Raw genomic sequence first — 72089 nt, forward strand, 5'->3', positions numbered from 1 at the left:
AAAGGCTGAGTGAAACACTTGAGAGAAAAGCCTAGAGTTTATTTCAGATTTCTTTAGGTATGTCTATGTCTTGTATCTTGTACCTGTGAGGTATCCCTTTCTTAGTTGGGTTAGCACTAAGAGTGAATAGTTAGGTATTAGCATAGCCAATGTCAAGTTAGGTTAGAACTTGAGTGTGAAAGGATTGGGTCAATCCTGTAAAATTGGTGTATGTAATACTGTTAACTATAGTGAAATTCTTCCATAGTTGTGGAGGAGACTGGATGTAGGTTGCATAGCACAAGGCAACCGAACCAGAATACATGCTGGTGTTAGCTTTTCTCTTCTCTGCTAAGTTCTATTTTCTGATATTCATGAGACAAAAATAAATTGTCTCATAAATTTCCGCTGCTGAGTTCAAACAGAACCTGAATTGAAAGTTAGTTTTAAAAGGGTAATAACAGCAACTTAAAAGGAAGGCATAGATTCAACCCCCTTCTCTAAGCCTACCACAACCTTCAATTGGTATCAGGAGCTAAGGTCTCAAGAAACAAGCTTAACCGCTTGGAGCAAAGATCCAATGGCAAACAACTTAGGCACAACCACAGTTGCCTACACCCTCACTGAAGGCCAGTCAAACAACCGGCCACCTTTCTTCAACGGGAAGAACTACTCCTACTGGAAAGAAAGGATAAGGATCTTCATCCAATCCATTGACTACAACATATGGAAGATTATTGTGAGCGGTCCCAAGATCCTAACAAAAATAAGTGCTGATGGAGTGGTGACTCCAAAAGAAGAAGCTGAATGGAATGAAGATGATAAGAAGAATATAGAGCTGAATGCTAAAGCAATCAACCTTCTTCACTGTGCTATCAGCTTTGAAGAGTACCGAAAGGTGTCTAAATGCAAGACAGCCAAAGAAATCTGGGAAAAACTTCAGGTTACACACGAAGGCACCAAACAAGTAAAAGAAACGAGGATTGATATGATGCAAAAAGAGTACGAGATGTTTAGCATGAAGGATGGAGAAAGCATTGATGAAGCGTTTGAGAGATTCTCAATCATACTCAACAACCTTGATGCTATGGGTACAAACTATGCAGAACAAACTTTGGTGAGAGAACTCCTTAGAAGCCTCACAAAAGAATGGGAAAATACTGCCACTGTCCTAACCGAGAGTAACAACATAAGTCCCATAACCTATGATGAGCTGAAAGAAAAACTCCTTGCCTATGAAGCCACACACACAAACACAGACTCAAAGAAAAAGGGAATAGCCCTCAATTCACAAATAGAACCGAAAGAGAGTGAGTCTAGTAATGGTATTTCAGATGACGAGCTTTTGTTTTTTGCTAGGAGATTTAGAAGGATGATGAAGAACAAGGGCAAATACAAAGGTTCAAGTTCAAAGGAGCACAAGATCGACTTGAGCAAAGTGACGTGCCATCACTACAAGGAGGTTGGACACTTCAAACTAAACTGTCCAAAGCTCAAAAAGGAGGACAAAGGAAAGAAGGAAAGGAAGAGAGTACTCATGGCAGCTTGGGAGGATCTTGAGAATGACTCAAATGAAGAAGAAGAATCTGAAGGAGATGACAAAGACTGCTTCATGGCTGGAAACAACAATCTTGATGAGGTAAACTATTATGATTTGACCATTGAGGACTTGCATGCTATTATTGATGATCTCACTTTAAACACATCAAAACTGCTTGATAAATACAATGAATGCAGATCTGAAAGAGATGTGTTAAGAGCTGAAAATGATTTTTTAAAAGAAAAAGTGAAGGAAACTGAATGTGCTTTGGACATCATTGAAGAAAACAGATTTCTAAAATCTGAACTTGAAAAATTAAAAGGAAAGCGCATTGTGGATCCTTCTCATGAGTTAATTGCTGAAAATGAAAGATTAAATGATATGATTAAAAGACTGAATGGTGACTTAGCAAAATTTGCTCAAGGTTCTAGCAACTTGGACAAATTACTTGCAAGTCAAAGACCATTGTTTGAAAAATCTGGTTTAGGCTACATAGCCAAGGAAGATGCAGTTTCTAATACTTCCTCTATAAAATTTGTGGCTTCTTCATCAAATACCAAATCCATACCAAACAAATCAGGTATCGGATATGTTTCAACTTGTGAAGAAAAATTTGATGAAACATACACAAGTGAAACTGAGCCTTCACCAAAAACTGGTCCGAGTTCAAACCGGCCAGGTTTGGGTTACATTTCGAAAAATGAGGCTGCTTTCAAGAAACCATTATTTTACAACAAAACCTCATTTCCGAAAGGTAAAAATGTTCAAAAAAATTCTGGTGAAAATGCTTTTGCAAAGAGGAATAACTTTAATAAAAATCAGTTTGTCAAAAGAGATGCATCTCCTCCAAAAACCAGAAAATTTCAACCATTTAATCATTTCAAGCAATTTAACTCACCTAAATTTCAGCAACACACATCAGAAAATCATTGTGTTAATTGCAAGAAAGTTGGTCACTCATATGAACAATGCTTCATTGAAAAGAGAGTTGTAGAAAACAAAGTCTACACTGTTGTTTGTGATTTCAATGCACTTGGGCAACCAAGATGGATTAACTTCAAAGGATCCAAATTAATTTGGATACCTAAGGCTACTTGAAACTCATCATGCAGATTTTTCTAGCATCCAAGAACAAAAAGGACATGTGGTACATGGATAGTGGATATTCAAGGCACATGACTGGAAGGTCAACCTACTTCATCAAACTAAATAAGTTTGATGGAGGTTTTGTGACCTTTGGAGATGATGGTAAAGGTAAAATCATTGCTGTGGGAAAAGTAGGTAATGAGCAATCTACTTTCATTGATGATGTACTTTTAGTATGTGGTTTAAAGCACAATCTTTTGAGTATAAGTCAGCTGTGTGATTTAGGATATTTAGTTGTTTTCAAAAGGCTTGAATGTTGTGTTGTTAATGAAAAGACAAATGAAGTGATGTTTGTTGCCAAGCGTTTCAATAATATGTATGGACTTACTCTTGATGAACTAAAGGATCAAAATGTAGCTTGTCTTCATTCTAAAGAATCTGAAAAGTGGTTATGGCACAAGAGATTGGGCCATGCAAGTATGTTTCAAATAAACAAACTTGTAAAGAAAGAATTAGTAAGAGGTCTTCCTTTGATAAAGGTTGACAAAGATATCACTTGTGATGCTTGCCAAATGGGAAAACAAACAAAAAGTTCTTTTAAACCAAAGGAAGACATCTCTACTAAAAGACCACTTGAGTTGCTACACATTGATTTATTTGGTCCAACAAGAACTCAAAGCCTAGGTGGTAAACATTATGGTTTAGTGATTGTGGATGACTATACTAGGTTTGGTTGGGTTTTATTTCTTGCACACAAAAATGAAGCCTTTTCGGTTTTTGAACCTTTTTGCAAGAAAATTCAAAATAAAAAGGATTTGAAAATCTCTTCTATAAGAAGTGATCATGGAACTGAATTTGAAAATAATTTGTTTGAATCCTTTTGTGAGGAACTTGGAATATCTCACAACTTCTCTTGTCCAAGAACACCACAACAAAATGGTATTGTGGAAAGAAGAAATAGAAGCATACAAGAGATGACAAGAGCTATGCTTTGTGAGAGTAATGTTCCAAAATTTCTTTGGGCTGAAGTAGTTAACACAGCTTGCCACATTTTAAATAGAACAATTATAAGGAAATTTTTGAAGAAAACCCCTTATGAACTTTGGAAAGGCTACCCACCAAACTTAGACTACTTACACATCTTTGGATGCAAATGTTTTGTTTTAAATAACAAAGAAAATTTGGGAAAATTTGATCCAAAGGCTTATGAGTGTTTGTTTGTAGGATATTCCACAACTAGTAAAGCATATAAGGTTTATCATCAAGATGCTAGAATTATTGAGGAGTCCATACATGTTACATTCTGTGATACTAACTTGGTACAAAGCATTTTGGAAGATTGTGATGCAGGAAATCAAGCTCAAAAGGAAGCTGAAACTATGCAAAATCAAGAGAAAGGACATTCTGGTCAAACTGAACCAGAAACTGCAACTGCTGAAAATTCGAGAGACAATTCTATTTTGTCTCATGAATCTAAAGGAAATCCTGAAGCCAGCAGCACCCAGAATCTCTTGGTATCTCAATCTGCATCCAAGTCCACCAGACCTCGTGAATGGAGATTCTTGAAGAATTATCCTGAGGAATTTGTCATTGGGGACGTCTCTCATGGAGTGCAAACAAGGTCTTCCACTAGAAAGGCAAATGAAGGATCAAACATTGCCCTTCTTTCACAAATTGAGCCTCAAAATGTCAAGGAAGCACTCAATGACCCTTCTTGGGTTAAAGCTATGGAGGATGAGCTTCTTGAGTTTGAAAAGAACCAAGTATGGACTTTGGTTCCAAGGCCAAGTGAAAAGAAAGTGACCGGCACCAAGTGGATTTTTCGGAACAAGTTGGGAGAAGATGGTAGCATTGCAAGAAACAAGGCAAGGCTAGTGGCACAAGGATATGACCAAGAAGAAGGAATAGACTTTGATGAATCCTTTGCCCCTGTTGCCCGAATGGAAGCCATAAGACTTCTCTTAGCTTATGCTGCACATTGTGGTTTTAAATTATATCAAATGGATGTGAAATGTGCATTTTTGAATGGAGTGATAGATAGAGAAGTGTATGTGGAGCAGCCTCCTGGTTTTGAAAATAAAGATAATTTTGATCATGTTTTCAAATTATCTAAAGCTCTCTATGGTTTAAGACAAGCTCCTAGAGCTTGGCATGAGAGACTTAGTTCTTTTCTTTTGAAAAATGGTTTTCAAAGAGGCACCACTGACACAACTCTATTCATCAAGAACTCTAATGATTCTTTTATTCTAGTCCAAATATATGTTGATGACATTATTTTTGGATCAGCCAATGAATCCCTTTGTTCTGAATTTGGAAAACTCATGACAAGTGAATTTGACATGAGTATGATGGGTGAACTTAATTTCTTCCTTGGGCTACAAATTAAACAAACTGAAAAAGGTATTTTCATTCATCAAGAAAAGTATGCCAAGGAATTAGTTAAGAAATTTGGTATGGAAAATGCCAAACCCATGGGAACTCCCATGCATCCTAGTTCTAAATTAGATAAGGGAGAAACTGAGAAAGATGTTGATGAAACTAGGTACAGAGGAATGATTGGCTCTCTTATGTATTTAACTTCCTCTAGGCCTGATATAGTGCAAAGTGTTGGATTGTGTTCTAGGTTCCAATCCAAACCTAAAGAGTCTCATCTTTCTGCAGTTAAAAGGATCATTAGATATATTCATGGCACATCCAATTTTGGTCTCTGGTATCCTAAGATTGATGATTTTTCTGCAGTTGGTTATTGTGATGTAGATTTTGCTGGTGATAGAGTTGATAGAAGGAGTACTTCTGGTTTATGTTGTTTCCTTGGAAAGTCTTTAAATGTTTGGTCAAGTAAGAAGCAACCAACAGTGGCCTTATCCACTGCAGAGGCTGAGTATATAGCTGCTTCTTCTTGTTGTTCTCAGCTTTTATGGTTAAAAACACAGCTTGCCGATTATAAATTAAATGCTGAAAATATTCCCTTGATGTGTGATAATATGAGTGCCATTAATATTTCAAAAAATTCAGTTTTGCACTCTAGGACTAAGCATATTGAAGTGAAATTTCACTCAATAAGAGAACATGTCCAAAAGGGAGATATTAGTATTCAATTTGTTAAATCGGAAGAGCAATTAGCAGATATTTTTACAAAACCATTTGCTGAGGACAGATTTTGCATGCTTAGGACTTGTCTAGGTATTTTGAGTTATGATTCTTTATTTGAAAAATGCTAATGTGTTTGCTGGAGCTTTTTGTCTCATGAACAGGTATGAGACAACTCTGGGCAGAAAAAGAGCATTCCCCTTTAATCAACGTGATCTGGGCTTATTTCAAGTGCAAAATGATTTGGGCCAACCTCAAAAATTCAGATCTAGAATGGTCCAATGTGTTTCCATTAAATCCAACTATCCCTGAGCCCAAATATGAATGTTACATTTTTTGGTTAAAATTTTTTTGTTGGGCTGTGTGTTTAGATTTTTTTGAAAAAGTTTTATTCTAATTTTTTGTCCAAAAAGATTTTCAGTTTAATTTAATTTTTTTTGGATTTTGATTATTTAAAATTAGATTTCCTTGTTTTGAAAATCAAATCAAATCTTTTTTATGAGGTCATGTCTTTTCAAGTCTTTTCAAATGGTGATGCAGTTGCATGGTTTTGAAAATCTACTTTTGGGTACGGTTACCAACACTCCCTCTCTTCCCTCCTACCTCTCCTCCTCGGTGTGATCCTATGGCACGAACCAAGAATCCCTCTAGGGTTACTCCTTCTGCCAAGAAGACACCACAGACGAAAGAACCTCCATCCAAACCAGGGTCATCGAAACCGAGTTCATCCAAGGGGAAGCGACCAGCCACACCAGAACCTCCACCTGAGTCCACACAACCAAAGTCTAGGTCTGTTCCATCACGTTCTCAAAGAGGTAAAACTCGAGTTCCTCTTAAGTCAGTTAAAGAACCAGACATTGGCCCTTTTGATCACAAAGCTCACTTTTTGACTTCTCATTCGAACTATAACCCTTATAGATTCAAATCTGCCATGAACAATAATTTTTTTGAAGGGGTTATCCATTATCGTACCCTATGTCCCTCTTTTCTCGCTGATTTGCCATCTTTGAAAAGAAAAGGTTTTCCATTTGTTGATAACTTGATTTTTCTGGACTGGAATCACCTTTTTGACATCAAAAAGCCTGTGCTTGTTGGTCAAAGAATTTTATGCAAACATGACTTATCATGAAGGCACTGCTCACTCATATGTAAAGGGCCGAGACATAGTTTTAAATAATGAAACTATCAGTGATGCTTTGAAGTATACTGATGTTGGGCCCTGTGCTTACACTTCGGTTAAGTGGGATGAAGGTGTTGGAATTTCTTATCATGATGCATTGGCACACATCTGTGAACATGTATCTTTAATTGATGGCATTACACCCACTCACAAAGCCCTAGGATATGAGCGTGCTCAATTGCACCGAATGGTCAACCATATTATTCTGCCTCAAAGTGGCTCATATCAAAGGGTTTCCTACACTGATACTTTTGTTTTATATGCCCTTCTCACCAAAACTGAAATTTCATTTGCATACTTGATGGTTAGATATATGTTTGACTCTGTTAGGAGTGAAAAGGACAAAGCACTTCCTTATGACATGTTTCTAACTTGCATATTTGAATATTTTGGTGTTGACTTGACCAATGAGAACTATGAAAATAGACATTCATACCTAAAGGGGGGTGGTTCAGTGAAACAGAACAAAAGACCCACTAGATCTGAAAGAGTTGTCCTAGATGATGAAGATGATGATTTTGTCCCTGATGATTCTCCTGCTCCATCCACTGAGGGTACTTCTATCTCCACTGGGAAGAAATCTGCTCTGCTGAATGTGGTCAAGGATGTCACTCAAGAGTTTGTTTCCCAATCAAATCACTTAATTGAAATGAGCAAAGAGCAAAGGAAGCTGGCTAGCAAGCATGAGAACTTCCTGAAGAAATCAAGGGATATGGTAGCTGTGCTCATGACATTCATTGATAACTTTCAAAATGATGAAGACATTGCCATTGATGTTGAGGAGGAAGCTGCTTCGGAGGAGAACGGTTCTGATGCCTAGGATTTGTCTCATGAAAACTATTGCTACTGCTCTCTTTTTGTCTCATGAATTCTGTTTCTTTAGCTACTTTTGAACTGTTTCACTTTGGATGACTGTAATAACTCTAGATATTGCTGCACCTTTGGTAGTTTAGTCAGTACTTTGCACTATGAGCTAACTCTTTTCTGCAGGATGCAAGACTTTATTTTTTTTGTTTTTTGTTGATCTTGCTTATTATCCACCCTTGATGACAAAAGGGAGAGTAATAGCAATAGGATAATAGATCCTAGTACTTCTTTTGGGATTTTTGCTGCATTAATACTTGATTTCACATGTTGAATCATTTTGCTGATGATATTAGCTTGATGTTGGGCTGATTATGTGATGTTACTTATCTGATATCCCTTAGCCAAGATAAATGTATTTTAGCTCTTTATTGTGCTCTCTTTAAGATCAAAGAAAAATAGGAACAAAGAGGAAAGCACAAATTCAGAGGGAGCTAATCTTGAAAAGGAAAGGGGGAGCAACATAAAAGCAAATGACAAAAATCAAAGGGAGTTTCTATACCTTACTCAATTTATATCCTTTTTTATTATTGCTTAAATCATGTTTGTCATCAAGGGGGAGATTGTTGAGTTAAGAAATTAACTAAATTAATTAGTGATGACAAATATTATTTTTGGGCAAAATAAATAATTAGTGTTGATTAATTATATTTACTTATTACTAATTGTTTATTGTTGCAGGCCAAAATTCCATAGCCCAAATGGAATGAAAAGCAATCAGCAAGATTGGTGGACTGAAAGCAAAAATCAGAAGCCCAAAAGAAACAAAGCCAAAGAAATCAAAACGGGTTGCTTAATGGAAATCCAATCCAAGCCCGTATCCATCCCACAAAGCTTCTCTTGTAAGATTGAAGTCTTCACTCTTTCAATATGCAACGTTCCTCTCCTCTCTGATCAAGTCAAATCAAAACTTCAGAAAAGTAAGAAAGAGAAAGAGAGAGAGCTTCTTCACCAAGCTAGTCACCAAAGAAGCAAGAGAGAGAAGGATTAAGCCTGAAACACAGAAATCTAAATCAGAAAATCCAAACCAAATCAAGCTTAGGTTATAGGTAAATCACTTTCTCATACATGCAACTCGGCTTCATCTCTTCTTTCCAACTCTCTGCTCTATCCGAAATGGGATACAAGGGAAAGAGGATTTCTGTTCTTCTCTGCTCTGCTGTGTATCTACGGTCTTAAACAAGACTTGGGGACTAAGTTGGTTTTCAAGGGCTCAGATCAAGTTGACCATTGGAAGATTTCTATGGTTGCTGCTATATGGCTTTTGGTCAAGGTGAGGAAAGCAGAAAGAAAGTTTCTATTCCGAGGATTAAGGAGAAAAAGTGAATCAGTGGGTTGGTGAAGCTCAAGGCTCAAGGTGTTGACCTTGGAAGAAGAACCAAGCAACATGCAAGGAGATAAAAGAGGTTTGCTGTTCATTCAGAAAGCAAGGAGAGAAAACCAGAGTTTGAGAGTTGTATTCTGTAAAGAAGTTCCTCTACTTGGATAATACTTTCTTTCAAAGAAGCATTCGGCCAATACTAAAGAACTGTATCTGAGGTTTGCGAATCTGGTTTTGCACATAGCAAAGAGGCTGTTGATGAAGTCAATCTCCTTCATGTTTTACAGATTGTAATGTACTTTTCTATGTTTATCTTTCTGTAATTCCTTGTGAGAAAAGGCATATTGAGAGAGCTCAAGTAAAAGCCATGAGTGAAAAAAGGCTGAGTGAAACACTTGAGAGAAAAGCCTAGAGTTTATTTCAGATTTCTTTAGGTATGTCTATGTCTTGTATCTTGTACCTATGAGGTATCCCTTTCTTAGTTGGGTTAGCACTAAGAGTGAATAGTTAGGTATTAGCATAGCCAATGTCAAGTTAGGTTAGAACTTGAGTATGAAAGGATTGGGTCAATCCTGTGAAATTGGTGTATGTAATACTGTTAACTATAGTGAAATTCTTCCATAGTTGTGGAGGAGACTAGATGTAGGTTGCATAGCACAAGGCAACCGAACCAGAATACATGCTGGTGTTAGCTTTTCTCTTCTCTGCTAAGTTCTATTTTCTGATATTCATGAGACAAAAATAAATTGTCTCATAAATTTCCGCTGCTGAGTTCAAACAGAACCTGAATTGAAAGTTAGTTTTAAAAGGGTAATAACAGCAACTTAAAAGGAAGGCATAGATTCAACCTCCCTTCTCTAAGCCTACCATAACCTTCAATTTATTTTGAAATTATTCTTAACATTTAAAATATATTTCAGTTCTACCTCTATCCAATAATTAAGTATTTTTGGAATTTATGTTTGGATCTATTTTACCAATTAATAATTTAAATTTAAATTTAATATTGTGAATTTTTTTTTATAAAATGGTCCCCTCGCACGCATGGAATGAAACATTTGCAAATCTTTTTAAAATATATTTAGTTTGAAGTAAGGTTCTGAAAATCGGAACGGATCGGCTGGTCGAACCGGTTTAACTGAGAACCGGCAATGCAAGCGATCCGGTCCTTCACCCATATCCGCTACTAGAAAACCGATGGGGAACTACCGAACCGGCCAAAAATCGGTCGGTTGGACCGGACCAGTAACTGGTCGGTTCGGATAAAATGACGTCGTTTGAAATTCGTAAAAAAAAAAAAAAGGAACCACGCGTGAACCAACCCCTTTCCCCAATCGTTCATTCATTTCATCATTTGTCACTATACTCCCTATACTGGAGATTGGAGAACTCTGAAAGCGAAGGAACCCTAGCCCTCCATCGGAAGCCGCCGTTCCCAGGTCGTCGAACCCTAACCCAGTAACTCGGCAGGTACTCTTCATCGTCGCTGGCTTCTCGGCACGGAACCAGGTTAGTGGCTCGTCTTCATCTTCGGTCTTCTTCTTCGCGTAGCTCTGTTCCTCTGTCGCGTAGCTCTGTTCCTCCGTCGCAAGCTCTGCTCCTCCGTCGCAAGCTATGTTCCTGCCTCCATCGCCAGTTCTGTTCATGCCTCCGTCGCCATCTCTGTTCTTCTAGGTATTTTACTATTTTTTTAACAATATTTGTTGAATAATCTTTGAACTTGTTATGGCCTTATTGAATTGTTAATTAATCTATGAATTCGTAGGTTGAATAATAGGTTGAATAATGGTTGAATATTGTTAATTAATAATTTTGAATTTGTGATTTACTGATTTTTCATTTTCTTCTTCAATTATTGTTGTCTGTGGTTTAGGATTGATAATTTATAGTTCTATTGTCTTTAATTTCTATTTTAAATTTTAGTTTTTACAGTGATTGACTGATTTTGTTTGATTCTGTTATGGTTCTGCTTCTGTCTTTCGTTGTTATTTTTTTTTTTGTTGTATACCTGTTGCTGTCCTTGAGAGTTGAGAACTTGAGATTATTGAGTTGTTGTATTTGGATATTTGGATACTGTAAAGTGCATTTATTTCAGATGAATTAGAAGAGAAGTTGGTGAATAAGGTTTTAAACTGTGAAATCATGTGTTGTTGCTTGAATTTTAGAAGAAAGAGCAATATAATGTATTCCTATTTATGATTCCATAAGACCAAGGTTAAATTAACAATTTAGGTGGAGTTAAGTTTTGTTTATGAGTAATTTAGGTTAAGAAAACTTATTCTGTTTTGCTGAAAACTTACTCTGTGTTGCTGTTTTGTTAATGCTAAAAACTTATTCTGTTTTGCTGTTTTGTTAATGCTGAAAACTTACTCTTCTTGGATCTTGGCTTCTGTTTTTAATTGCTGATGGCTCCTGCTTTAGGTTAAGAACATGGTTAATCATTGTATTGTGGCTCCTGTTTTTAATTGCTGATGGCTCATAACTTGTTATTTTTCATTGTGTTGTGGGGCTGTTTTTAATTTCATATATTTTTCATTGTGTTTTGTAATTGCTGGCTTTGTTTAGTGTTTTGTAATTGCTGGCTTTGTTTTCTAATTGCTGGTTTTGCTGATGGCTCCTAATTTTTTTGTTCAAATTTGCTAATGGCTTTGAATTGTAGTTGCTGGTTGTGCTGATTTTGCTGGCTTTGTTTGTAATTTCTGAGTGAAGGTTTAGTGTTTTGAATGTCTGATACTCTGATTTGTGATTTCTGAATCTGAAATTAATTAAATCATTGATTTTGTGTTGTTGAAATTGTTCATTAAAATGGATTTGTTGTGCTGCTGTTGCCGTTTTTTAATTTTTAAGTATGATGTTTCTGAATTTTTGTTGAAATAGTTATTGATTTTAGGGTTTAGAGTGATTATTTGTTGCTGGTATTTAACTTTTGTTGCTATTAAGTTGCTACATTTAAACTTGTGCATTAGCCTATTCATCTTCACTTGCAATAACAAAAAGTTTTTCATTTGATTATCCATTAACTACCTCATTTTCTGGTACCATTCCTTTTGTTATGGCTTTAGCTGAAGAAATTGGAGGGACGGGATGAGGAGACATTGATGCCTCATAAGACACCACCACCATCAACATATCCTTGTTACTTGAAGGTTTCTTTAGCACAATAGTTGAAATTACAATCATAATTACATAATATGTTTAAATAATTATCCAAAAAAAAAAAATAGAAACTCACAAGAACATCTTGAGATTTTTATGATTGATAAATTTTTATGTTGACATTTAATATTTGAAATTTCTTTATACTATTTAACTTGAGTTTGTATATTAATAAGATTATATGAATTTGGTTGATGACATTTAATGTAGTTTTTTAAATTTGAAAACTATTTTAATGTTTATATTATATTATAATTATATTTTAGGATATTTATTTATAATTTATTTATTATTTTATTTTAAAACGATTTTTTTGGTTGAACCAATAAACCAATAAATCAGTAGCTAAAATGGTTTGATGACCAATCCGATTTTCTGAACCTTAGTTTGAAGATAAAAATTAAGTGACAATTTTCATGTACTAGTTTGATCAATATAAAACTTCTAATTTCAATGAATTAAACTGGAAACATAAATAATGGAAGAGATTTTGTCTCTTGAATAGTTGAATATATATATATATATGCTTGGCCCGTTTCTTGCCGAAAATCATGCAGATATTTTTAGTTGCCAAATTGGGATTGAATTAGCTATAACAGTAGGCCTAGGCCTACAGGGGAAAAAGAAAAAAGAAAAACCAAAAAGTAAGGGATAATTTAATGCAAAGTTGTAAAAATCGAATCGACTCAAGGATTCTATCAGAAAATCGGCGAAGGGATCTCAAACCGATCTGGTTCGATTTTAGGATAGGAGTATAGGACCGTTTAAAATTAAAAACCGACATAAATTGATGAAAATCGGAAAAAAAATCGGTTTGCAAAGAAAATTCTAAAGTTTCAATAAGTATGGTTTGAACTCAAAATTTTTAAATTAGAGAATATTCAACTTGTCACTCGGTTATTATACTTCTTAGTAATAAATATGCTATTTAATTAACATATAAAAAAATATAATTAAATTATTTTATATTATTTTAATTTTATATTTATTTATTTTTAAATTAATTATATTTTTTATTTATGAATAATTATTATTTTAAATATAAATTTTATTAAACACCTACCAAAAATAACAAATATTTTTATTAATTATAGCATAATTTTTTTATGATTATATAATATTTATTAATGTTATTTTTTAATAATTGCACATTGTATATAATAATATAATACGTATAGAATTATCAATTTGTTATTAAAAATTAAAAATAATAGTTACTTTAGAATAAAAATAAAATAAAATAATATTTATCATAAAAAATATTAAAATTTTATATAATTATTTAAACGAAATTGAATTTATCGATTCAATCAATGACTCATAGATTGAACTAATAAACCAATACATAGTAACTTAACTAAAATTGAGTAAGTGTCGTATTCGAAGTGTGTCCGATATACGAATACGGTAATTCAGGAAAATATGCTTCATAGTTCATAGTATGTAAGGAAAGGAAAGCATACATAGGATGAGAAAGCCATTTTTCTTGAAATGATTAGTTCGGTATGAAAGTGGAGAAAATATGTAGAAGATTATTATTATTCCATTATTTGTGGTCCAAGAACATGTTTTACACGCTTATTATGTTTACTTTAATTTCTTTTCAAGCTATGATTTCTATTCAATTCATAGTAATTAGTTTTCCTTTATTTCATACCTCTCATGTTAGCTTTCAATAAGAACTTGAAAGAAAGTTTAGGGTAAGTTTCTAGAAAGTAAAGCTTGCACGTTAAGTAATCAAGTCTCATACGCACAAACAAGAGGACAGTTTATCATCTCCTTTTGTTATTTGATACCCTTTTCCATCATAACAATTTTGTCTGTTTATTTTTTAAGTAAATGAAGAACTAGAGGTACTGTGGATAGTTAACATTCTTCATATCTCTGGAAACTTAATATAATAATATAATAAGTGCATGCTATGTTGTTTATGCTGTGGTGCCTATAGTAATTATGGTGTGTTAAAAAAAACTAAACTAATTTAAATTAGTCGAATAATTAATTCACTCGTTTATTTAAATAAGTATTCAGAGTTTAGAGAGATACGGTAAATAAAAAAAGATAATATTAAAATTAAAATAATAATTTTATTATATAATAATATTTTTAATAAAAAAAGATATTTTTACTAATGTATTATCATTTTTAAATTTATTATCAAAATACTATTATTTTAAATTTAATTACTCAAATATAACCCTTTTACTTAGGTGACAGCTATTTTTTATTTTTAATTATAATTAATTATCGTAATATAAGAAGAGTGACATCTAAATTTAATTAAAAAAATATTTTAATATTAAATTTCAAAAAAACATACATTAATAAAAAAAAACTAAAAAATATTATTAATATATAAAAAATATTTTTAATTACAATAATGTACGTCCATATAAAAATCCTAACCAAGTCATCCAAACACTTTTTTGTTAACACGCCTCCCCCTCCCCCAAGTTACGTGAAATACACGCGCGCTCTCCTCTCCCTCTTATTAACGTAAATTTCTTATTCAACGTAAACATTTTTCAACGTTAACAATTTGCATTGTAATTTTTGGATCTGCAATCTCTACTGCTCGTCGTTCTTCTTTTTTCTTCTCTTCTGTTCGTTGTTCTTCTCTGTTGCTCGTCCTTCTTCTTCCTATTCTTCTTCGTTTTCTTCTTCGATTTGTGGATTTATCTTCTTCGTTTTCATATTTTAATATTCTATCAAAATAATGAATGATTCAACTTCAAATTAGTTGAATGAGAGTGATTTGGATTATTCTTCTGAAACGAATCAAGCGGATGAGGTTTGGATTATTTTTTGAATCGAATTGAATTGAATGTACGCTAGTGTTCTGAATTGAATGGAATTGAATTGAATTGATAATCTCTAAATTATAGACATAGGTGTTTTAATTTGAATTTGATTTTATATAATGAATAATGTTCCGTTTATTTAGTGGTATACAGTTGATTCAACTTAATAACGTCTTCGGTGCATTATGTAAAAAGCTGTTTTGAATTTGATTTTATATAATGGATATTGTTCCATTCATTTAGTACTATAGAATTGATTCACCTTAATAACGTGTTCTGTTCATTAAAAGTAAATATCAAACAAGAAATGACATAATATGCAAAATTAAGAGAAATTCACGTTTTTACATGTATAAACATGACATTGTGAAATTGCGATAAAATATAAAAACAAAAAACAAAAAAAACAGTTAAAATTTATTTTATTTAATATTTATTAATTATTAAATAAAATAAATTTTTGTTATTTTTATTAATTTATTTTAGTTATTAAATATTTTTAATAAAATTATTAGATAATTTAATTAAATATATTCGATCAAATATATTAAATTATCTAATAATTTATAATATCATTTAGTATCCACCTCCCAATTATACATCTCGCACTCTTGAATTGGACAGTCCCACGCCTTATCACACGTTCCTTTCAATTCACACATTCCTTTCAATTTAAAAGTGTGATGTCTTTTATAGCAGCCTCATAATCTCAGTTTTAATTAGTATAACTTAATTACAATGTTGCCTGGCCTCTATTAAACTAGGAGGCATATATATTCAGCAATCCTTAATTCACTATGTGATCACTATGTCTATATTAATATGATTATTATAAGTGAAGTTACATTAGTATAACATTTTATAATATATTTTCTTTAATACATGAATATGTTTTACTCATATTATTTACCTTAAATAATGATATTATTTTACACAATAAAAATTTGTTTATTTGGACGTTAATTTTATCATGATTTCGAATAATTGATCATCGCTCATCCACTTTATTTTTTCCATGCTACTTAAATTTAAAAGGTATTCCAAGTTAACAATATATAACCCATGAAAAGATTTTTTTTATCACCCTTAATTCAAACAAATAGAATGGTAAATGCTAATGTGTTTTAAAGAAATTAAAATAAATAATAGTGGACTGAAATGTACAGTAAAAACAAAAGTAGAGAAAGTGACTGATTAGATTCTTTACAATGATCTGGAACATCTGATAAAAACAGAATCATAAAATTTTCAAGAATAAAGAAGCAGGTGTTGAAGAAATATAAAGTAGGATGATTTTGAGCTACCAAAAATGGATTCTCAATGATCTATGTAGGAGTTGATGGCATTACCGGGGATGCCAACGGAATTGATAACTCTTGTGTAGACGTAGACAGACATTTTTATTTTTTGGTTTTGTATGCTCTACTTTATTGTGTTGAGCTTTCTTTTGTTTCAAAAAAAATAGTGTAATATTTTTTAAAAATTAATTTATTGTTAAATATAAAAATAACAGAAGAAAAAAGTAAAATATTATAAATAAATCTTAAATTTTAAATTTAAATTATTAATATAACATATAATAAATAAATAAAATTTGACAAATTAATAAAGAGAAAATAAAATAGTGTGATAACAAATATTCACCCTCAATATCTTTCTCTTGGTTTTTACTATATAAAAACAGAATAAAATGAATAATTAACAAATAATACAGAAGCCAATAAACTATAGTTTAAATGGTATAATTTATTCATAGGGAATTTGAGCCTTTCTACTATTTTGATTAAAACAAAAAAAAAAACTAACAAAACAGAATATCCAGAAAAACTCCTCATAATTATTTACAAATTCAATGAATGATAGAAAAAAAATTTCTAAAAATAAAATTACAAAGAATATCAAAACAAGGGAACCCTTATTCTCCAAACTCTAATGCCACAGTCCAAACTACCACTATAAACCAAATAAGAATTACCACCACCGCCACCACCACTATTCTCATCATCACCACCATAGTTGTCGGCGGATTCAACCGCCACAGCCAAACACTTCACCGGTCTTCTATGTCCTTCCAACACAGCCAAACAAGAATAACAACTCTTCTCACTATTAACACTAATCCCTCTCCGCCGCCACACCCTAACACTATTATCCGCCGAACCACTCACCACCAAATCCGCCATTGCAACCAAACACAGTATTGCTTTCGTGTGTCCTCTCAACGCTCCAACAACCACCATCTTCACATTTTCATCGCCTCCTCCTTCCTCCTCCTTCTCCTTCTCCCACACCAGAATCGACCTATCACACGCGCCGGAGTACAAAACCAACCCATCGGCGCTGAGCGCCAACGCGTTCACCGCCGATTTATGCTTCTCCAACGTCCCCACAAGCGCATGCCTCTTTGAATTCTCAAGTTTCTTCCATATTTTTATCTTCTTATCAGCTGATCCAGTGTAAACTACACCGGCGCATGAAACCGCCAGCGCGTTGATGGCGTCTTCGTGCGCGTTAACGGACTCCAAGCACTTGAAATCGGAGGTTCGCCAAATCTTGAAGGTCCGATCCCACGAAGCGGAGTATAAGAGTGTTCCATCGACGGATATGGCGACGGCGGAGACTGTGTCCACGTGGTGCACCCACGTGGACTTCTTGTGGCGCCGAACTTGAACGTAGTTCTTGGAAGAGAAGAGCTTCCAGATTCGGTCGTTGAACGTTGGAAGCGTCGCTATGCATTTGTAGGGTTCTTGTTCTTGTTCTTGGATTTTCCAGACGCGGATTTTGTGGTCTTGGTGAGCGGTGAAAAGCTTACCACCGAAAACGGTTATGGACTTAACGGCACTGTTGGTGGTTGTTGCAAGAACGTTGTGATCAGGGGCAAAAGTGTCTTTTCGGTGTCTCCTTATCTCACTGCTGGAGGATCCGCTGTAGAGAAACTTACCGTGGAGTGCGAGGCAGAAGATTGCGGAGGAGTGACCGTTGATGGTGGTTACAATCTCTTGTTGTTGGAGTTGTTGTGAGGTTGTTAGGGAAGGAACTGAAGGTAGACTTGGTTGTGAAGAAAGAGAGGAAGAGGTTGATGATTCTGAATGAAGAAGGGTATTGTTGGAATTTGAGTGATGAGATTGTTGTTGGTGATCTTCATGGTGTTGTGATGATGATGAGTAGTGGCAACAAGAGGGACATTGAAGAATTCCCATTTTACCCTTTCAGTGACAGAAAGGTTATTGTGCTTTTATTGTGCTTGGTGGAGTTTATTTAGAGAGGGTGGTTGGGTTTTATAGAGGCATGCTCATGTTAGCAGCTTCGAGACTAGGAAGCAGCGCATGTTAGCAAGCTGGAATTTGGCTGTGTCTTTGACTAATGGTGTTCAAGTTGAGAGTTGAGACTTATTATGATTGTGAGTTGACATCTTTCCCCATTAGTTCGACGGTGATTGGTATGGTATTTGAAAGAAGGCCTCTAATTTGTTTAAAAAAAAAAATTAAAGTTTAATTTTAAAAATATAAAAATAAATATTCTTAAAAATTTTAAAATTTATTATAAAAAAATAAGTTATACAAAAATTAGATATGATAAAATTGACAATTCCAGTACACACGTTTTTTTAGATTTTATTGACTGATTGTATGCTTTAAAAACATTTTAAAACATTTAAAAAATTAAAGAAAAAGTACTATTAACCATAATAAATTCAAAATAATTAAAATATATTCTAAAAAATTAAAATAATCATGAATATGAAATAGAATAAGTTATTTTATTTCTGTAGAATATGATCAACTATTCAACTGTAGTCTCTTGCAACCAATTTCTAGCAAGAAACATGTGTCACGTTTACACTATATTTCTTAATAGTTTAAAGATTCGTCAACATTGCTGGTAAGGAATATCTCACAAGAATGTGATTTTTATAGTTTCATCAATATGGACGGGACGAATTCATTGGTTTACAGACATGTATATATATTTTTGAGCTATGAAGCCGTGCCTTAATCTTCTTACTAAGATTATTAATTAGTGTCATACCCACTGCAGCTACTATAGTTTATAAAAGAATCTACCTTAAATAATAATGTCAAAATATAATTTATGTTAATGGGGTCAACAAGTTAACACAATGTCAAAGTGGAAGGCTTCCTAATTCCTATACATGTGAAATTGGGGGTATGGCCGAAATGGCGAAATGACCAAATTGCTAAGGCCCCAACAACAAGATTGATTGTTTGTTTATATATGAATTATTATAGTATGACTATGTTACATTGACTATGAATTAATAATTGTGATATTTTAAAAAATATTGTTAAAATTAAACTAACGTTTTTTTATTTTTAAACAATGATTTTTAAAAAATGTTAAAAGTGTTACTAAAATGAATATATATTGAGGGGGAGTAGTTCTTGTTACTTTCCAGCACACGAGATTATGGTGATCTGAGTACCACGTAGCTTTAGGGTGCAACTTGCTGCTATTGCTGAGATCAAGCCAGAGGATTCCACAAATTAAGAGAGACTAAGACTTAAGAGTAAAGATAACATGCAACTTGGGAAATTTCTTCGCCTTTTATTTTGTAAGGAAAAGAAAAACAAATTTCAGATAGTAGTTTGCCTTTTGGATTATGCATATGGATATTACTATTAATATTATTATGACTAGATGTGATATAATAGTGTATAAAGGCCTCAAGATCATAAACAAATCTTCTTTTCTGTTTTCTATTATTAACGATGAATGTTACATTTGAATGGGGACCCATATTTATATGATATTATTATTATTTAGGGTCCAGTGCAATTTGCACTTGTCATGCCATATGTAGTCCGAGGCTAATATAATAGGCAGCTACTCCTATGAATATTAAAAATATTTTTTTATGATAATCTTTGTTTAAAAAATATAACTTATTTATTTTATAATACTTTAAATAAAAGTAACACTTTTACTTCAAATAAAATTATTAAACTCTACAATCTATTATTTAATGGTCAAAATAATATATCTTCACGTAATAACAATCATTAAATCTTTATTAGAGTAGCCACCAATATAATAATGTGATCCAAGAAAGGCCACCATGATGAACAGTCTCTGAGCTACTTTTGGAAGGTTAATTTGATCTTTGGATAGTTTTGGAGGTTTCTAGATAAGGCCATTACTTCCAGCTAGGCTATGGGTTTATTTTCAGTTAAAACTATATTATATAACATATCTGTCCGAATTTCATTGAGTGCACTTTATAAAGGTCGCCAAGTTGCCATTTAAACCAAGTCCATGCTGGTGTCACTCTCACAATGAGGATATACTCGCAGGCTATATTGGGTTCGTGACTTCGTGGCTTGGAACACTCTAGTCTTAACCAGAGTGAGATTTTGTGAAATACTTTTAGTAATTCATGAAATAAATTACAATTTCATTATTTTTTTAGAATAATTATTCAAATCAATTCTAAAAATTTTTAAAATCAGATATTTTAATTTTTTAAATTTTAATATACACAAAATAATTTTTAATATTTATTTTTATTAGAGAATGCAGTTTCCTTAACTTCTGTTAATACTACTAACGTAAAATATTACCATGGCCGTTAAATGTTCACGTATATAATCTAGACACATTAGTCCTTAAAAAAAAAATAAAATAATCTTTGAAAAATTTAACAAAAATTTCAAAACATTCGTTGAAAAATTTTAAAAATGGTAAAATAATCTTTTTGAATTATTTATATATAATTATTTTTAAATTAATAAATTTTAATTTTTGGAATTTTTAGTCTATTTATTTTAAATTTGATTATTTATATACAAAAATCTTTTATATATTTTCAAAATAAATTATAAATCAATTTTAAAAAGCACTCTTCCTCAAAAAAAAATATTTAAAATAAATGAGCCTATATTTATTTTTGATCATATAAAATATTAATTTAATTTAATTCAATTTATAAATACCATAATTTATGATCATTCTTTAACAATGAAAAAGAGAATAAAGTAGTGTTGTTTGAAGAGATAAAAAAACTTCTATTTAACATATAATTTTTTACATAAATAATTAAAAATATTTGTACAAATGCTTATGAAAGCAACATTTTGGAACTTGCATACATTGCTAAGCAATATAGATAATTTATAAAATTCTAATGTAAAGCTCTTAATATATACTTTTGCAACACTTGAAGAAGAAATGTCTTGCAGTTAAAGTTATTTGTGTTATTACAGTTAGTAATTATGCCAAAAAATTATACTTTTTCACTTAGGAATATTTTTCTAAGTTTATTTAGAGTTAATATCTTAAGAGTTTAATTAATGACCTCTTAGATTTAGTTATTATTATAGTTTCTAGGTTATCTTGTTGTAGATATCATATGTTAATGATTAAATATTATTATTTCTTATGACATTTTAGTGTTAATATAATTACCTTTTAATATATATTTTATTATTTTTTGTATTTTTATTTATTATATATTTTTTTAATAATTTTTTATTCTTTTGATTAATAAAAATATTATAAGATACCGACCATTGTAAAAGATTAAAAACATTTAAATAGACTGTTTTGGAATTTTTAAAATTTTTTGAGAACTATTAAAGATTTTGAAAATTCTTTGAATATTATTTTGTAGTTTATCTTGGAGACTAATTTATTCAGTTCGCACATGTGGACACTTAACGGCCACATATGCAAATTAATGTTTCACGTCAGCAATTACTATTAATGACTAATAGAAGAAGACTGTATTATCTAACAAAAATAAATATTAAAAATTATTTTATATATTTTAAAACTTTGAGGAGCTAAAATATCCAAATTTAAAAATATCAAAAATTAATTTGGATAATTAATCTTATTTTAAATTCTTAAACAAAATAATGTGCAAGATAATATAAGAATCTAGTAGCATATAATAGTTTAAGCCTAGAGTATTGACCAATGGAAATTAAATAGCGACTTTAATGGGAGTCGCTGTCTCAATTGCATCATATACTATAGAAACTGTGATCAATAGAAATATGACCATACCAGCTTTGGCTGTATAGAAACCAAGCATAACCACAAACCATTATTGTCCTATCTGTAACACCCTAACTACCAAAGCTCACGCTTCCAGCTGCGCAACTCTGATAGTTCAGACATTACAACGACACTTATACTATTTAATATTAAAATATGAGCCTGTTTAAAACTTTAAACCACAATACTGCTCCCAACTATACTTTCGTTCGATAACGTACATCCATAAATACCATACAACTTACAAAAACTCATAAAGAGTACATCCATATATATATATAATCCAATACAATTCCTATCCCTCTTACAGATTATATCAAGATAAAGGCGAGGGTACAATAGACTATAACTAAAACAATACAGAGCATCACAACAACAATTAAATAAGCTCTTCGTAACTTCTGCGCCCATATCCTGAAAGGAGAAAAATGTAGGGGGGGTGAGAACATCATCCTCGAAAGGGTTCTCAGTAGAGGGTTTTTGGGAATTACTGTAATAGGATACGTGAAGATAAATCGTACTAGTGATTAATAACCGTCTTATGCCTCCTTTTCAAAAACAACGGTTTACAGTAAAAGTAAAGTCTAAAAATCTTTTCTGAAGGAAGAACCGTTCAATTCTCAAAAACTCAAAAGCCTTTCAAAACAGTTTATCTATGCTGAACCAAAACAGCCTTTCATATTTTATTCCAAACCAGAAACACAAAACCGAAATCAACCATCGGTCCATCTCAATTCAACCACGGCCCTAGGCCCAAACAATCCAACCATCAACCAATCACCACAGTCCAACAGAGTCCCAGTAGCAAACACAAATAGGAAGATGCAAGCACAAACAAACAGTTATTGCAAGTAGAACAATTACCAATTATTCACATAGGCAAACCAAGTATAATATGCACACCCAAACAATGTCACATAGATACATATGATGCATGCCTGTCCCTAGTGGCTGATGATATCATCTGTCAGTTATAGAGCCAACCCGACAAGTCCTGGTAGCTAACCATTGGACTGTCCCTCTGTCGCGCATCCCCAACTCGAGTTATACTCAATATAAACTTGATCATAATCATGATCCATATCCATCACCTTCACTGGTGAATATTTACGGGGGCGAGCTCATCCGGGCTTTCACAGTGCCCGACCACACTTACGACATAGGGTCAAAAGAGCTTCGAGTCTCAACCTGGAGTACGTGGTGGCTAGCCACTGCTTCCTCCCAGGGAAACTCTCATCTCCGATAGTGGAAGTGCAACATTCACATTTATCAATATCTCAGCATATATGCATTCATTCTCAGCCATGGATCAACATCCATCTCAGCCATCCGGCTCGCGGTTCAATCCAGAACCAGCCAATATTGATAATCATACACAGCCATTCCGGCTCACGGTTCAATCCAGAACCAGCCAATATTCATAATCATACACAGCCATTCTGGCCCATAATAAAAACAGCACTTCCACCATTCAAAATAATCAAATTCATAAAACCGGCTTTTAGGCCATAAATCACTTTTCTCAAGTCATTTCACTTTGAAATCAAATTTCAACTCTTTTCAGCCTTGGCTTTAAAGATCTCATTTCTCAAATCATCTCAGGCTCATAAGCCACTTTTACTCAAGGTAAATTCCCCTTTTTAGAAACAATGCCACTCTTGGCACCCTCTTTCCAAAACTTCCATAATCATGGCAAGTTAAAAATCTCTTTGAGATATTCAGAATCACCCATCCAACAATGGAATTTTATAACAAAAGTTTCTCGGCAGAGTCCCAAGTCTTTAGGAGAGAATAACATAACTCATTCCGCCAAATTCATTTAAAATCATTAAAACATTGGCTTTCCGATTTGAGTAAGAAAATAGGATCTAAGCCAAACCGAGTCATGTAATTATTTACTTCTTTCAAAGCCGTTTCCTTTACTTAGGCAAAACCAACTTCAACCCCATGATAAATTCTAGAACGTTTCAACTGTTCAAAATTGTTTTAGTCTTGCAAGAATTCAGAATTCAAAGAGTACTTAAAACCTTTCTCAAAACATTTCAAAACGAAACTTGTCAATAGACATTCGGGTTCTTTCAAAGTCATTGAAACTCCTCTAATTGAAACCCTCAAGTCAAATTCAAAGGCATTGCCCTTGTCACATTTAAAACAGCTTTAAAACATAAGTTTCATTCTAAATAACTTTCTCCTGAAAGAGATACCATGCCTTTCTTAAGAAGCAAGACTAAATCAGAATTTTCCCTTTAATAATTCGTTTCAAAAGGATGAACCATCATTTTCTTGATAATTCAAATAAAATAGTAGAAGTCTTTAACTCATCATTTTTCCAGACAACATTCAATAAAGACTCGGATTTTATAGAAATTTTGGCAGCATCTCCCCTAAAACTTGGACTTTGCCACCCGGTTCGGGTCCCAACTAAACCGTCCCATAATCCTTTTCAATAGTCCAGAATCCAAAATCAATTCAAAATCAAGCTAAATTCAACAGTCGCCTCATTGGCATATCTCAAGAAAATCGTTTCAAAATCACACAAATATCAACTGAATTAACTCATTTCCAAAGCTTTAAAGAAACAGTTCAGCAACATTCATTTATCAAACCAGATCATTTAAAGCAAGCCAGGCTGAATTCAAGAGTGGATTCTATTTTTCACATTCTCAATAAAAATTAACTCAAATCAATTCTCAACGGGTTAAACTCGATCTCAAAGCTTTAAAAGAATCAACTTGAAAAGCATTTCGTTTTACAAAACCACACAACAATTCAACCAACAGACGTTCATAACCAACCAAGGCAAATCAAGCTATACATAAGGCTGATACAATCACCAAATACACATTCACTCACATCAGTATCCATATGTAATAATTCCAATATATAAAATATAGTTTTTGGAAAGCGACCCTACCTCAAAACGCAATTCCATGACCCATCGCGCCTCATCCTCCCCGCAACCTCCTTCTCTCTCCTCGAAGCTCGACGGCGGCATCAATCCGAGGCGACGATGATAGCACACGGCGGCGCAGCTCTGCGCGGTGGGTCGCGCTCCTCCTCGCGTGACAGAGGCACAACTGCTGGCTCCAGGAACGGGACGAAGACACGGTGACCCCGACGGCGATTGGGCGCAGCCCATGGCTCCATGGGTGGCGGTGGTGCGGTATTTTACAACCACACTTACTAACCGGCAAGTGCACCGGGTCGTACCAAGTAATACCTTACGTGAGTAAGGGTTGATCCCACGAGGATTGATGGATTAAGCAACAATAGCGTTTGATAGGATTAGTTAGACAAACAGAAAAGAGTGTTGAATATTCAAAGAGCATTAAATAGAAGACAGGGAAATGATTAATTTGGGAATAAAATATTGAGAAAGTAGTTAAGGTTTCAGAGTTATCTATTTTTCCGGATTAACTTTTCTTACTAACTAATTTAATTATGCAGGATTTAATTTATGACAAACTGTATGTGACTAGACCCTAATTTCTTAGACCTTCCTAGTCTCCCCTAAAATTCATTAACTGCCAATTCCTTGGTCAATTAATTCCAATTAGAGGGTGATAATCAATTTCTAGTTTATATGCCACAAAAACTCTAATTATCCAAGAGAAAAAAGGATTATATGTCATGTATCCTATTAAATTCAGATAATTAAAATTTAGGAGAAATAGTTTTCAAGCTGTTGTTCAGGTAAAGAGCTTTTCCAAGTTTTACAAGAACTCAAATAGAAAGAGGGTCATACTTCCGTTCCACCCAAATTCATAAAAATAAAGAGCGAAAACAATTCTTAAATTATAAATCCACACATAAATTAAACTAGTAAAAGCAAGAAAATTAATCCATAGAAATAGACAGAGCTCCTAACCTTAATAGTGGAGGTTTAGTTGCTCATGGAAAAGAGAAAATAAGGATTCAGGTAAAAATGTACAGAGTTCCAATCTGATGGCATCAGATCCCTTTTTATAACTAATCCTAATAAATTTAAAATCTAATATTTAAAATTAAACTTAAAATAATATCTTTTCCTAATTTAAGATTTAAATTTGAATTAATTAACAGATCTTCGGTGGATGGGTGGGGACCACTTGATTTGTCCATTCTGCAGCTTCTAATATGTGATTTCTGGGCTGAAAACTGGGTCAAAAAAGTCCAGAAATCGTCTCCAGCATTTTTCTACTTTTTCTGCACGTAGCGCATGTGACGCGTCCGCGTCGTCCACGCGTTCGCATCATTTGTGCAGATTTCAGTCCACGCGTTCGTGTTAAGCAGGCGATCGCGTCATTGCGATTTCCTCCATTCCGCGCGGTCGCGTGAGCCATGCGTCCGCGTCGGTATTCGCTGGTCATCTCCTTGGCTTCTTCTCTTTCTCTGCAGAAATTCCATCAAATTCTGCCAAATGCTACCTAAAATAAATAAAATTGCACAAAACTCAAAATAGCATCCATAGTGGCTAAAATATAATTAATTCTTAATTAAATTCAACAATTTAGATGCAAATTCACTAGGAAAAGATAGACAAGATGCTCACGCATCACAACACCAAACTTAAACTGTTGCTTGTCCTCAAGCAACCAAAACTAATATAAGCTTAGGATGTGAATTTGCATGAGAATGAGAGTTCGATTAAGCCCATGTCTCTTCTTATGGTGGGGTTTACAACTGTAATCCTGAATAGTTTTGGCATCTCACTTTATCCTTTGAAGTTCAGAATGATTGGCATCCCTAGGAACTCAGAATTCAGATAGTGTTATTGACTCTCCTAGTTCAGTATGTTGATTCTTGAACACAGCTACTTTATGAGTCTTGGCTGTGACCCTAAGCATTTTGTTTTTCAGTATTACCACCGGATACATAAATGTCACAGACACATAACTGGGTGAACCTTTTCAGATTGTGACTTAGCTTTGCTAGAGTCCCCAGTTAGAGGTGCCTAGAGCTCTTAAGCACACTCTTTTTGCTTTGGACCACGACTTTAACCGCTCAGTCTCAAGCTTTTCACTTGACACCTTCACGCCACAAGCACATGGTTAGGGACAGCTTGATTTAGCCGCTTAGGCCAGGATTTTATTCCTTAGGGCCCTCCTATCCATTAATGCTCAAAGTCTTGGATCCTTTTTACCCTTTGCCTTTTAGTTTAAAGGGTTATTGGCTTTTTCTCTGCTTGCTTTTTCTTTTTCTTTTTATTTTATTTTATTTTTTTTTTCGCAAGCTTTGTGTTTTTCACTGCTTTTTCTTGCTTCAAGAATCAATTTTATGATTTTTCAGATTATCAATAATATTTCTCTTTTTCATCATTCTTTCAAGAGCCAACAATTTTAACATTCATAGACTTCACTATCAAAAAATATGCACTGTTCATGTCATGCATTCAGAATCACAGAAAATACCACCACATTTAAGTAAATAAGACTATTATTCAATATAGACCCACTTTCTCATGCAATATATCACTCCTATATTTTTTTTTATTTAAGCTCAGTGAGTAATACATGAGACATCTTTTCAGAATTAAAGCAATAGAAAAACTAAACTAGTCCTAAGATTCTAACTAATAAAGGATCATGCAACAAACAAAGCAAAATAACAGGAAACCGGAACATAACATAGAAAAAGAGGGGAGGAATAAAAAATGAAAGGAACTCAACCACCTTAATTATCCTAGCGGTCGCTTTATTCTTTAGGTTGTGCTCCTTCGCGAAGATGATTCGCCTCCCTTTTGTACTAGAAAACCTGTAAGCGCAGTGTCAACACCAAACTTAAGGGTTTGCTTGTCCTCAAGCAAAGAAGAACTGAAAATAGAAAAGACAAATATTAAAATGAAAGAAAAAATAAAAGGATAAGAGAATAAGAGAGAAGTAGGATTGGGAGAGAGAGAGAAAGAAAACTGGGCGGCGCAAGCGACGCGTTTGCGTGGGTCACGCGATCGCGTATGTCGCGCATTCTTCATAATGACGCGTTAGTGTCAGGCACGCGACCGCGTGCCCTGGATTTTGTGCGATTCGCGCGAAGCCAGCCGCGCGCTCGTGTGACTTTCTGTTCGCATGGCTTGGGAACCAAATCTTCATACGACGCGTTCGCGTGAGCAACGCGGACGCGTGGATGGCCATTTATGCAATTGACGCGGACGCGTCGGGCATGCGTTCGCGACCAAATTTGTGCTTTTAGCACACTTCTTGCCTCAAGCCAGCTTAACTCTCTGTCCAAACACCTTTTACATCGATTTTTCGGGTCACGCGTCCGCGTGGATGACGCGGTCACGTGAAGTGGCAAAAATCATGAATGATGTGGTCGCGTGAGCCATGCGTCTGCGTGGGCTTGTTTGTGCTAGAGGCATCATTCTTGCGCCACTCCCGCGCAACTCTCTGTTCAAATTTATTTTTCATGCACACATGATTGACGCGTTCGCGTCAATGACGCGATCGCGTCGTGTGCCTCTTTTTTTTTTTTTGAAATATAGCTTGAGGTGTTCGATTCCTGGAAGAACATAGCTGCATGATCAGAAAATTAGTAAGAACTTCAAAAAAAAATAAATAAAATAAAATAACTAAGAAAACTACTACTACAAAAATAGCTAAGGATACGAATTTATCGGGTAGCCTCCCGACAAGCGCTTCTTTATCGTCACTAGCTTGACGGTCAGCTCCTCTAAGGAGGAGGATCATAGGGGCTCAGCTCTTCACCCCTTACTTTGAACTTCTTTCCTGTGTCTCCATAACGTAGCTCAATATGCTCCAGAGAGAGGATTTTGATTACTGTATAAACCCATGCTGGATTGCTGGTCAACACCACCTTCATTCCTGGGGAGAAACCTTCAGTGGGGATCTTTTTGTTTCTCCATCCTCTGGGTATTTTTTTCTTTTTGGGGACCTCCTCCTTGGTGGATGATGCAGTTTCAACACCAAACTTAGGTTTGATGTCAGGCAGAATTTTATCGGTTGTCACCAAAGGAGGTTTGAGTTGCATATTCTGCTGTGCATCATCAGGGGGTTCTTGAAGGTTTGGATCAATAAGCTCAGCCTGCATGCACCTCTCTTCTTCACCTGTTGAATGTACATCTTTGAAGACATGAAAGACCAGTTGCTCATTATGCACTCTAAGCACTAATTCACCCACTTCTACATCAATCAGAGCTCTTTCAGTGGCTAGAAATGGTCTTCCTAGAATTATAGAGGCATTCTCATCCTCCCCTGTGTCAAGAATCACAAAGTCTGCTGGGAGGAAGAACTTACCTACTTTAACCAAGATGTTTTCCACTAATCCGTATGCAGGCTTCATAGATTTGTCTGCCATCTGTAATGCTATCTTTGTGAGTTGTGCCTCTTGGATTTGCAGCTTCTTCATCACAGATAAGGGCATTAGAATTATGCTTGCCCCTAGATCACATAGGGCTTTCTCAAAGGTTGTGCTCCCAATGGTGCATGGAATTTGAAAGCTCCCTGGATCTGGCATCTTCCTTGGCAAGTTATTCTGAATTACAGCACTACATTCCTTAGTCAGGACTACTGTCTCATCTCCCTTTAAACGCTTTTTCTTTGACAACAGCTCCTTCATGAACTTGACATAGATAGGCATTTGCTCCAAAACCTTAGCAAAAGGAATATTGATTTGTAACTTTCTGAAGATTTCCAAGAACTTTGGAAACTGCTTGTCCTTGGTCTCCTTTTGAAGTCTCTGAGGATACGGCATCTTAGGCTTGTACTCAGGAGCCTTTGGCAGTGTAGGATAAGTGTCAAGAGAGTCTGGGAATGGGTTGTCTGCACGCTTTGGAGGGGCGTGCTCTACTTCTTCCTTCTTCTCATCTGGAGCTTCCTTTTTAACTAGCTCTTCATTGGCCTTGGTCTCAGAGCCAGCTACTTTACCACTTCTCAATTGAATAGCCTTGCAATCTTCTCCTGGGTTCACCACTGTATCCTCTTGAAATGTACTTGTAGACTTCTCAAGTATTTTCTTGCTCAGTTGGCCCACTAGCACCTCTAAGTTTCTAATAGAGGCTCTGGTTTCCTGTATAACTTGTGCTTTCGTACTTGCCACTTGTTCACTTATTACGGTGATAGCCTTGCATTCCTCTCTTGGATTTGGAATTATGTTACCAGGAAGGCTATTAGTGGTCCTCTGATTAATTTCATTAACCTTTGTGGCTAATTGACCCATTTGAATCTCTAGGTTTTTGATGGATGCTCTGGTTTCCTGTCTAAAACCTGTCAATATTGCTTCCAAATCATTGTTCTGCTGGAAACCGCCCTGAAAACTATTGTTGAAGTTCTGAGGTCTCTGAGGTTGGTCCCTCCACCCAAAGTTTGGGTGATTCCTCCATCCCTAGTTGTATGTCTTAGAATATGGATCATTGTTGGGATTTCTAGGACCACTCCCCATGTAATTCACCTGTTCAGAAGAAGGTTGAGCATAATCATAATTATCATTTTGCATAAAGTTACCTGCCATGTCATAGGAGACTTCCTATGGTGGATTTTGGGTGTGGATAGCTGAGACTTGCATGTCACCCATCTGTTGAGTAAGTAGATTTATTTGCTGAGACATCAGCTTGTTCTAAGTAAGAAGAGCATTAACAGCTTCTACTTCCAACACACCTCTCTTTTGAGAGGTCTCAGAGTTCACAGGATTCCTGTTAGATGAGTAGAGATATTGGTTGCTTGCAACTAATTCAATCAGCTCAATAGTCTCCTCTGGTGTCTTCTTCTTGTGCAATGAACCACCTGCAGAAGTGTCTAGGCTCATCTTGGACATCTCACCCAAACCTTCATAAAAGATATCTAGTTTGGTCTATTTGGAGAACATGTCTGGAGGGCATTGCCTAGTCAGTAGCTTGTATCTCTCCCAAGCTTCATAAAGAGTTTCATCCTCCTTCTGTCTGAAAGTCTGAACTTCCAACCTAAGCTTAGTCAGCTTCTTTGGTGGGAAAAATTTTGTGAGAAACTCAGTAACAACCTTGTCCCAAGTATTCAGACTCTCCTTTGGTTGGGAATCTAGCCATAACTTTGCTTTATCCCTCAGAGCAAACGGGAAGAGCATGAGTTTGTACACCTCTGGGTTCACTCCATTTGTCTTCACAGTATCACATATCTGCAGAAAATCAGAAATAAACTGATTTGGATCTTCATGAGGAAGTCCATGATATTGGCAATTTTGTTGCACCAGGGTGACCAATTGTGGCTTCAACTCAAAGTTGTTTGCAGTTATAGGAGGCACCACAATGCTCTTTCCATAAAGGTCTGCAGTAGGAGCAGAATAAGAGCCAAGCACTCTCCTCTGTTGATCATCCCCATTCAGATTTACCACATTGGCATTAGCGTTATTATTTGCCATAGTGGATTATGCAGTCTTGCTATGGTGGATTTTGGGTGTGGATAGCTGAGACTTGCATGTCACCCATCTGTTGAGTAAGTAGATTTATTTGCTGAGACATCAGCTTGTTCTAAGTAAGAAGAGCATTAACAGCTTCTACTTCCAACACACCTCTCTTTTGAGAGGTCTCAGAGTTCACAGGATTCCTGTTAGATGAGTAGAGATATTGGTTGCTTGCAACTAATTCAATCAGCTCAATAGTCTCCTCTGGTGTCTTCTTCTTGTGCAATGAACCACCTGCAGAAGTGTCTAGGCTCATCTTGGACATCTCACCCAAACCTTCATAAAAGATATCTAGTTTGGTCTATTTGGAGAACATGTCTGGAGGGCATTGCCTAGTCAGTAGCTTGTATCTCTCCCAAGCTTCATAAAGTGTTTCATCCTCCTTCTGTCTGAAAGTCTGAACTTCCAACCTAAGCTTAGTCAGCTTCTTTGGTGGGAAAAATTTTGTGAGAAACTCAGTAACAACCTTGTCCCAAGTATTCAGACTCTCCTTTGGTTGGGAATCTAGCCATAACTTTGCTTTATCCCTCAGAGCAAACGGGAAGAGCATGAGTTTGTACACCTCTGGGTTCACTCCATTTGTCTTCACAGTATCACATATCTGCAGAAAATCAGAAATAAACTGATTTGGATCTTCATGAGGAAGTCCATGATATTGACAATTTTGTTGCACCAGGGTGACCAATTGTGGCTTCAACTCAAAGTTGTTTGCAGTTATAGGAGGCACCACAATGCTCTTTCCATAAAAGTCTGCAGTAGGAGCAGAATAAGAGCCAAGCACTCTCCTCTGTTGATCATCCCCATTCAGATTTACCACATTGGCATTAGCGTTATTATTTGCCATAGTGGATTATGCAGTCTTGCAAAGTCTTGCTTGTTGTAAACGTCGCCTGAAAGTTCTTTCAGGTTCAGGATCAAAGTCTAAGAGATGTTCTTTGTCTCTGTTCCTGCGCATACACAAGCAGAAAATAAGAAAAAATGGGACTCTCTACGTCAGAGTGCAGAGAAGTCCCTGTGAGGTAACTTGTGTAAAATAATAAAATAACAATACTAAATAAATAAATAAATAAATTCAAAAATTTAAAAGAAAAAATAAACAGAAAATTAAAATTAACTGGGTAACACCAAACTTAAATTCAGAAATAAAAAAAATAAATTTTTTTTGCTATTTTATTTATTTAAATATAAAATTTTTTTTAATAAAAGGAAAAAAATACGGAAAGGGGGGTAACGTAAACGAAAGGAAAAATAAATAAAAAAAATAAAAATAAACGTAAAGAGAAAAAAGAAAAAAAATGCAAAATAAAAAAAATATAAAAATTAATAATAATAAAAAAATAAAAAAATTATCTAATCTAAGCAATCAAACAACGAGTAGTTGTTAATCACAATCAATCCCCGACAACGGCGCCAAAAACTTGGTGCGGTATTTTACAACCACACTTACTAACCGGCAAGTGCACCGGGTCGTACCAAGTAATACCTTACGTGAGTAAGGGTCGATCCCACAAGGATTGATGGATTAAGCAACAATAGCGTTTGATAGGATTAGTTAGACAAACAGAAAGGAGTGTTGAATATTCAAAGAGCATTAAATAGAAGACAGGGAAATGATTAATTTAGGAATAAAATATTGAGAAAGCAGTTAAGGTTTCAGAGTTATCTATTTTTTCGGATTAACTTTTCTTACTAACTAATTTAATTATGCAGGATTTAATTTATGGCAAACTGTATGTGACTAGACCCTAATTTCTTAGACCTTCCTAGTCTCCCCTAAAATTCATTAACTGCCAATTCCTTGGTCAATTAATTCCAATTAGAGGGTGATAATCAATTTCTAGTTTATATGCCACAAAAACTCTAATTATCCAAGAGGAAAAAGGATTATATGTCACGTATCCTATTAAATTCAGATAATTAAAATTTAGGAGAAATAGTTTTCAAGCTGTTGTTCAGGTAAAGAGCTTTTCCAAGTTTTACAAGAACTCAAATAGAAAGAGGGTCATACTTCCGTTCCACCCAAATTCATAAAAATAAAGAGCGAAAACAATTCTTAAATTATAAATCCACACATAAATTAAAATAGTAAAAGCAATAAAATTAATCCATAGAAATAGACAGAGCTCCTAACCTTAATAGTGGAGGTTTAGTTGCTCATGGAAAAGAGAAAATAAGGATTCAGGTAAAAATGTACAGAGTTCCAATCTGATGGCATCAGATCCCTTTTTATAACTAATCCTAATAAATTTAAAATCTAATATTTAAAATTAAACTTAAAATAATATCTTTTCCTAATTTAAGATTTAAATTTGAATTAATTAACAGATCTTCGGTTGATGGGTGGGGACCACTTGATTTGTCCATTCTGCAGCTTCTAATCTGTGATTTCTGGGCTGAAAACTGGGTCAAAACAGCCCAGAAATCGTCTCCAGCGTTTTTCTACTTTTTCTGCACGTGGCGCATGTGACGCGTCCGCGTCGTCCACGCGTTCGCGTCATTTGTGCAGATTTCAGTCCACGCGTTCGTGTCAGGCACGCGATCGCGTCATTGCGATTTCCTCCATTCCACGCGATCGCGTGAGACATGCGTCCGCGTCGGTATTCGCTGGTCATCTCCTTGGCTTCTTCTCTTTCTCTGCAGAAATTCCATCAAATTCCGTCAAATGCTACCTAAAATAAATAAAATTGCACAAAACTCAAAATAGCATCCATAGTGGCTAAAATATAATTAATTCTTAATTAAATTCAACAATTTAGATGCAAATTCACTAGGAAAAGATAGACAAGATGCTCACGCATCAGGCGGCGATGCCGTGAGCTCCCCTTATTCTCTCCTCTGCCGTGTGGCTTCTTCCCCCTTGCTCGGTTCTGGTCCTCGTGATGGCGGCGAGCGGCGAGCAGCTCGGCGGTGACGGTGAGGCCTGCCGGCGCCAGCCCGCGCCTCTCTTCCTCCCCTGCTTCCCTGTGCGTTCCCTGTTTCCTCCTGGCCCTTTTCTCTCTTTTGTTTCTTCTGGTAGCAGCTGTTGCTGCTGTAGTGTTAGGTGCGTGTGTGTGTTGGGTTCAGGGGAACCGGGTAACCGGGTAGGGTTTTTTAGGGTTAGGGTTCATTTTCAAAAATTAGGGTTAAGGGCATTTTAGTAATTTCACTTAAAAATAGGTATAATGTAGTAATTAGAAATAAATTCTATTTCAACAATAATAGTGCATAAAATACTATTTGCTCATCAATTTCACACTTTATTTTCAATAAAATGTCCAAATCTAAAAATTAGAAATAATATAATTAATTTCTCTATTTTCCAAAATAGTAGTATTAATATTTAAAATATTAATTATTTAATCCAAATAATGTAAAACCCCTCTTATTTCATAACTACCAAATTCATAATCTGAATATAGAAAATAACCCAATAATTATAAAATTGGATAAAAATCATAACTCGTCTCAAATTCAATAAATCAAAACTTGCCTTAATTATCTTTAATAAAATGATTTCCGAAATTAAGGCTATAAATAACTATATGATTTGAGACTTGATCATAATAAGACTTTTCAAAAGTTCTGGGTCTTACATCCTACCCACCTTATAAAAATTTTCGCCCTCGAAAATTGATACAAAATGAAAGAAATTCCATAACAGTTCACCCTTGAACACATTTAAGGAAGAAGCAAAAATATCTCAAAATATAATCATATATATACGATTTTCAAATACTTTGATCGTCATATGCATAAGGGTGCAAAGGTAGGAGTGTGATTGCAAAGCAAACATTACAAGGTAGGCTCGATGCAAAAGATAACATGGGTCAATCATGTGATAGTAGGGCAAGGCATCAAAGGCTATAAAACAGGATGGGGTTAAAACAACGTGCTTAACATCCGCACACTAATCTCATATCAGCCTCAGGGCTTCAACTTTCCAACCTCATCAGGCACTTTTCAATCCCCATATCCGACCACAAGACTGACAACCACAACCCGTTCGCAAGGAACAAAACACTCACAACTCATACGTTGCACACCTACCGCTTCAACTTCCGTATGCACATATCACGTCTTAAAGAACTAATGCATCGAAATTACTACGTCTACAGATCACACGTGATATCAAAACAATTCTCGAGTCTACTCAGAAGGATACCAGATTCAGAAAGGAAAGACATGTGTCAAGAATAATACTCATAGATTTGGGAGAATGTATCCAATCCAGGTAAACAAGGACACTCAACCAATGAAGTTTGCTAGAAATAAATCGATTGACAACTTCAAAGATAACCCTTGTATCAAAGAAATCCAACAGGACCAATAAGAAGAAAATTCAGCGCATTATTTTGAAACAAACTCAAGTTGAGTCGAAGAAATAGGAGGTTTACAGAAAAGAATATCAAACCCAAGACAAGGCTCACAGAACTCAAGAGCACGATTACAAATACTTTCGAATATACTGTCCATGAAAAAGTCGAAAACTTGCGAAAAAAACCACTTTGCAGTCTAGAAGAAAAGTTGAGCAACAAACATTCTTCAAGAGAGTAGCAAAAGCATAAATGTGGCTTTACTTCAATACAATTTCATGCTGAAGTAGATCATGTAGAGTTTTAAAAATAAAATCCACACAAGTTTGGCTAAGAGCTAAAATATTTCCTCAAATATTTTAGAAAGATAATTAGGTGCATAACCTAACCAAAAGCAATCATAAAACTCGAAAGAGAATCAAATGCTTATTCAAAAATTCTAAAAATTCATATTCAAACAAGTGTGTATGACATTTATAGCATGGACGCAAGAGGAAGTTAAACTCTCTTTAGAAAAGAAATTCCGAGGTAGAAATTTGCTTACAATTTAGTAAAGAAAATAAGTGGTGCGTTACAACGAACCGGTTTCCATTAAACAAGGAAGCTTTTCAAAACTTCATTTAAAATAGTGTATGCCAACTTTAAATTAACTTCGCCAAAATTGAACAATGGTTTCAATCTCAATCAAACAACAGAAAATAAATTCCGTTTAAAACTTCTTACAAGAGAATTCAAAACTTCTTTAAAAAGTTCAGAACAAGACTCCCAAAAGTGTTCTTAAAATCACCATCTCAGAAGAACATTCAAGAAGTTTAAGATGTACTAAAAAGGAGTCAAGCCTTGCAAGAAAGGATCTTAAACCAAAGTAGTCCAAATAAGATTCACTAGGCATGAGTCATCAAACAAGCTTTCAATTGATCCAAAAGAATACAAAAGTCATAGGAAAAGACAACTCAATCATTAGTAATTTCTCAAAGGTAAATCTTTAACTAAAAACTCTTGTAGAGAAAATGAGAGAATAAACAATGCACTAATTTGAAACGAATCAAACTGACTCACATACGGATGAGATTCACAAGAGAGGACAAACCAAGATCAATGGTAATTTCACAAGATGTAAAAGATTAGTTAAAAACAGAATCATGTATGACATTCATAGAGGTGAAAAGCTTAAGAAGGAGCGAGTCTGATCATAAGAAGAAAGGTATGAGTCCAACATTTTCAAAAGAACAACAATAGCATAAACCATGTAGTATGCTAAATCAAACTCAAATCAAAATGAATTAAGTAAAGTTTATCAAATGAAACTCAACCGGGATAAAAGTGAAAAATTCCCTTTCTTTCCAGAATTTTGAAAAATACCCTAAATACATAATCAAATGAAGATGTGCATTGGAACTATAGTAAAATTACTAGAAAGTCAAATTGTATTTGAAGTAAATGCGGTTCTGCAAACCAGTAAAAGTACAGGTGGGGTATTAGAAATAAATAGTTGTTAAACTGTATAAGAAATCTTCAAGGTCCCATGTATAGATAAGTGTATATCTAGTCAACAGCAATTTTTATAAAAATCTCAAAATTAGCTGTAATCACTGTCAAATAAGAGGAAAACTGAATCAACAAGTTCTCTAAGAATGAACTCGGAATCCGGAGTTAAAAGTCACAGCACATTAAGACAGGTTCAAGGCTATATCGAAGAATACTTGAATCAAGAAGAACTCAAACAGAGGAAGGTAGGTGCAACAAGGATCTCAAACAAGCATATGAACTTAAGATCAAACAAGAATGCATGTGGATAGAGGAATAGAGTGGAACATCAAACTACTTTTAAAGGGGATTAGCAAACAAGAACTTCAAGTTAGGATATGAAAGAACAAGTCGACTCGAACAGAATTCAAGACTCACAACTGAATAGCCTCGAGAAATAGTTTCTAACGTTCCCAAGACCCGCGATTTCGCTTTACTCAAAACTCGTGGATCGTCTATGATAACCCATTAGTGCTCTCATATACATAATTCACTAGTATTAAGCCGGCCAAACTTAATATCAGGAATTATGCAATGCAAGACTAACGGCATTAATCAATAGATCGTCATGTGCATAAAGCTCTAATTCTCGTCATTCGACAAGACATAATACATGACAAACGCTCAGAGTATGCAACTGAAGCATAGTCGGTCCACTCCTCAGGCTCTACAGGAAGGACTGCTCTGATACCATAATGTAACACCCTAACTACCAAAGCTCACGCTTCCGGCTGCGCAACTCTGATAGCTCGGACATTACGACGACACTTATATTATTTAATACTAAAATATGAGCCTATTTAAAACTTTAAACCACAATACCGCTCCCAACTATACTTTCGTTCGATAACATACATCCATAAATACCATACAACTTACAAAAACTCATAAAGAGTACATCCATATATATATATATATATATATATATATATATATATATATATATATATATATATATATAAGTAATATTACAAACATAATCCAATACAATTCCTATCCCTCTTACAAATTATATCAAGATAAAGGTGAGGGTACAATAGACCATAACTTAAACAATACAGAGCATCACAACAACAAATAAATAAGCTCTTCGTAACTTCTGCGCCCATATCCTGAAAGGGGAAAAATGTAGGGGGGTGAGAACATCATCCTCGAAAGGGTTCTCAGTAGAGGGTTTTTGGGAATTACTGTAATAGGATACGTGAAGATAAATCGTACTAGTGATTAATAACCGTCTTATGCCTCCTTTTCAAAAACAACGGTTTACAGTAAAAGTAAAGTCTAAAAATCTTTTCTGAAGGAAGAACCGTTCAATTCTCAGAAACTCAAAAGCCTTTCAAAACAGTTTATCTATGCTGAACCAAAACAGCCTTTCATATTTTATTCCAAACCAGAAACACAAAACCGAAATCAACCATCGGTCCATCTCAATTCAACCACGGCCCTAGGCCCAAACAATCTAACCATCAACCAATCACCACAGTCCAACAGAGTCCCAGTAGCAAACACAAATAGGAAGATGCAAGCACAAACAAACAGTTATTGCAAGTAGAACAATTACCAATTATTCACATAGGCAAACCAAGTATAATATGCACACCCAAAAAATGTCACATAGATACACATGATGCATGCCTGTCCCTAGTGGCTGATGATATCATCTGTCGGTTATAGAGCCAACCCGACAAGTCCTGGTAGCTAACCATTGGACTGTCCCTCTGTCGCGCATCCCCAACTCGAGTTATACTCAATATAAATTTGATCATAATCATGATCCATATCCATCACCTTCACTGGTGAATATTTACGGGGGCAAGCTTATCTGGGCTTTCACAGTGCCCGGCCACACTTACGATATAGGGTCAAAAGAGCTTCGAGTCTCAACCTAGAGCGCGTCGTGGCTAGCCACTGCTTCCTCCCAGGGAAACTCTCATCTCCGATAGTGGAAGTGCAACATTCACATTTATCAATATCTCAGCATATATGATTCATTCTCAGCCATGGATCAACATCTATCTCAGCCATCCGGCTCGCGGTTCAATCCAGAACCAGCCAATATTCATAATCATACACAGCCATTCCGGCTCACGGTTCAATCCAGAACCAGCCAATATTCATAATCATACACAACCATTTTGGCCCATAATAAAAATAGCACTTCCACCATTCAAAATCATCAAATTCATAAAACCGGCTTTTAGGCCATAAATCACTTTTCTCAAGTCATTTCACTTTGAAATCAAATTTCAACTCTTTTCAGCCTTGGCTTTAAAGATCTCATTTCTCAAATCATCTCAGGCTCATAAGCCACTTTTACTCAAGGTAAATTCCCCTTTTTAGAAATAATGCCACTCTTGGCACCCTCTTTCCAAAACTTCCATAATCATGGCAAGTTAAAAATCTCTTTGAGATATTCAGAATCACCCATCCAACAATGGGATTTTATAACAAAAGTTTCTCGGCAGAGTCCCAAGTCTTTAGGGGAGAATAACATAACTCATTCCGCTAAATTCATTTAAAATCATTAAAACATTGGCTTTCCAATTTGAGTAAGAAAATAGGATTTAAGCCAAACCGAGTCATGTAATTATTTACTTCTTTCAAAGCCGTTTCCTTTACTTAGGCAAAACCAACTTCAACCCCCATGATAAATTCTAGAACGTTTCAACTGTTCAAAATTGTTTTAGTCTTGCAAGAATTTAGAATTCAAAGAGTACTTAAAACCTTTCTCAAAACATTTCAAAACGAAACTTGTCAATAGACATTCAGGTTCTTTCAAAGTCATTGAAACTCCTCTAATTGAAACCCTCAAGTCAAATTCAAAGGCATTGCCCTTGTCACATTTAAAACAGCTTTAAAACATAAGTTTCATTCTAAATAACTTTTTCCTGAAAGAGATACCATGCCTTTCTTAGGAAGTAAGACTAAATCAGAATTTCCCCTTTAATAATTTGTTTCAAAAGCATGAACCATCCTTTTCTTGATAATTCAAATAAAATAGTAGAAGTCTTTAACTCATCATTTTTTCAGACAACATTCAATAAAGACTCGAATTTTATAGAAATTTCGGCAGCATATCCCCTAAAACTTGGACTTTGCCACCCGATTTGGGTCCCAACTAAACCGTCCCACAATCCTTTTCAACAGTCCAGAATCCAAAATCAATTCAAAATCAAGCTAAATCCAACAGTCGCCTCATTGGCATATCTCAAGAAAACCGTTTCAAAATCACACCAATATCAACTGAATTAACTCATTTCCAAAGCTTTGAAGAAACGGTTCAGCAACATTCATTTATCAAACTAGAGCATTTAAAGCAAGCCAGGCTGAATTCAAGAGTGGATTCTATTTTTCACATTCTCAATAAATATTAACTCAAATCAATTCTCAACGCTTTAAAAGAATCAACTTGAAAAGCATTTCGTTTCACAAAACCACACAACAATTCAACCAACAGACATTCATAACCAACCAAGGCAAATCAAGCCATACATAAGGCCGATACAATCACCAAATACACATTCACTCACATCAGTATCCATATGTAATAATTCCAATATATAAAATATAGTTTTTGGAAAGCGCCCCTACCTCAAAATGCAATTCCATAACCCAAACGCCTCACAGAGTCCTTTCCGCCTCAACCCGAACTTACGGCAACCAAAACCTCAGCTCCAAGCCACTTTTGCAACAGTCTCAACAACTCTAATCGCAACATACAACAACCGAAACTCAATCTTATAGCAATTAATGCCATAAACCTCAGCGTGAGATTACAGAACAGTAACGAAAGGGCTTTCAAATCGAAACGCTTACCGAACCGAAGAAGGAACGGCTGAACCGAAACAGCGGCGGTCTCCGAGCCGGTTCAGCGGCAACTCAGCAGCCACCTCAAGCGGCAGCGGCGACAAATTCCGATCACGATAACCGGAACCAACACGCAGTGACTATAATATCCTCGGAATTCAAAAAGGACAGAAACCACAATTAAAACCCTTACCGGCAAACTTTTCCGGCGACAGCAGCAAGGTTTCAAGTGGCAGAAACTCAGCCTGGAGCTCCAGCGGTGATTCCGGAAGCCACATAACCATTCCCGGTGGTCAGAAACACAGAGGCGCAGCTTACCCCTCCGACAGCGACACCTACGGCGGCCTGAACCCTTTTTCCGGCGGCGGTGAGACCTCTAATAGCGCCGGCGCGGCTCACTCTGCTCCATAGCACAACAGCGCCTGGCCCTTCCCCCACCGCGAGCTCTCTGCCTCTCGCTATCCTTCGTGGCGGCTCTGGTGGCCGTTCCTGACGGCGATGGCAGTAGGGGTGGCAGAACAAACCACCATCGCGCCTCATCCTCCCCGCAACCTCCTTCTCTCTCCTCGAAGCTCGATGGCGGCATCAATCCGAGGCGACGGCGATAGCACACGGCGGCGCAGCTCTGCGCGGTGGGTCGCGCTCCTCCTCGCGTGACAGAGGCGCAACTGTTGGCTCCAGGAACGGGACGAAGACGCGGTGACCCCGACGGCGACTGGGCGCAGCCCACGGCTCCATGGGTGGCGGCGATGCCGTGAGCTCCCCTTCTTCTCTCCTCTGCCGCGTGGCTTCTTCCCCCTTGCTCGGTTCTGGTCCTCGTGATGGCGGCGAGCGGCGAGCAGCTTGGCGGTGACGATAGGCCCGCCGGCGCCAACCCGCACCTCTCTTCCTCCCCTGCTTCCCTCTGCGTTCCCTGTTTCCTCCTGGCCCTTTTCTCTCTTTTGTTTCTTTTAGTAGCAGCTGTTGCTGTTGTAGTGTTAGGTGCGTGTGTGTGTTGAGTTCAGGGGAACCGGGTAACCGGGTAGGGTTTTTTAGGGTTAGGGTTCATTTTCAAAAATTAGGGTTAAGGGCATTTTAGTAATTTCACTTAAAAATAGGTATAATGTAGTAATTAGAAATAAATTCTAATTCAACAATAATAGTGCATAAAATACTATTTGCTCATCAATTTCACACTTTATTTTTAATAAAATGTTCAAATCTAAAAATTAGAAATAATATAATTAATTTCTCTATTTTCCAAAATAGCAGTATTAATATTTAAAATATTAATTATTTAATCCAAATCATGTAAAACCCCTCTTATTTCATAACTGCCAAATTCATAATCTGAATATAGAAAATAACCCAATAATTATAAAATTGGATAAAAATCATAACTCGTCTCAAATTCAATAAATCAAAACTTGCCTTAATTATCTTTAATAAAATGATTTCCAAAATTAAGGTTATAAATAACTATATGATTTGAGACTTGATCATAATAAGACTTTTCAAAAATTCTGGATCTTACACTATCAACCTCATAGCTATGGTTACCATTACGGCTTTTCTTGAGGCTTTATCATCTCCCGTGTTTTGCCTTCAAATTCTAACAATCAATGGAATAATAAAGTTCTTACTTACAACATGTTGCATATATCTCAACTTCAAAATTAGAAAAATGCGAGGAGGGCAACACTTTTTATCGAATAGTATAACCTCCCTACTTATAAAACGAAAGGGATTTCCAAATTAGCAACACCACTGTTGTCGTGATAGTTGCTCTGCGCAAGTTCCTTTAAGCTAGTCCAAGATCTTTTCCGTTTTTTGCTTGTTGTGCTGAGTTTTCGATGCTTCTGCTTTAGCAGATATGCTTGCAGTTTCAAGCGCCTTCTTAGATTTTCTCTTCTTTGAGGTTGTGGCATTACGCTTGATGGGGTGGCTGGACCATCAACAAAGTGGATATCTATATCTGCAACTCTCAAAGCAGACGCATTTGCTTCTTTTGCATTGTCTTCACATATAATGCCTTTCTCCAATTTTGAAGACTTGTTTGTGATGGTTTTTGTTGCTGGTGTTGATACCAATGATGTTTTGGTTTTAGATGGGCATAGTCCTTTCATATGTCCCTTAAGGGCCACCCAGTTTACATTGTGATTCAGGCAAAAATGGCACTTGTGCACTACATCGTTTTGACTGTGTTTATGCTTGCCTCAGTGCTTTGATCTATTCTTCCCAATTTACACAGTTGAATTGAAGCCAGGTTGAAGAACAGTTTCACATCTAAAAAAACAGTCAAATTACTTGATGTTAAGATATTTACAAGAAAACTGTATTTGGTAACCTAGGAAATGAATGCATTAAAGGTTCAAACAAATAAATAACCCAAAGTAGATGTCTGCCAGATTTTGTGAGCATAACAAACAAGAGTAAATTAAGTATTTTTTGGGGACAAAAACAAGTTGTTGTTATCCTTCTGAAAAAACGTTTAAGCATTTTGGTTTACTGGAGACCCTATGCTCTTAGATTCTGCCAAAATACATAAAATAAAAGATCACCAAGTGCCTCAATGTATATGTTATAGATGCTGATATTAGCATTTAGTTTTCGTGAATAAATATAAGTGAGTAAGTAGAGCAACTCATAAATTAATGTGTGTTAAAACTACTTACATAGCATACATAAATATAGGAAGCAGGAATACATAATAAGGACATGAAAAATATACATATACAGTATACAAATGCTATTGCAAACAAGTGGTAGTTTGTTTCACACCCTGAGGTGGTAGTGAGGTCAATTGGGAGAGGAGAAGAGGCTTCTATTGCTAGAAGAGTGCAGATTCTTCCACTACCCATTTCACTATAGCAGAAGAAATAGAATTAAGCGTAAAAAAGGAAAGATTGAAAGTGAGGATATTCCTGTAACTAATTTGCCACCTGGCACAATCAGTGAGGAAGGTGTGAAAGAGGGTGCAGAAACATGATTCCATCCGGGATTGAGAAGAGTGTCAATTTTGTTTGGAAAGATCAGGCTAGGCTTAGGAGAGGGGCTGGCTCTCAAAATACAGCCATTGTTTCCCCTGTTTCCCTGTTAACTCTGCATTTTCCCCTTTTTGGTGTTCTCATTGATGGCTCTCAAATCTTGAAATTTAATCAAATGGACGAGTTCATAAATCTTAAACAAAAGGCAAGGAAACACACTGACAATATGAGAAATAACCCAGATGGAGAACAAAATCCCCAAGCATTATTCCATCGGCCTCAGCAGCAGTGGCCAAATGCTGCTCATAGAAGGCTCCCAAAGATGGTATCTGAGCCTCATGACTGGCCCAAACTGCAATATTTTTCAAGTGCTCAACCTCTACTAATGATTTAGAGCTGGTTCTTGCCTTTTTGAGTATTTTTCCTTTGGTTTCTTCCCTGGATGATACAGGAACATGAGGCTGAAAAGCCGGTTTTTTAGTTCCTCCTCCTCCTCCTCCTCCTAGCTTCCCCATGCCTCACTACAGCTTTCTTCGCACTTTGCTCTTATCACTTTAACTCACCAAAATATCAATTGTAATGTTTAATTTCTTCCATGAATTTTGGACGAAAGCTAGACCTTACTGGCACCATTCTAACCCATCGAATGATCAAAGCTAGTGATTAATTTTCTTAAAAAAATTTGCATAGAAACCAGTCTCACATTACTATATGGTAACCTAAGATTTTTAACTGACCACTAATACCGTTGCAGATTACAAGTTGCCTCTAGACTTAATCCGGCAAAGGGTCACTTGACTCTAACAATAAGAGCTTCTAAAACTTTTTGAAAACCATCACTTTTGTCTAAATACGTTAGCAATGTTCTGCATAAAACAGGGTAGCCAAAATTACACATGATGATGCACATGATGGTGGTGATCTTCCTTCCTAGTTCCTCTTCTACCAAGCTAAGTCATACTTCACCTCAACACTATTCGATGGGCCAATTTTCACAACATTTGTTGCACTAATACTTTCTAGTGCAGATAAATTTTCTACATTCTCGTGCCATAACCAGGAGTTGAAAGCATCAAACCAAAAAAATACATTTTTTATTTCCTTAGAACTTTGCAAGTTTTTCACTATACTTAAACTAACACCAAACACCTTATGTGCATACCTTTGTTCAACAAAAAGAGAAAATTTGATTAACAAGTCCATATCAATGTCCCAGCAACGTACACCCATCTACCTAGCTTTAGCTTACAACACAGCAAAATAAATAAATAAATAAATAAAAATTCAGAAGCATTGTACACCTTGCAGAAAGAATAGAAGAGGCGGAGAACCGGACGGCGAACGCGGCGGTGCCGAAAGCTCTTGGATTGCCGGAGATCCTGTGCCTTTGCAGTTTGCAGCAATGGAGTTGGAAAACGAAGTCGACGAACAGAGTCAAATATATATATTTGGAACAGCGAACAGAGTCCACTTACTAGTACGGTCTTAAAATTCGGCCCAGCCCAAAATATTGTAAAAAGAATCACTCGATGTAGATTTGGATGGTCCCCTTTTTTTTTTTTGCCTTCCTTTTTATTCCCCTTTTTGGTTCTATTCAATGGAAGGGTTGAAAATTATTCTAGTATTCCTTTTTTAATTAATTAAGGATTGTTTAGTAATATCATCCTTGATCACTTTTAATTTTAATTTCTTTTTTAATATAATTTTCCATTAGATTCATACAAAGTGACAAGAAATTAAGAGAATATTTTATTGTACTTAACTCAAAACTATATTAGAAATATTAAGCAGTGAAGTAGTTTTACAATTTAGTCTAACTAAGTTTTATTATACGTATGCTCTTTTTTTTTTCATGTGTCTCTTCATCTATGTGACTTTCTTCTTCATTTACTTTATATTATTTTTTTTCTCCTTCTTTTGCATTTTCTTCTCTTTCTCACTTTTCTTCTTCTACATCATTATCATCATCATCACCATCTTCTCCTCCTTCTCTTTCTCCCACTACAAAAATTGTTAATTATCATCGAAAATTGCTATAAAAATTCAATGATAATTTAATTACTGTTGAATTTTTTGTCAAATGAAAATGAATTTTAAATTGATCGCCGGTAAATAGCTATCTTCAGATTTTATGAATTTGACGCTAATTACTACTAGAAAAACTTGACAGTAAATAATTTTTAGGAGACAAATATGGGAAAATGTCACCGTCGCCTGTCGGACGCCAATTATTACCGCTGGGTATTGCTGATCCTAAATTCGACGCTAATGAATGGCGTAATTCACTTTTTAAAAATAAATCAAAACGTTACAGTCAGATTTTTTCTAGTAAATTCGACAATAATAAATAACAATTTTTTCTGGATAATGCATATATACAATATCATTACTATAACCTGCTATATCAGATTCAATATTATGAGAATTAATATTTATACCAAATTAATCGAAACTAAATGTTATTTTTAATTAATACAACAAACAAAAATGTGAAACAATAAATATAAGAAAAAATTAATGTCAAACAAATGTAAATAAACCTTAATAAATGGGTCCTAATAGTCATCCTCATCGTCACCCTAATTCTGTTACTGCAGTGGTAGAGATACCGATGCAAATGACAATGAGCCCATCCAAGGCTCCAATAGTGGTGCTGCCATCCGTGTGTATTTGGTTATAGTAAACCGCCATCTGCTGCCACATCTTCTGGATCTACTCTAAAACTCCTACTTTAGAAAAATCTAAATCTAAATCCTGCATTTCTCGCTCTACCAAACGTGTAAGGAGCTCTTGGTACCTTTTTTCAGACTGATGCAATTGTTGACCCTGATCTTGTAGGCTCTGGGTCAGGTAGTGGACCTGTTCGCACAAATCGACGTTTTAGGGAGGTACAACACTGGTGGTTGAGGTGGAAAAAGTCCTTAAGGTGGAGGTGTGAAAATTGCTGGCAAAGAATGACCCTACTCCAAACATGCAATTCTTATATGGCTCAGATATGGTCTCGCGCCACACTCTATCAAGATCCACTAGCACTAAACAAGTTGACTCGTGGCATTCCTCTCCATTATGGTGAGATTGTTGGGTCGCAGCCTCCAATTCCTTTAATACAATTATAGATACCATTATTTAAAAATCATTACATGTCATTAGATAAAGACAATTACTCACATAAAAATTTTCAGATGATAAAAAAATCTTTTATTGTTCTCTTTCAGCATGTCAGTGTACTTCAAGACTTTAACCATGGTGACCACATGGTCCAATGACTTTTTTTGTACATATTGAACAAATAGGTTTAAACAAGTGACAATTAATTTAAAAAATAAACATCAAATTAACTTAAGATATTTCTAAATGACATACGAAAACCATTCTTGCTTAACCTTCTGCTCCTTTTTTTTCCTCTTCTTCTTCCTTCATTATCATCATCATCATCATTATCATGTTCTTCTTCTCTTATATATGTTCAATAAAATTATTGAGTACATAAATTTTGATGCATATCACAAAAAATTTGTAGTGACCAGGACATAAATTTTTGAAGAATCATATACCTAAAACATTAGTTCAGCTAATTAACAAAATACATTCAATATATCAAGTATTATCAGAACTCAACATAAAATGATTAGATAAAAAATAGAAAAATTAGTATAGAAATGACAAAAAAGCTTCAACAAAAGTAATTTTTGAGTTGTGCAGGAAAAATTTGCTAGGCTGTGCCAAAATTTTCATTGTTATATCGATAAATATTTGTATTATATATGCGCAAAATTTTTTGTGCCATGTGCAAAAAATTCTATACTATATTAATAAGTTTATGTGTTATGTGCAAAAATTTTAGTGTTATATTAATAAATTTCTGTGCTTTTTAAAAAGCATTTTTGTGATATATCGATAAAAAGAAGCGGTTAATGCATGCATACGTTGGTTTTTGCTGGACTTGCGCTAATTTAGTTTGACTTAATTACTAAAAATGTTTATACGTGTAAAAGTACTATAATTATATTATAAAAACAAATTTTTTATATTTTTATTAATATAATTTGTGTTACATGGAGTTAATTTTATATTGAGATTGTTTCTTTAGTATATTTATCAAATATATATTCGACTTTATTTCTAATTTATTAAATTTTTATGTATAACATCTAAACTCATAGATACACTCTTAAGAATTACAATTTTTTTATTAACAAAAAATATAGAAAACTAATTTTTAGTTAACCAATTATAGGGTTTAAATTTATAATTTAAGATTTAGGGTTAAGAATTCTTGATTTAGGGTCAAAAATTTAAGATAAAATCTATTCTAAGTAACCAACTAATTAAAACTAAGCCACCATATGCCAATAATCTAAAAAAGCTCAATACTCAGACACAATTTTTTATTGAAAGTACTCTTTTAAATTTTTTTCCTTCTTCTTCCTCCCAATACCCCAATTTCACCTACCACTACAATCCAGCTACCTCCACCATACACTAGCCACTATTGTTGCATTGCCAACCATTGTTAGCGACTACCTCCAGCGACAATCTCTGGCAACCACTAGCCACCCACCATCGGTCAGCCTAAATTCTAAACCATAAATTATAAATCCTAAATTCTAAACTCTAAATCTTAATTTTTTTTATTTGATTTTGGATATTTTTATTATTTTTAATTTTAGATGTTTCTTTTTATTGTGAATTGTTAGTTATTTTATTGGCTAAAAATTGTTAATTATTGATACTTTGTCTAAAGATAAAGAAAATAATTTTTAAAAAATTAGTTGATATTGGTTGAAAAAATTTGGTTCTATAGCATTACTTTTTTATTAACATAAAAAAGTAAATTGTTGGTCAAATAATATTGTAGAACATGAAACCACCACAAACTCGAGTTTGACGGTCTTATAATTGTCCCTGCAGATGCTGAATAACATATTAAAATTCAACTATGTATAAAAGCTTAAAGATTTTGACAATAGTTGGATTGGTTATATACGTAAATTGGTAACGATGGTTTTTTATTCTGTCATTATGAAAGGTCAGCCATGTGATTTCTTTAAACTAAATAGAGAAATCTACCAAGAAGAAAATAAATTTATTTAGAATAAAATTAATATGATTAAGTATCATTTACTTAGATGTGATTAAAAAATAATTGAATAATTATGTACCGTAAAAAATTAATATTATTAAAGGATAAAATTAAAATTTATTTCTATGTATCGTTTTTGTCCTCAACGTTTTCGTCCTATTTAAGTCTCTAATATTTCAAAAATTGTCTCAATTTTGTTCTGCCGTCAATTCCGTTAACAGATTTCTAATGGCAGGACAACATTGAGTCAATTTTGAAACGTTAAGGACTTAAATAGGACGATTCAAATGTTAGAGACAACTTTGAGACTTACCCCAAATTTTGGGGACAAAAATGATACTTTACTCTTAAATTTATTATGTGAAGAAGTTTTAGTATTTTGGAAATGGATGATAATTAAGGTGAATTAAAATTGGAGTTGTTCTGTTGAGCTATAATATAGAATCATTGAGACTTGAATGTTTTATCAAGTGTTCATAGATATTTTGGAATCAGTTGATACGTGCTTCAAATATTCGTGATATGAAGAGTTCAAGTGTTATTTAGAAGATATTAGTTTACATTTTTAGAATATTTTAATTTAATGTATTTTGATTTTTGTTTATTTAATTACTAGATTGGGTCTCATGTTTATGGATTTTAGGGTTTTTCTTTGTTTTAACCTAATAAGAGGTTATAAATACCTCCTTAGCTATTGTAGTCGTAGTATAGAATTTTTAGAGGTTTGAAAATCCCTTTTTTTTTGTTTCGTGATAAAACCATGGTGTGGACAATTGAGGTTGAGGAGTCTCTCTTGTTGCATCGGGGAATTGGTTAGAAGGTTGAGGAGTCCATTCGAATCAATTCCCAAACTATGGCGTTGACAAGTTAGGTTGAGGAGTCCCTTTTTTGTTGCGTCAAGAAATTGGGTAGAAAGTAGAGTGATTCTCTTGTATTCAAATTCAATCTATCCTTTTTATTTCTATTTCAATTTCAATGTATCTTCTTATTTAATTTCAATTCTTGACAAAAATGATAGATTGAAATTGAATAAAAAGAGAATCACTCTACTCTCTACCCAATTTCTTGACGCAATAGGAAAGAGACTCCTCAACCTAACTTGTCAACGCCATAGTTTGGAAATTGATTCGAAGGGACTTCTCAACCTTCTAACCAATTCCCCGATGCAACAAGAGAGGGACTCCTCAACCTCAATTGTCCACACCATGGTTTCATCATGAAACCAAAAAAAAAAGGTTTTGAAACCTCTAAAAATTCTATACTACAACTACAATAGCTAATGAGGTATTTATAACCTCTTAAAACAAAGAAAAATCCTAAAGCCCATAAACATAAGGCCCAATCTAGTAATTCTAGTAATTAAATAAACAAAATCAAAATACATTAAATTAAAATATTCTAAAAATGTAAACTAATATCTTCTAAATAACACTTGAACTCTTCATATCACGAACATTTGAAGTACGTATCATTCTCCTCCTCTGCAAAACAAATTCATCTTCGAATCATGTAGGTGGAAAAATAGTATATGAAAAGCACAATAATTACAAGAAAGATAATTTCTTTTTTTTGTATATATTTCTTTTTTCTCTTTTTTTGCACTGTATACTTTTTTTAATAATAAAATCAACAATGATGACAAAACAATAATGAAACACAAACGGAAAATAAGAACACGAGAACTTAAAGGAAGACGCGACAGACACTGGACTCTTTTTTTTATAATAAAAAAAGAACAAATATAGATTAATAAGAATTAATCTAATACCTGAGTTCTGATACCAAATAATAAAGAAATAAGAAATAAACAAGAAGATAAAGATTTAAACTGAATAAAAAAATACATTAAAATTGAAGATAGAAATAAAAAGATAGATTGAAATTGAGTACAAAGAGAATCACTCTACTTTCTACCCAATTTCTTGACACAACAAGAAAGGGACTCCTCAACCTAATTTGTCAACGCCATAGTTTGGGAATTGAATCGAAGGGACTCCTCAACCTTCTACTCAATTCCCCAATGTAACAAGAGAGGGACTCCTCAACCTCAATTGTCCACACCATAGTTTCATCACGAAACCAAAAAAAGGGGTTTTAAAACCTCTAAAAATTCTATACTACGACTACAATAGCTAAGGAGGTATTTATAACCTCTTATTAGGTTAAAACAAAGAAAAACCATAAAGTCCATAAACATAAGGCCCAATCTAGTAATTAAATAAATAAAATCAAAATACATTAAATTAAAATATTCTAAAAATGTAAATTAATATCTTCTAAATAACACTTGAACTCTTCATATCACGAACATTTGAAGCAAGTATCATCAGTACTTATCGTGATAGTTCTGTATGTGAACATGTTGAATCAGGTTGCCAATGTATTGTGGGTGATATCTTTTATTGGTGGTCTTTTCAACTTCCTAACTTTAATCTATATGGGCAGGCTCTTTACTTTTTTAGCTTTTATACAAGGATATTATATTTTTTACATAGTTTTTGCCTCTGTTAATTTGCTGCTGATATTTCAATAATTTTCTTGATAGGTGTTCTTCTAAGCTTGTCAGTTCCTGTTTTGTATGACAAGTTCCAGGACCAAATCGATGCTAAGCTGTACATGATAAATGGAATTATTGAGCCATATTATAGAAGGATTTCAAGCAAGATTCCAAAACTGTGAAATAAAAGAAGGTGCAGTAGGTAAGCAACATGTACCTTCACTTTTCATATTTGAACCTGATAGTTGCTAAAAGAGAAAATATTGCTGTCTTATTTATCTCTGTGGTGCAATGTTCAATTTTTGCTCTACCAAGTGCAAAACACGATCTTATGTTGCTTTTACTTGTAGTATATATGCATAATGTTAGTTAGGTATATGTTGATCATTTCTATCCTTTCGCCATCTCTCTATTTTAAGCAGATGACTATTTTGATTTATCATTTTAACTGATTTAGCAATCATAACTGAGTTTTATAAGCAATATGTTAAAAACCTTAAAATAGTTTACCTGAATTTTTGGGTTAACTTCTTCAAGTTTGAAATTCAGGATGCACATGGACAAGCGAAGTCGATTTAGGGGTATATAAATGAGTGCTTAACATATGAAGTACTTGAGGTTTTTCTTTAGCTGGGATGTTTTCGCTATTTTAATTGATGGTTATTGAAAAGTGATAACACTAATCTTGGTGTATTTCAGGTTGGAGCACGGGGTTTACAATATCTCAAGGATGAGGGAGTCAGCAGCAAATAGATACAAAGTCTTTCGGATTCCAGTTCATTGGATGCTTGATAGTGGCTTTGTGACTCAGGTAACTTGCCGGTTGCACATGCTTAATTTTATTTTATCTCCATATATAGCTTCAGCAATAACCAAATTTGAACTGAAATAACAGTATATCTTACGGATTTCTAGACAATTGTCTTCAAGTGTTAGTTATTAATGTTAGTGTTGGTCTCCAAGTATTTTTATCTTGATGCATTTCTTATCTGTGTATACTTTTTAAAATGTTTGAATAGAAATTGAGAAAAAAAATTGGGATAATTGTATTTGTTAAATGTTAAGCAGATAGAACTTTTACAAGTGCCTAAAGGGTATATGTGCAACATTTTCCATTTATTATTTTTTTTCAAACTATTCAAATATGGATGAAATTAATAGCTCTAACATGTCTGTGTTAAAATATCCAATTTCTAGTTTAAATATTATGATGAATAATACTTAAAAAGCATTTTTTGATTGAAGTTGCCTTTCATCACAGAGTTCGTGCCCTGGGATGATTCCGTCGGCCGTGAATGACATTGTTGCTGGTCTAAAAGGATTCAGAGATGATGATGTGAAGCCATTTTAATTTCTTCTTGTTTGAATGCAGTTGAGACTCAGGTTTGTTTGTAGATAGAAATAATTTAATTCTTTTTCTTGTTAATGTAAGAATATATACAAGTAACTTAGCAAGGTAGTGAACCTAAATCTAACGCCATTGACATGAATACATGATTTAATTGCATTGATATTGATTAGAACGAAAGTAGAGGATTTTCTTCTCTCTATTTTTCATACAAACAGTTTTTAACTAATGAAATTTCTTAGGATCCTCATTCATTGTATGTCTGATTGCAAATCAAAATAATTTAACCAACAAAGTAAGCAATAAGTTCTTCTTTTTCTAGCTAGGTTTATATTCTCCGCCTCCCTTCATTCTTTGTCTCAATGTTTCGAAAATAATAATTAGAACTAGATATTAAGCATTAGAAGAGGGATATAGAGCTAGCGTTAATTTTTTTTATTGACTTTACATTATTATTGAGGAACTTTCAACATGGGATAGTAGTAGTTAATTACTTTGATAATAGTTATTATTGTTTATTACTGAGATATATATATATATATAACCCAACTATGGTTAAGATAAGGACCAATTACAATGTGACACATAATGAAGGGTAACTTACATGTTATTTTAGAGGGAGTTGGGTAGCATTCACCTCTATATATATATATATATATATATCAAAAGGTAATTAAAAAAGCAATGATGGCTGTGAAAGATTTGGAGAATATATTATTAAGATTTTATTCCTATGAAAATATGTTGAGGTATCTGATTTGTTTGATAAACTGAATTTGGCAGATTACAAAAATTTAGGCTAGAGTGGTTATTCTTGTTTGGTACTGTTTTCAGGAGGTTCTTTTCTTTTCTTTTTTTTTTTTTTTTGTTTTATATGAACTTTGGCTGTTGCTTGATGAAGAGATTTTATGTCGGTATAGAATTTTATAGATAAATTCTCATTGCAAGTATAGTTTCTAAACCAATAAACAATCCTCAATAAAAAATTTGTTTGTCACAAGTACAAACCCCAATAAAAATAACCAAAGTATTCAAACCTCGGGTCGTCTCTCAAGAAATTGCAGGAAAGTGTTCTTGTTATTGGTTATGGGACAAGTATTTTTGGGGTTTTGAATAAAGAAACAAAAAATGTAAATGGCAATAAAGTAAAGGAAACTCAAATAATAAAAAGGTCTTGACAAGGGTTGATGGTTAAGGATCTTTATCCTTGTTACTAACCTCAACATGATAATTGCAAGGATCAATCCCATTAAGTCATCCTCTAACAAGTGGAGGAAAGTAAAATGGACTACATCAATCCTAATCCATAAGTCCTAGCCACCTTGTAAGACCCAGAACTTTTGAAAAGTCTTATTATAATCAAGTCTCAAATCATATAGTTATTTATAGCCTTAATTTTGAAAATCATTTTATTAAAGATAAATAAGGCAAGTTGTGATTTATTGAATTTGAGACAAGTTATGATTTATTATCCAATTTGATAATTATTGGATTATTTTCTATATTTGAATTATAAAGTTGATAGTTATAAAATAATAAGGATTTTTATATGATTTGGATTGGATAAGTAATATTTTAAATATTAATACTGCTATTTTGGAAAATGAAGAAATTAAGTATATTATTTCTAATTATTTGACTTGAGCATTTTATTGAAAATAATTTGTAAAAATTGATGAGCAAATTGTATTTTCTATATACAATTAGTGTTGGATCTAATTTGGGTTTCAATTACTATAGTATCCCCAATTTTATGCGAAACTACTATATTGCCCCTTACCCTAATTTGGCATACCCTTCCCTCTATTTTCTCTTCATGCTGCGCAGCCTCAAACCATCTTCTTCACTGTCTTTGCTGCGCAGCCCTACCCTAACTAAGCACACACGCATGGTTCTTTAAACTAGAGGAAAAAGAAGAACGGGAATCAAGAAGGGGGAAATCAGAAAACACAACACACACACCCACGAAGCATTTTTGGTCGCGGAGAAGGGGAAGGGAAGGGGAAGAAGTCGCGCCGGTGTACTGGGTTGCACCACCACCATGTCGCCGTCTAATCGAGGAGGGGGAAGAGCGCCGCGCCTCTCTGTCTTGCCGCCGCTGAGCTCGCACACAGGAAGAGAGGAGATGCGCGAAAGGGAGCCACTGCGGGGAAACCATCGCCGCCTGCCACCATCGCCGAGCGTGGGGCCGCCGTCCTCCTCGTCGCCGACCAGCCCGTCTCGTTGCCGCCGTCGAACCCGTCCCTTGCCGCCGCCGTTGAAGCTGTGAACAGAGAAGAGGGAAAGGGATGAGTCGCGAGGAAGCAATGCTGCCCTTCCATCGCCGCTGCTGCCACGGTTGTGGTTGAGGGTATCCCCGTCGCCGTGGGTGGTTCCACCGCCCTTGCTGCCATGCCATCAGAGTCTGCCGCCATGACCGCCGGTCTCCTAGTTGCTGCTGTGGTTGGGGGTCTGCTGTGTATGGTCGCTGGAAAATCCTTCTGCCACCGGAGCTGCCCTGAAACACCATCAGAGTCTGACAGCGCCGCTGTCGGAGTTCTGAGGCCACCGGAACCACCGCCAGAGGTTCTGGCTACTTCTGCCGTCGCCGGAAAAGTTGCCGGTAAGGGTTTTATTTGAAGTTTCTGCCTTTTTGCAATTTGAGAAGGTTTTAACGCTGCGCAGTCTTTATAGTTGATCTACCGGAGCTTCTGGCCGCCGCCGGAGCTGTTGCCGGGCCGGTTCGAAATCGCAGCTGCTTCGTGTTGTTATTCCGGTAAGAAATTATGTTTCGAAAAGTCTCGCATTAGTTTTCGGTTGTGTTAGTTAATGAATATGAGTTTTGGTAACGTGGGGTCGAGTCCTGATTATTATATGTTGCGACTAGAGTTGCTATGGTTATTGCAAAAGTGGCTGGGAGCTGAGGTTTTGGTTGCCGTCAGTTCGGGTTGAGGCGGAAAGGACTCTGTGAGGCGTTTGGGTTATGGAATTGCGTTTTGAGGTAGGGACGCTTTCCAAAACTATACTTTATGTATTGGAATTATTACATATGGATACTAATGTGAGAAAATGTGTATTTGGTGATTGTATCGGCCTTATGTATTATTTGATTGTCTCGAAAGCTTATGAATGTTTGTTTGGTTGAATTGTTGTGCGGCTTTGTGAAATGTAATGTTTGGAAATTGATTCTTTAAAGATTTGAAATATGAGTTTAATCCGTTGAGGATTGGTTTGAAGTGAGTCAATTATTTTGATGATGTGAAAGATAGAATACTCTTGAAATTCAGCCTGGGTTGCTTTAATTGATTTGGTTTTGATAAATGATTTATTGCCGAACTGATCCTTTTAAACTTTGGAAATTGGTTAAATCGGTTGATATTGAGTTGATTTTGAAATGGTTTCCTTGAGATATGCCACTGAGGCATTTAGCTTGCTTTTGAATTGATTTCTGGTTTTGAGCTGTTGAAAAGGATTGTGAAACGGTTTAGTTGGGACCCGAACCGGGTGGCAAAGTCCAAGTTTTAAGGGAGGTGCTACCAAAATTTCTATAAAACCCGAGTCTTTATTGAAAGGTTGTCGGGAAAAATGATGAGTTAAAGAGTTCTACTATTTTATTTGAATTATCAAGAAAAGGATGATTCATGCTTTTGAAATGAATTATTAAAGAGGAAATTGTGATTTAGCCTTGCTTCTTAAGAAAAGCATTGTATCTCTTTTGGGAGAAAGTTATTTAGATGAAATTTATATTTTAAAAGCTGTTTCAATTGTGACAATGGCTATGCCTTTGAATTTGACTTGAGAGTTTCAATTAGAGGAGTTTCAATGACTTTGAAAGAACCTGAATGTCTATTGACAAGTTTCATTTTAAAATGTTTTGAGAAAGGTTTTAAGTACTCTTCGAATTCTGAATTCTTGCAAGACTAAAACAATTTTGAGTCGTTGAAACGTTCTAGAATTTATCATGGGGGTTGAAGCTGGTTTTGCCTAAGTAAAAAACGGATTTGAAAGAAATGAAAGATTATATGACTCGGTTTGGCTTAGATCCTATTTTATTACTCAAGTCAGGAAGCCAAGGTACTTGGCGAAATGAGTTATGTTATTCTCCCCTAAAGACTTGGGACTCTGCCGAGAAACTTTGTTATAAAATTCCATTGTGGGATGGGTGATTTTGAATGTTCCCAAAGTGAATCTTTAACTTTCCATGGTTTTGGAAGTTTTGGAAAGAGGATGCCGAGAGCGGCTTTATTTTAAAAAGGGAACTCACTTTGAGTAAGTTTGGCTTATGAGCCTGAGATGATTTGAGAAATGAGATCTTTAAAGCCAAAGCTGAAAAGAGTTGAAATTTGATTTCAAAGTGAAATGGCTTGAGAAAAGTGATTTATGGCTTAAATGCCGGTTTTATGAATTTGATGATGTTGAATGGTGGAAGTGCTGTTTGTTATGGGCCGGAATGGCTGTGTATGATATTGATTTATGGTTGGTTGTCGAATGAGTTATGGGCCGCATGGCTGATTATGAATTATGAGTTTAAGCCGAAGGGCTGTATTTATTGATAAATTGGCTGGTTCTGGATTGAACCGTGAGCCGGATGGCCGAGATGAATGTTGTATGTGAAAATGCTTGTGTTTTCTCTCTGGTTGTAAGGGTGACAGGGCACCGATACCCTCTAATGGCGACAGGGCGCAGATACCCTCTAATGGCGACAGGGCGCAGATACCCTCTAATGATAATAATACGCAACAGAGAGACTGTGTCCGGGTTAGCTACTAGACACGTCGGGTTGGCTTGGTAACCGACAGATGATATCATCAGCCACTAGGGACAGGCATGTATCATATGCATCTATGTGACATTGTTTGGGTGTGCATATTATACTTGGTTTGCCTATGTGATTAATTGCTAATTGTTCTACTTGCAATAACTGTTTGTTTGTACTTGCATCTTCCTATTTGTGTTTGCTACTGGGACTCTGTTGGATTGTGGTGATTGGTTGATGGTTAGATTGTTTGGGCCTAGGGCCGTGGTTGAAATGAGATGGACCGATGGTTGGTTTTGGTTGTGTTCTGGTTTGGGAAAATATGAAAGGCTATTTTGGTTCAGCACAGATAAACCATTTTGAAAGGCTCTTGAGTTTTTGAGAATTGAACTGTTCCTCTTTCAGAAAAGGATTTCAGATTTCTTTTTATTTGTAAACCGTTATTTTTGAAAAGAGGCATAAGACGGTTATTAATCACTGGTACGGTTCATCTTCACGTATCCTATTACAGTAATTCCCAAAAACCCTCTACTGAGAACCCTTTCGAGGATGATGTTCTCACCCCCCTACATTTTTTCCCTTTCAGGATATGGGCGCAGAAGTTACGAAGAGTTTATTTGTTGTTGTTGAGATGCTCTGTATTGTTCTAGTTATGGTTTATTGTACCCTCACCTTTATCTTGATATATTCTGTAAGAGGGATAGGGATTGTATTGGTTAATGCTTGTAATAATATTTATATACATGTATGTATATATATGGATGTACTCTTTATGAGTTTCTGTAAGTTGTATGGTATGTATGGATGTACGTTGTATAGCAAAAGTATTTTTGGGAGCGGTTTTGCGGTTTAAAGTTTTAAACAGGCTCATATTTTAGTATTAAATAATATAAAAGTCGTCGTAATGTCCGAGCTATCAAAGTCGCGTAGCCGGAAGCGTGAGCTTTGGTAGTTAGGGTGTTACACACCTCACTAATTAACTTAGTGGAAGCTAGAGTCAATGGATACCAATCATCAATCACTTGGACATTAGCAACTCAAATTCACCTAAGTTACCATCCCAAGCCAAGAACACATAAATCTACTCTAACATCCTTCCAAGTATTTAATCAAACACTTGGAAGGTATAAAAGGAAAGTAAGATAAAATTGCAAGAAATATAAATCTACAACTACCAATTGCAAGGAAATTAACAACAACTCAAATCAACAATAAAGAAACATAAAACATAAATTGCATTAAAAGGAAAATAAAAAGAACAAGAGTGCATCAACAACAAAGTAAACAAATACAAAGAGTAAAACACTAAACTAGGAAAGCAAAGTAAAGGAACAAGAAACTAGAAAGGAAAAGTAAATCAAAACATGAATTAAACCTAGATATAAAGAAATCCTAATCTACATCTAACCTAATTCTAGAGAGAAGAGAGAGCTTCTCTCTTTAGAAACTAACTAAAGCATGGTGAAAACTATACTATGTTCTCCCCCTTGTCCAATCTTCAATTCTGCACGAAATAGTCTCTGGAATCAGCTGGATTTGGGCCTGGGAAGCTCAAAAATTGTCCCCCAGCATTTTCACTTTAATGAGGTCACGTGCGAGCTATGACGTGTACGCATGGGTCACGCGTACGCGTCGCTTGGCATTTTTACTTCCCACGCGTATGCGTCGCCCATGCGTCTTCATATCCATGCGTGCGCGTCGATGAATGCACTCCAATCCTTGATTTTCCATAAATTCTCCACTTTGCATGCTTTTCTCTTCACTCCTTTGATCCATTCCTAGCCTTCTCAACCTGAATTCACTAACAAACACATCAAGGCATATAGTGGAATCAAAGGTGAATTAAAATTAGCTATTTTAAGGCCTAAAAAGTATGTTTTCACACTTAAGCACAAATTAAGGGAGAGTTACGAAACCATACTATTTCATTGAATAAATGTGAGAAAAGTTGATAAAATTCACTCAATTCAACATAAAATGTATCATGAAATAGTGGTGCATTAAATCTCCCCACACTTAAACCAAGCATGTCCTCATGCTAAACCAAGAAAGAGACAAAGGGTATCATCATTTATTCAATGCAACCTATCTAAATGCAACTATCTAAATGAATGCAACTACTTGGTCAAAATAAATCAACTTCTAAGAAAACATATATGCACATGAGGCCTAAAGGTATTAACAACCAAGCCAAACCCACAATTGAATTGAGTTATTAAAAATTTTACAAACTTGCAAGAAATGTGATGCTCATAGGTGAAAATATGTAATTGAACAATCGAACCCTCACCGGATGTGTATCCGTTCTAGTCACTTGAGTGTATAGGGTTGATTCACTCAATTCTCCCCTAATCATGCTTTCCAAGATTTGTTTTTTATCTAACAATCAACAATTATTTAATGCATGCATACAAATATCATGAGGACTTATCCATAGGTTGTAATGGGGTTAGGGTTAAGGTAGGATGCATTTGGTTAATTGAGCTTGAAATTTGAATCTTTGATTAACTTAAACTTCCCACCTAACCTATATAACAACCTATACAATTCAAAGCTAACCTAACTACCCATTCTTCACTTTTTCACACACTCATGCATTCTCTTTTTTATCACAACTCATATGCATTGAGTATTATTGGACTTCATTTTGGGGCATTTTGTCCCCTTTATATTTCTTTCTTTTTTTTTTCTTTTTCTTTTCTTTCTTTCTACATTTTTTTATATAAATTTTTCTTTATATATATATATATATATATATATATATTCTTTTTGCAACAAAGTATATATAAAAGTATCAATGCATATGGTTTAAACATAATTGATACATGAGTATGTACCCAATTCCCAAGATCTTCAATGAAAATAAAAACACACTCTTACCTCAACCAATGTCCCAAGTTTTCCCACACTTGAATGATACATACATTTACTAGCCTAAGCTAATCAAAGATCCAAATTAAGGACATTTATTGTTTTTCGCTTTAAGGCTTGTAATGTGCTAATATTAAGAACGAGAGGGGTTAATCGTAGGCTCAAAGTTGGCTAACAATGGAAGATAAAAGGTAAGGCTATTTGGGTAAGTGAGCTATTTGAAACAATGGCCTCAATCATATAAATGCATGTATACACAAAATAATGGACATATAGATTCAAACAAATCAAATATTACAATCATAGAAAGAGAATAATGCACACAAGAATGAAAATAAGTGGTTATAAGATGTAACCACACAATTAAGGCTCAAAACTCACATGCTTGTGTTCTTGGCTCAAAAACATGATCTACAATGTATAATTCAAGCAAATTCAATGAAAAATTTGTACTCAAATCAATTGGGGTGCCCTATAGATAGATTTCTTGAAAAATTTCATTATTTTGACTAAGCTTATTATGTATATATATGCAAAAATAAGAAAATGAAACAAAAAATCCTAAAAGACCTAAAAATGAAATGCAAAAGTGTTGGAATTAGAAATTTGTCACCCAAAAATGCTGACTGGTCGGACGACCTCCCCACACTTAAAAGTTTGCACTGTCCTCGGTGCATTCAAAGATGAACAAGGGGGTACGGCGACTACACGGGTTGCCACCTTCAGCTGATGGATCAACCGGCTACTGCATGTTCTTTCTTCCGCATCCATTTTTGCTTATGGTGACTTATCTTGAAAATAGAAGACAGGATAGTAAGAAAAGTAAATGTAAAAGCAAGAAAGCATATATTGTTGGAATGAGGTAAAAACCACTAGAATGAAGTGAGTGAATTAGTGTGACATTAATGAATTAAGTGTGTGAGTTCTAAGATGCATGTGGTCTAGAACACACACTAGTATGGAAGCTATGTCACAATTACATAAGAGGAATGCACTTCACTCATTCTAGTGTGCTTGAGATGCTTCGAAGGAAACTTGTGAGTTAAGACAACCAAACAAGCAATGAAGAAGCATAAAAGCATTCAAGCCAAAAACATATGGATGCATATGAGCAAGAAATACAATTCATTAAGATAAATGCACACATCCATCAAGAAATTGCCTAATCAAAGAGAAGGGTTCCAATCACATGTTGGCTAGCTACAACATGCAATTCAAAGAATTTAAAATGCTTGAAAGGCAATTCTCATGCACTTAGTATGCATAAAATTAAGTATGAAGAATTCAAAACCAAGTAACAAATTATAACCTCAATAAAGGATCCAACAAGGATTATAAACAAAAATGATGTTAAAACAACATCTTATCAGTAATCAGCAGCAATAAACAGTAAACAATGTTACTAATCCAACACTCATAATGAAAAACAGAAAATTAGACAAAAATTAAACTAACTAAATAGCTAACTAACTAACTAAAAGAAATGGCGTTATATGGTGGTTGGTAGTGTTGGGTAATGATTGAAGGGTGGAAAGAAAAGAAGAGAAGAGAGAAGAAGGAAAGAAATGGAAAGAAGAGAGGAAAAGAAGAGTGGTGAAACAGGGCAATCCACGCGTACGCATGGGATGACGCGTAAGCGTGGATAGGTGAAATGGAAGTGACGCGTACGCATGGGTCACGCGTACGCGTGGTGGGTTACTCAGAGGTGCGACGTGTATGCGTGAGGTGATGCGTACGCGTGGGTAGGCTTGTGTGAAACGCAAGATTCCAGCCCAAAACTTGCACAACTCTCTGGAATTTGTATGGAGGTGAAAATTTTGGATTCACGCGTATGCGTAAGTGACGCGTGTGCATGGATTGGCGAAAAACTTGGGGTCACGCGTACGCGTGGAATGGTGCTCTATTTTTTAAAAATTTTTCAAGTTTTTGCACCAAACCAAGCATTCCAAGCCTCCAAACAGCTACGAAAACACCATAAAACCTTATTTAACATACTAGACTACTAACAAAACTCAACAAACCAAACAGAACTTGAAATTAAGCTAATTACCAATATTTACAAAAGAGAAAAATGAAAAGATTTTACCATGGTGGGGTGTCTCCCACCTAGCACTTTTATTTATTGTTCTTAAGTTGGACTTATGAGGAACTTGGTGCACAAAATTGTGATCCCTGGTAATGGCTCCAAAAACTTGGTGCTCTAATCTTAATTCATAATTTGTCACAACTTCGATACAACTAACCAGCAAGTGCACTGGGTCATCCAAGTAATAAAACCTTACGTGAGTAAGGGTCGATCCCACGGAGATTGTTGGTATGAAGCAAGCTATGGTCATCTTGTAAATCTCAGTCAGGCGGATATTAAATGGTTATGGAGTTTTCGAATAATAATAGTAAATAAAACATAAAATAGGATAGGGATACTTATGTAATTCATTGGTGAGAATTTCAGATAAGTGTATAGAGATGCTTTCGTTTCTCTGAACCTCTGCTTTCCTGCTGTCTTCATCCAATCAGTCCTACTCCTTTCTATGGCAAGCTGCATGTTAGGCATCACCATTGTCAATGGCTACATCCTGTCCTCTCAGTGAAAATGGTCCAATGCACTGTCACTGCATGGCTAATCATCTGTCGGTTCTCGATCATACTGGAATAGGATCCATTGATCCTTTTGGGTCTGTCACTACGCCCAACACTCGCGAGTTTGAAGCTCGTCACAGCCATCCCTTCCCAGATCCTACTCGGAATACCACAGACAAGGTTTAGACTTTTTGGATCTCAGGAATGGCCATCCATGGGTTCTAACTTATACCACAAAGATTCTGATTAAGGAATCCAAGAGATACTCATTCAATCTAAGGTAGAACGGAGGTGGTTGTCAGGCACGTGTTCATAGGGAATGATGATGACTGTCACGATCATCACATTCATGTTGAAGTGCGAATGGATATCTTAGAAGCGGAATAAGTTGAATTGAATAGAAAAACAGTAGTACTTTGTATTAATTCATGAGGAACAGCAGAGCTCCACACCTTAATCTATGGTGTGTAGAAACTCTACCGTTGAAAATACATAAGTGATAAAGTCCAGGCATGGCCGAATGGCCAGCCCTCCATGATCTAAGAACTAGACGTCCCAAGATGATCCGAAGATCCTAAATACAATAGTAAAAAGTCCTATTTATACTAAACTAGTTACTAAGGTTTATGGAAGTAAGTAATTGATGCATAAATCCACTTCCGGGGTCCACTTGGTGTGTGCTTGGGCTGAGCTTGAAGTTTACACGTGCAGAGGCTTCTTTTGGAGTTGAACGCCAAGTTGTAACGTGTTTTTGGCGTTCAACTCTGGTTCGTGACCTGTTTCTGGCGTTTAACTCCAGACTGCAGCGTAGAACTGGTGTTCAACGCCATTTTGCATCATCTAAACTCGGCCAAAGTATGGACTATTATATATTTCTGGAAAGCCCTAGATGTCTACTTTCCAACGCAATTAGAAGCGTGCCATTTTGAGTTTTGTAACTCCAGAAAATCCACTTTGAGTGCAGGAAGGTCAGAATCCAACAGCATCAGCAGTCCTTCTTCAACCTCTGAATCTGATTTTTGCTCAAGTCCCTCAATTTCAGCCAAAAAATACCTGAAATCACAGAAAAACACACAAACTCATAGTAAAGTCCAGAAATGTGAATTTAACATAAAAACTAATAAAAACATCCCTAAAAGTAACTAGATCCTACTAAAAATATACTAAAAACAATGCCAAAAAGCGTATAAATTATCCGCTCATCACAACACCAAACTTAAATTGTTGCTTGTCCCCAAGCAACTGAAAATTAAATAGGATAAAAAGAAGAGAATATACTATAAATTTCAAACTATCAACGAAACATAGCTCCAATAAGATGAGCGGGACTTGTAGCTTTTTGCCTCTTGAATAGTTTTGGCATCTCACTTTATCCATTGAGGTTCAGAATGATTGGCATCTATAGGAACTGAGAGTTCAGATAGTGTTATTAATTCTCCTAGTTCAGTATGTTGATTCTTGAACATAGCTACTTTATGAGTCTTGGCCGTGGCCCTAAGCACTTTGTTTTCCAGTATTACCACCGGATACATAAATGCCACAGACACATAACTGGGTGAACCTTTTTAGATTGTGACTCAGCTTTGCTAAAGTCCCCAATTAGAGGTGTCTAGGGTTCTTAAGCACACTCTGTTTTTTCTTTGGACCTTGACTTTAACCGCTCAGTCTCAAGTTTTCACTTGACACCTTCACGCCACAAGCACATGGTTAGGGACAGCTTGGTTTAGCCGCTTAGGCCAGGATTTTATTCCTTTAGGCCCTCCTATCCACTGATGCTTAAAGCCTTGGATCCTTTTTATTTACCCTTGCCTTTTGGTTTTAAGGGCTACTGGCTTTTTGCTCTTGCCTTTTGGTTTAAAGAGCTTTTGGCTTTTTCTGCTTGCTTTTTTTTTCTTTTTCTTTCTCTTTTTTTTTCTGCAAGCTTTGTATTCACTACTTTTTCTTGCTTCAAGAATCATTTTTATGATTTTTCAGATTATCAAATAACATGTATCCTTGTCATCATTCTTTCAAGAGCCAACATATTTAACATTCATAAACAACAACTTCAAAAGACATATGCACTGGTCAAGCATTCATTCAGAAAACAAAAAGTATTGTCACCACATCAATATAATTAAACTAAGTTCAAGGATAAATTCGAAACTCATGTACTTCTTGTTCTTTTGAATTAAAAACATTTTTCATTTAAGAGAGGTGATGGATTCATAGGACATCCATAACTTTAAGACAAAGTTACTAAATACTAATGATCATGTAATAAGACACTAACATAGATAAGCACTTAACATAAAGAAAACGAAAAACAGAAAATTTGAGAACAAGGAATGAGTCCACCTTAGTGATGGTGGCGTTTTCTTCTTGAGGAACCAATGATGTCCTTGAGCTCTTCTATGTCTCTTCCTTGTCTTTGTTGCTCCTCCCTCATTGCTCTTTGATCTTCTCTAATTTCATGGAGGATGATGGAGTGCTCTTGGTGCTCCTATCCTTAGTTGCTCCCAATAATTATGTGGAGGAAAATGTATCCCCTGAGGTATCTCAGGGATCTCTTGATTTGCAGTCAAATGTTCTACCACTGAGCTATAGATCCTTGATGGAAGCTTTTGTCTTCCCTTTCCTCTTTCTAGAGGTTTCTCTGGCCTTAGGTGCCATCAATGGTTATGGAAAAACAAAAAAGAACTATGCTTTTACCACACCAAACTTAGAATGTTGCTCGCCCTCGAGCAAAAGAAGAAAGAATGGAAGAAGAAGAAATGGATGTGAGTGGTGAAGGGGTGATGGAAAAGGGTGATATAGGATTATGAGGAGGTAAGGTGAGTGGAGGTATGTGGGGATCCTGTGGAGTCCACAGATGTTGAGATGATCCTGTGGGGTCCACAGATTCTGAGGTGTCAAGGATTTGCATCCCTACACCAATTAGGCATGTAAAACACCTTTGCATGCAATTCTGACGTTTAAACACTGAATTGATGCTTGTTCTGGGCGTTCAACGCCCAGATGTAGCATGTTTCTGTCGTTGAACGCCAGTTCTATGCTTGTTTCTGGCGTTCAGCGCCAGCTTTCCTCAGTGTGCATTCCTGGCGTCTGAACGCCAGGATGCTACTTGTTTTGGGCGTTCAACGCCAGATCCATGCTCTGTTCTGGCGTTGAACGCCAGCCAGATGCTCCTTACTGGCATTTAAATGCCAGTAAGCCCTTCCTCCAGGGTGTGATTTTTCTTCTGCTATTTTTTATTCTGTTTTTGATTTTTCTATTTACTTTGTGACTCCACATGATCATGAACCTAATAAAACATGAAAGAACAATAAAAATAAAAATAAAATTAGAAAAATAAAAATTGGGTTGCCTCCCAACAAGCGCTTCTTTAATGTCAATAGCTTGACAGTGGGCTCTCATGGAGCCACACAGGTGATCAGATCAATTTTATAGACTCCCAACACCAAACTTAGAGTTTGGATATGGGAGTTCAACACCAAACTTAGAGTTTGGCTGAGGCCTCCCAACACCAAACTTAGAGTTTGACTGTGGGGGCTTTAGTTGACTCTGCACTGAGAGAAGCTTTTCATGCTTCTTCTCCATTGTTACAGAGGGAGATTCTTGAGTTTTAAACACAAGGTTGTCCTCATTCAGTTGAAGGATCAATTCTCCTCTGTCTACATCAATCACAGCTCTTGTTGTGGCTAGGAAGGGTCTTCCAAGGATGATGGATTCATCCTCTTCCTTCCCAGTGTCTAGGATTATGAAATCAGCAGGGATGTAAAGGCCTTCAACCTTTACTAACACGTCCTCTACCTGACCATAAGCCTCTTTTCTTGAATTGTCTGCCATCTCTAATGAGATTCTAGCAGCTTGCACCTCAAAGATTCCTAGTTTCTCCATTACAGAGAGTGGCATGAGGTTTATTCCTGACCCAAGGTCACATAGAGCCTTCTCAAAGGTCATGGTGCCTATGGTACAAGGTATTAGGAACTTTCCAGTATCCTGTTTCTTCTGAGGCAATCTCAGTTGATCCAATGCATTTAGTTCATTGGTGAACAGGGGAGGTTCATCTCCCCAAGTCTCATTACCAAATAAATTGGCATTCAGCTTCATGATTGCACCAAGGAACTTGGCAACTTGCTCTTCAGTAACATCCTCATTCTCTTATGAAGAGGAATACTCATCAGAGCTCATGAAGGGCGTAAGGAGGTTTAATGGAATCTCTATGGTCTCTAGATGAGCCTCAGAGTCCTTTGGTTCCTCAAAGGGAAACTTCTTGTTGATCACTGGACGTCCTAGGAGGTCTTCCTCCTTGGGATTCATGTCCTCCTCCTCTTTTGTGGTTTCGGCCATGATGGTCATTTCAATGGCCTTGCACTCTCCTTTTGGATTTTCTTCTGTATTGCTTGGGAGAGTACTAGGAGGAGTTTCAGTGACTCTTTTACTCAACTGGCCCACTTGTGCTTCCAAATTTCTAATGGAGGACCTTGTTTCATTCATGAAACTTAAAGTGGCCTTAGATAGATCAGAGACTATATTCGCTAAGCTAGATGGATTCTGCTCAGAATTCTCTGTCTGTTGCTGAGTGGATGATGGAAAAGATTTACTATTGTTAAACCTGTTTCTTCCACCATTATTAAAGCCTTATTGAGGCTTTTGTTGATCCTTCCATGAGAAATTTGGGTGATTTCTCCATGAGGAGTTATAGGTGTTTCCATAAGGTTCACCCATGTAATTCACCTCTGCTATTGCAGGGTTCTCAGGATCATAAGCTTCTTCTTCAGAAGATGCCTCTTGAGTACTGTTGGATGCAGCTTGCATTCCATTCAGACTCTGAGAAATCATATTGACTTGCTGAGTCAATATTTTATTCTGAGCCAATATGGCATTCAAAGTATCAATTTTAAGAACTCCCTTCTTCTGAGGCGTCCTATTACTCACAGGATTCCTCTCAGAAGTGTACATGAACTGGTTATTAGCAACCATGTCAATGAGTTCTTGAGCTTTTGCAGGCATTTTCTTTAGGTGAATGGATCCACCTGCAGAAGTATCCAATGACATCTTAGCTAATTCAGACAGACCATCATAGAATATATCCAAAATGATCCATTCTGAAAGCATGTTAGAATGACACTTTTTGGTCAGTTGCTTGTATCTCTCCCAAGCTTCATAGAGGGATTCACCTTCCTTCCATCTGAAGGTTTGAACATCCACTCTAAGCTTACTGAGCTTTTGAGGAGGAAAGAACTTGGCTAAGAAAGCCGTGACCAGCTTATCCCAAGAGTTCAGGCTATCTTTAGGTTGAGAATCCAACCATATTCTAGCTCTGTCTCTCACAGCAAACGGGAAAAACATGAGCCTGTAGACTTCAGGATCTACTCCATTAGTCTTAACAGTATCACATATCTGCAAGAATTTAGTTAAGAACTGAAAAGGATCTTCAGATTGAAGTCCATGAAACTTGCAGTTTTATTGCATCAGAGAAACTAGTTGAGGCTTAAGCTCAAAATTGTTTGCTCCAATGGTAGGGATGGAGATGCTTCTTCCATGGAAATTGGAATTTGGTGCAGTAAAGTCACCAAGCATCTTCCTTGCATTATTATTGTTAGGTGCGTCTGCCATCTCCTTTTCTTGTTTGAAAATTTCAGTAAGGTTGTCTCTGGATTGTTGTAATTTAGCTTCTCTTAGTTTTCTCTTCAGAGTCCTTTCAGGTTCTGGATCAGCTTCAACAAGAATATTCTTGTCCTTGCTCCTGCTCATATGAAAAAGAGGGGAACAGAAAATAATAATAGGGATCCTTTTTACCACAGTATAGAGGTTCCCTTGTGTGAGTAGAAGAAAAGAAGAAAGAGAGTGAAGAAGAGAAGAATTCGAACTCAGAAGAGAAGAAGGGGTTCGAATTTTTGGGTGAGGAGAAGTGTTAGTAGATGAATAAATAAATAGAAGGATATGAGAGAGAGAATTTCGAAAAGATATGATTTTGAAAAAGATAAGATAAAAAGATATTTTTGAAAAGATATGATTAAAATTAGTTTTGAAAAAGATTTGATTTTTAAAATCACAATTAGTGACTTGATTCACAAGAAATCACAAGATATGTTTCTAGAATTTAAAGTTTGAATCTTTCTTAACAAGTAAGTAACAAACTTGAAATTTTTGAATCAAAACATTAATTGTTGATGATATTTTCGAAAATTATGAGATAAAATTAAGAAGAAGATTTTTGAAAAATATTTTTAAAATTTTCGAAAATAAATAAGAAAAATGAAAAAGATATGATTTTTGAAAAAGATTTTGAAAAAGATGAGATTTTAAATTAAAAATTTGATTTCACTCATAAGAAACAACTAAATTTTAAAAATGTTTGAAAAAGTCAATCCAAATTTTCGAAATTTATGAGAGAAAAAAGGAAATATATTTTTTTAATTTTTGAATTTTTTAATGATGAAAGAGAAAAACAAAAAAAATGACTCACAACATGAAAATTATGAATCAAAACACATGATGCATGCAAGAACACTATGAATGTCAAGATGAACACCAAGAACACTTCGAAGATCATGATGAACATCAAGAACATATTTTTGAAAAAAATTTTATGCAAAGAAAACATGCAAGACACCAAACTTAGAAATCTTTAATGCTTGGACTCTAACAAACGAAAAATGCATATAAAAAATAAGAAAAGACACAAAACAAGAAAATTTAAAGATCAAACAAGAAGACTTACCAAGAACAACTTGAAGATCATGAAGAACATTATGAATGCATGAATTTTCGAAAAATGCATAAATTTTTAGAAAAAATGCAATTGACACCAAACTTGAAATTGACTCATGACTCAAACAAGAAACACAAAATATTTTTGATTTTATGATTTTATGATTTTTTTTTGTATTTTCTTTTAAATTTTTTTCGAAAAACATATAGGAAAAAGAAGATAAGAAATTCAAAATTTTTAATAAGAATCCCAGGAATCTTTCAATGTTGGCCTAAAGCTCCAATCCAAGGGTTGGGCATGGCTTAATAGCCAGCCAGCTTTAGGATATAAATCAGGCATGCAACAGCTGATATTCCAATTAACTTGCCTCTATGTTGATGGTTGGAAGCCATAGTCCAAAAGAATTAGACATGGCTTTACAGCCAGCCAGGCTTCAACATGCTTCATGAAACACTAGAATTCATTCTTAAAAATTTAGAATAATTTTCGAAAACAGATGAGAAATTTTTTTTGAAAGATTTTTGAAAAATTTTTGAAAATAAAACAAAAAGAAAATTACCTAATCTGAGAAACAAGATGAACCGTCAGTTGTCCAAACTCGAACAATCCCCGGCAACGGCGCCAAAAACTTGGTGCACGAAATTGTGATCCCTGGTAATGGCTCCAAAAACTTGGTGCTATAATCTTAATTCATAATTTGTCACAACTTCGATACAACTAACCAGCAAGTGCACTGGATCGTCCAAGTAATAAAACCTTACGTGAGTAAGGGTTGATCCCACGGAGATTGTTGGTATGAAGCAAGCTATGGTCATCTTGTAAATCTCAGTTAGGCGGATATTAAATGGTTATGGAGTTTTCGAATAATAATAGTAAATAAAACATAAAATAGGATAGGGATACTTATGTAATTCATTGGTGAGAATTTCAGATAAGTGTATAGAGATGCTTTCGTTCCTCTGAACCTCTGCTTTCCTGCTGTCTTCATCCAATCAGTCCTACTCCTTTCTATGGCAAGCTGCATGTTAGGCATCACCGTTGTCAATGGCTACATCCTGCCCTCTCAGTGAAAATGGTCCAATGCGCTGTCACTGCATGGCTAATCATCTGTCGGTTCTCGATCATACTAGAATAGGATCCATTGATCCTTTTGCGTCTGTCACTACGCCCAGCACTCGCGAGTTTGAAGCTTGTCACAGCTATCCCTTCCCAGATCCTACTCGAAATACCACAGACAAGGTTTAGACTTTCCGGATCTCAGGAATGGCCATCCATGGGTTCTAACTTATGCCACAAAGATTCTGATTAAGGAATCCAAGAGATACTCATTCAATCTAAGGTAGAACGGAGGTGGTTGTCAGGCACGTGTTCATAGGGAATGATGATGACTGTCACGATCATCACATTCATGTTGAAGTGCGAATGGATATCTTAGAAGCGGAATAAGTTGAATTGAATAGAAAAACAGTAGTACTTTGTATTAATTCATGAGGAACAGCAGAGCTCCACACCTTAATCTATGGTGTGTAGAAACTCTACCGTTGAAAATACATAAGTGATAAAGTCCAGGCATGGCCGAATGGCCAGCCCTCCATGATCTAAGAACTAGACATCCCAAGATGATCCGAAGATCCTAAATACAATAGTAAAAAGTCCTATTTATACTAAACTAGTTACTAGGATATACAGAAGTAAGTAATTGATGCATAAATCCACTTCCGGGGCCCACTTGGTGTGTGCTTGGACTGATCTTGAAGTTTACACGTGCAGAGGCTTCTTTTGGAGTTGAACGCCAAGTTGTAACGTGTTTTTGGCGTTCAACTCTGGTTCGTGACGTGTTTCTGGCGTTTAACTCCAGACTGCAGCGTAGAACTGGCGTTCAACACCCTTTTGTGTCATCTAAACTTGGGCAAAGTATGGACTATTATATATTGATGGAAAGCCCGGGATGTCGACTTTCCAACGCCGTTGAGAGCGCGCCATTTGGAGTTTTGTAGCTCCAGAATATCCACTTTGAGTGCAGGGAGGTCAGAATCCAACAACATCAGCAGTCCTTCTTCAACCTCTGAATCTGATTTTTGCTCAAGTCTCTCAATTTCAGCCAGAAAATACCTGAAATCACAGAAAAACACACAAACTCATAGTAAAGTCCAGAAATGTGAATTTAACATAAAAACTAATAAAAACATCCCTAAAAGTAACTAGATCCTTCTAAAAACATACTAAAAACAATGCCAAAAAGCGTATAAATTATCCGCTCATCAGAACTCCTCATCAAGG

General features: G+C 35.4%; 3 protein-coding genes and 1 long non-coding RNA gene across 4 annotated transcripts; 2 read left to right on the top strand and 2 right to left on the bottom strand.

Moving 5' to 3' along the window:
* Nucleotides 1–559: 559 nt before the first annotated feature.
* LOC148563732 (uncharacterized) lies at nt 560–7695 on the top strand. Its single transcript, XM_088486919.1, has 5 exons — nt 560–1618; nt 2632–2705; nt 6614–6714; nt 6827–6993; nt 7318–7695. The coding sequence occupies exons 1-5, from the start codon at nt 560–562 to the stop codon at nt 7693–7695; spliced, it is 1779 nt and encodes a 592-aa protein (XP_088343045.1).
* A 9048-nt stretch (nt 7696–16743) lies between these two features.
* Nucleotides 16744–18452, bottom strand: LOC107643490 (protein JINGUBANG). The gene has a single exon (XM_016347160.3). The coding sequence runs from the start codon at nt 18215–18217 to the stop codon at nt 16916–16918; it is 1302 nt and encodes a 433-aa protein (XP_016202646.1). The 5' UTR covers nt 18218–18452; the 3' UTR covers nt 16744–16915.
* A 24135-nt stretch (nt 18453–42587) lies between these two features.
* LOC107641813 (uncharacterized) lies at nt 42588–44614 on the bottom strand. Its single transcript, XM_088486920.1, is given in 3 exon segments — nt 42588–43294; nt 43684–43757; nt 44196–44614. Coding segments are annotated over 3 exon segments (945 nt in total). The 5' UTR covers nt 44511–44614; the 3' UTR covers nt 42588–42738.
* Nucleotides 44615–51561: 6947 nt separating this feature from the next.
* On the top strand, nt 51562–53048 carry LOC110262789 (uncharacterized). The gene is made up of 3 exons (XR_002347786.2): nt 51562–51777; nt 52275–52386; nt 52837–53048. It is a non-coding gene; the product is annotated as an uncharacterized LOC110262789 (long non-coding RNA).
* The last annotated feature ends 19041 nt before the right edge of the window (nt 53049–72089 follow it).

This window comes from Arachis ipaensis, chromosome B5 (assembly GCF_059453495.1).
Source record: "Arachis ipaensis isolate K30076 ecotype BB chromosome B5, ASM5945349v1, whole genome shotgun sequence".
In the NCBI taxonomy this organism is placed as follows: Eukaryota; Viridiplantae; Streptophyta; class Magnoliopsida; order Fabales; family Fabaceae; genus Arachis; species Arachis ipaensis.

What these genes read in the sequence shown, in the direction of transcription:
- LOC107643490 (XM_016347160.3), bottom strand. Translation starts at nt 18,217, where the DNA reads ATGGGAATTCTTCAATGTCCCTCTTGTTGCCACTACTCATCATCATCA.
- LOC148563732 (XM_088486919.1), top strand. Translation starts at nt 560, where the DNA reads ATGGCAAACAACTTAGGCACAACCACAGTTGCCTACACCCTCACTGAA. An exon ending in TCAAGGCACATGACTGGAAG is followed by an intron (nt 2,706 to 6,613) that starts GTCAACCTACTT and finishes TAACCCTTATAG; the next exon opens with ATTCAAATCTGCCATGAACA. An exon ending in GCCATCTTTGAAAAGAAAAG is followed by an intron (nt 6,715 to 6,826) that starts GTTTTCCATTTG and finishes CTTATCATGAAG; the next exon opens with GCACTGCTCACTCATATGTA.